At 46.1% G+C, this 71,023-nt stretch overlaps 1 protein-coding gene, 7 non-coding genes and 1 pseudogene across 9 annotated transcripts; 5 read left to right on the top strand and 4 right to left on the bottom strand.

Annotated features, from left to right (window-relative positions):
- Positions 1-17,744: 17,744 nt before the first annotated feature.
- On the bottom strand, positions 17,745-37,055 carry EAPP (E2F associated phosphoprotein). 2 transcript variants are annotated; one of them, XM_065872168.1, is made up of 6 exons: positions 36,881-37,055; positions 33,517-33,698; positions 32,345-32,440; positions 31,215-31,332; positions 24,007-24,120; positions 17,745-18,323 (listed from the first exon to the last, which is right to left on the bottom strand). In XM_065872168.1, exons 1-6 carry the CDS (start codon positions 36,952-36,954, stop codon positions 18,047-18,049), a joined length of 861 nt encoding a protein of 286 aa, XP_065728240.1. In that variant the 5' UTR covers positions 36,955-37,055; the 3' UTR covers positions 17,745-18,046. The 2 variants fall into 2 exon arrangements, with proteins under 2 accessions (XP_065728240.1, XP_065728241.1); XM_065872169.1 differs by lacking the exons at positions 17,745-18,323; positions 31,215-31,332 and having other exon boundaries at positions 24,050-24,120; positions 36,881-36,954.
- Positions 24,841-24,947, top strand: LOC136119478 (U6 spliceosomal RNA). Its single transcript, XR_010655480.1, has one exon. It is a non-coding gene; the product is annotated as a U6 spliceosomal RNA (small nuclear RNA).
- Positions 26,109-26,452, top strand: LOC136143251 (peptidyl-prolyl cis-trans isomerase FKBP1A pseudogene; annotated as a pseudogene).
- Positions 37,056-43,753: 6,698 nt separating the features above from the next.
- Positions 43,754-43,917, bottom strand: LOC136119481 (U1 spliceosomal RNA). The gene has a single exon (XR_010655483.1). It is a non-coding gene; the product is annotated as a U1 spliceosomal RNA (small nuclear RNA).
- Positions 43,918-50,134: 6,217 nt separating this feature from the next.
- On the top strand, positions 50,135-50,298 carry LOC136119470 (U1 spliceosomal RNA). Its single transcript, XR_010655472.1, has one exon. It is a non-coding gene; the product is annotated as a U1 spliceosomal RNA (small nuclear RNA).
- Positions 50,299-55,150: 4,852 nt separating this feature from the next.
- Positions 55,151-55,240, bottom strand: TRNAY-GUA (transfer RNA tyrosine (anticodon GUA)). The gene is given in 2 exon segments: positions 55,151-55,186; positions 55,204-55,240. It is a non-coding gene; the product is annotated as a tRNA-Tyr (tRNA).
- A 3,582-nt stretch (positions 55,241-58,822) lies between these two features.
- TRNAY-GUA (transfer RNA tyrosine (anticodon GUA)) lies at positions 58,823-58,912 on the top strand. The gene is given in 2 exon segments: positions 58,823-58,859; positions 58,877-58,912. It is a non-coding gene; the product is annotated as a tRNA-Tyr (tRNA).
- A 4,856-nt stretch (positions 58,913-63,768) lies between these two features.
- Positions 63,769-63,932, bottom strand: LOC136119765 (U1 spliceosomal RNA). The gene has a single exon (XR_010655723.1). It is a non-coding gene; the product is annotated as a U1 spliceosomal RNA (small nuclear RNA).
- A 6,215-nt stretch (positions 63,933-70,147) lies between these two features.
- On the top strand, positions 70,148-70,311 carry LOC136119753 (U1 spliceosomal RNA). Its single transcript, XR_010655712.1, has one exon. It is a non-coding gene; the product is annotated as a U1 spliceosomal RNA (small nuclear RNA).
- Positions 70,312-71,023: the final 712 nt, after the last annotated feature.

Below are 71,023 nucleotides of genomic sequence, written 5' to 3'. Positions count from 1 at the left end.
TCATCTGTGTAGAGTTCTCTTGAGATCTCCAGGTAAAAGCTACCGAAGGCACAAGCTATATTTTGATAATGATTCTCCCTATGAATTATTTATCATATTTTTATGTAGTGGAAAACTACCTGGCAACTGGTATATCATGGTTACATTGTGGATACAGACGGTTAATAAGCAGGGACTGCTATATTTGATTCAATAAAATAATTCTAAACCAGAAGCTGAAGTTACTTTAGAAAGCAGCTTACTACAGTAAAAGGAGAAAGGAAATCACTGTGGCCCTAGCACCTAGAGACCCTGTAAAAGCTGACATTTCTGCGCATGCATAGGAATCCCAGGTCAAACACCGGGCAACTGAAAACCCAAGAAAAAGTGATTTAACTTGAACGCCTTTAAAGAAATTCATGTGAGCTACTCCTATGACAACACAGACGGATTACACACCAATGAAGTTAGTTTGAGGCTAAGAGTTCATTTAACTATGAGACGGCTCCTTTTAAACTCTGTGAGTTGAAAAATCCATGACTGTTGCGTACCTGTTTGCATTTTTTTTTTTTTAAGGATCTTCCAGAAAAGGATCATCTCACTTTCCCATGACAGCCTATGCCTGGAGGGAGCTTCAGTACTACACCTGCACAGCTAAAGAAGAGGCCTTGTTCGTAAAGGCTGGGTCAGGGATTCTGCAAGAAGCTCAGAACATGACTTAAGTCTCTGTGTGAAGTCATCGGATTTTGACACATACGCAAATAACTTCCCCTGCCATCCTTCACTGATCAAGCAACACTGGGAGTCAAAAGCACTTTTACAGTCCTTGGGACTCTAGAGACACACCGCTTAGGTGACTGCTGGTGTTTACTACCTCCACCTTGGATGTGTTGAAAGAGTGGCAGATCAGTAAAAACTTAGGGGTGAGCAACCCTGATGACTCATCTGTGAGTCCATTCAACATTGTGTGCCAGAACTGGGAGGACAAAAGGAATCTTTGAAAGGCCCGGTACTCAAGAAGCTCACAGCCCAGATTCATAACAGATGATTACATACCAGTCTTTTACAGAGGTAAGAGCTGAGGCCGGGAGCATGGAGGCCTATTAATCACAGGCTTCACAGAGGAGCACCCGTCTTCATCAGACCCCTCTCTGCCTTTTGTCGACAGATCCTGCCTTACTGTGATGTGAGCACTGAAAAAGTCAAAATTTGGTAGGACTGAGAAAATTTAAAATCTGCCTTGGCATTACCCAGGCTAGGATAACAGACACAGTTAAAGGCAGCTGCAAAATAACACGAAAAGCCTCTCTCCCCGTGACACATTACAGCTGTAAAGTATCAAAATCACACCCTTCTTTGCATGACTCCTGCTTTCCTAACTCACTGAAAGCATTTGTTCTCTAAAATTATAGATTATCAGAAACTTTCCTATTTGAAATTATATCCATAAAAATGAAACATTCCATTCCTGATTGAGAATCCAAGCCACTTTGACATAGAGCAGCAGCCTTGATTTACAACCCAGGTGTAAAGCTTCAGAAAAGGAGTTGTGGACACAACATTCCACACCTAAACTTTTACTTTCCCAGGAAACATCACTCTGAGCTCAGTTCAACACTTTAAGCCTGACACTGACCACATGAGCCCTGCTTTACTTTCAGCCTGTCACTGCTTCTTTGAAATTTTATCTCCACCATTCCCTCAAATCTTGTATTTTAAATTTTTTTTAATTTATTTATCTGCTCCAGGTCTTAGTTGTGGCACGAGGGGTCTTGGTTGTGATATGCGGAATCTAGTTCCCTGACCAAGGATCGAACCCCGGCCCCCTGCATTTGGAGCGTGAAGTCTTAACCACTGGACCACCAGGGAGGTCCCTCAGGTCCTGTATTAACTCTATACTTTGGTCCTCTGGTGAGTAGCCTCCCTCATTGTAATGGGTTAATAAACCTGACTTTGTCACATTACCGGTCTGTGGATGGGCTAATACAGCATCATAATCTATGAGAGTCTTGTTGATTTCCAGAATCCTATAGTAACAATCTAGATAGTATTTGGGATATGACTATACAGCTGTGGCAGAGGGAAGGATTTGTACCTGAGGTTTAGTTTCTTAGTACATCTACCCATTTGTTAGCTTGAAATTTGATTCCACACTTGAATTACAATGATTGAAATGTGATAACTGCACTTAAAGAGTCTTAAAGTCTACTACAAATAAATAAATAAATAAGATATATGGAAAATTTGCATTCAGAGAAAAAACTTTCCCAAAGAAGAGTTTGATCTAACAAAGAGTTAAAACCTCAGAGGGCTGAATTCCTGGCCAATTCATACCAATCGTGTAAGACTCAGCTCAAAAATTTCCTCCTCTCCAGAGCTGTCCCAAGTCCTTCCTTTTCTATACTCTGGTGGCACCTGGTGTTACATTTGTGCCATGGCCGACACCACACAACATTGTGATTGTTTACCTGTTTTCGCCACTCATTTCAACTCGTTGAGAGCAGGCCCCTGTCTGTAAATTCCTAACACCTGACACAATCCCAGGCAGAGAGGAGCTCAGTTAATGTTGATGAACTAATGAATGAAGGGGAGACTGGCAGCAAGAAAACCAGTTGGCAGGTGGTTGTAATGGTCCAAAAGGGATGGAAATGACCTGGACTCAGTGTGACTAGAGGAAAATGATAGATAAGTAGGGGACATTTGAAAGGAAGATGGAAAAAAAACAAAGAAGACTCGATAACTAAGTAGAAGTGGGAAACAAAGAAGAATTTTCAATTTTAAGCCTACACAGCTAGGAAGTGGATACCACAACAGGCATAAAGGAATCCTAGAGTAGACAATTTTTTCAGTTTTGGGGTTTTCGGGTTTTTTTTTTTTCTTTGGCCATCCATGTCTTGTGTGGCATACAGGATCTTAGTACCCCGACTAGGGATCGAACCTGAGCCCCTTGCAGTGGAAGCTTGGAGTCTTAACCATTGGACCGCCAAGGAAGTCCCTGTTCAGTTTTAGATAAGCAGATTTTGCAAGGTCCTAGGAAAATCCAGTGTGCTTCTAGACATTCAGAATTAGAGTCAAGGCTCAAAATAGACTTGGGAGTCATTAACACTGAGACTGAAACTCTTGAAAAAGTGGATGAACATTCTAAGGAAGAGACTATGCACTGAATGGTTGAGGGACTGAAACTTGGGGAATGAGAAGGTCTAGAGGAAAAGAAGTAAAAAGGCAACAAAGAGAGAGCGTGTTCACAGAGGAACAGGGCAGCACAATATCCTGCACAGCAATGGAGAAGGACCACCTGCAGGTGAGAGGAGGAAAACCCAAGAAAGTCACCTGAAAAACTATCAAAACTCCAAGTTCAGCATGGTAGTGAGTTATAAAATACAGCAATTGCTTACAACAAACAATGGCTTTCCTCCAACTATTACCTGTTAGAAAATAGAATGGACAAAAGATACAATTTTCAATAGTAAAAACAAAAACAAAAATACCTAGGAGTAAACTTTGAAAATGTGTGGTAAATTTTACAAAGTTACAAAAACCGAAAGATTTTTTTTAATATTTATTTATTCATTTATCTGGCTGAGCCAAGTCTTAGTTGCAGCGTGTGGGAGCTTTAGTCACGGCATGTGATCTCTTAGTTGCAGCATGTGATCTCTTGGTTGTGGCATGTGGGATCTAGATGGAACCCGGTTCCCCTGCATTGGGAGCGTGGAGTCTTAGCCACTGGACCACCAGGGAAGTCCCCAAAACCGAAAGATTTTAACAATGAAGAGATGTAGTAGATGGGAAACATTGTATTATGAAATGTTAGTGTCCTCCAAATTTACACATTAAATACAATTTAAAGCCAAAATAAATTCCAAGTGGACCAATGAGATACTTGAAAAATAAAAAACAGATAAAAGATGTATAAATGGGGAGAAAAGGGAGAATGTGTCCTAGGCATAATCCCAAAAGCAGGACTAGTAAAAAAAAAAAAAAAAAAATTGATAGATATGATTGTGAATGAACCTGATCCTAGACCCCAAGCACCCCAGCTCAGGCCTTTAAAATGTCCTCCCCAGTCCTTGGATCTGTGATCCTTACAATCTGCCCCCCACCAGCCCCCAACACCAACCCTGGCCTTAGCTCAAGGTATTTCCATCCCCTGTACAGATGAATCATCTGTAAGTATTTGCCAATGACCTTCACAATCCCACTGTAGGTGAAGCAACACTACAGATTCTCAAATTCTGAAACCACTCCCACAGCCTTGTGATACAGCTAGCCCTCAGCCCTGGCTGAGAAATAGGATCAAGAGAAAAAAACAACCAGGCCATGGCTGGCACTGATAAGCCCAAAGCCAAAATTCCACACCATGAGTGTGTTTGGGCTGGGGTTGTTCCGGTCCTAGAAGTAACAGCAACACACCCCACCTGACCAAAAACAGGGACCAAAAGCAGGGGAAAGATAGTAGCAAGTACCTATTAGGATAAATGTTCAAATGTTCTCTGGCTTGTTTTTTCCTTGTCTTAAGAAAAAACAGGGACTTCCCTGGTAGCACAGTGGAGAGGAGTCCACTTTCCCAATGCAGGGGGCCCGGGTTCAATCCCTGGTCAGGGAACTAGATCCCACATGCAAGCCGCAACTAAGAGTTCGCATGCCACAGTAAGGAGCCCACATGCTGCAAGTAAGACCTGGTGCAACCAAATAAATAAATTTTTTTTTAAAAAGAGAAGTTATTACACAGCCTCACACCATACACAAAAATAAACTCAAAATGGCTTAAAGACTTAAATTTTAAAAAATAAATAAACAGGGCTTCCCTGGTGGTGCAGTGGTTGAGAGTCCGCTTGCCGATGCAGGGGACACGGGTTCGTGCCCCGGTCCGGGAAGATCCCACGTGCTGCAGAGCAGCTGGGCCTGTGAGCCATGGCCGCTGAGCCTGCGCGTCCGGAGCCTGTGCTCCGCAACGGGAGAGGCCACAGCAGTGAGAGGCCCGCGAACCGCAAATAAATAAATAAATAAATAAATAAATAAACAGTCCTTCATAGTGGTTCTCAAACTTCAGAGCACATCAGAATCACCTGGAAGGTTTGTTAAAAAGATGGCTGGGGGCTTCCCTGGTGGCACATTGGTTGGGAGTCCAGCTGCCAGTGCAGGGGACATGGGTTTGATCCCTGGTCAGGGAGGATCCCATGTGCTGTGGAGCAAGTATGCCCTCAAGCCACAACTACTGAGCCCGCATGCCACAACTACTGAAGTCTGCGTGCCTGGAGCCCATGCTCTGCAACAGGACAGGCCACTGCAATGAGAAGCTCGCACACCGCAACAAAGAGTAGCCCCTTCTCGCCACAACTAGAGAAAGACCACGCACAGCAACAAAGACCCAACGCAGCCAAAAATAAATTAATTAATTATTTAGAAAAAAAAAAAAAGATGGCTGGGTCCCACTTCCCATGGCCTGGAGTGGGACCTAAAGGTTTGCATGTCTACAGGTGAGTTAAACCAAATTTTGAAAGAAAAAATCATCACAATCTTATACAAAATCTTTCAGAGCACAGAAAAATAGAGTTCTCCCCACCTTGTTCTATGACAGGATATAACCTTGATCCTAGAAACAGATAAGAACAGCTAAGAAAGGACAAGTACTGAACAACATCACTTGAGAACATAGGTAGAAAAATTAAAATTGACAATCTGATTCTAAAATTTATATAGAAATACAAAGGGCCTAGGATAGCTGAAACAACTTCAAAAATAACAAAACTAGAGGGATTATACTACCTGATTTCAAAGCTTATTATAAAGCTATAGTAATTAAGACAATGTGGTATTAGCATAAATGTAGACCTATATTTCAATGAAACAGAATAGAGTCAAGAAACAGACCTACACATATATGATTATTTCATTTTCAACAAAGGTCCCAAGGCAATTCAATGGGAAGGATAATCTTTTCAACAAATGGTGCAGGAACACTATTGGGTAGCTATATACAAAAAAAAAAAAAAAACACTCAACCTTTATCCCACATCACATACAAAAACTGACTTAAGACGGATCACAGACCTGAATGTAGGAACTTAAAGTGTAAAACTTGTACTTTTATTATTTTTGGCCATGCCACACAGCACGTGGGATCTTAGTTTCCCAACCAGGTATCGAACCTGTGCCCCCTGCAGTAGAGGAGCGGAGTCTTAATCACTGGACCACCAGGGAAGTCCCTAAAGTATAAAACTTGCACATGAAGGGACTTCCCTGGTGGTCCAGTGGTTAAGAATCCGCCTTCCAATGCGAGGGACGCCGCTCGATCCCTGGTTGGGGAACTAAGATCCCACATGCCGTGGCGCAACTAAACCCACGCCTGGAGCCACAACTACTGAGTTCGTGCACTCTAGAGCCCGTGCACCACAACTAGAGAAGCCCACAACGAAGACCCAGCGCAGCAAAAAAAAAAAAAAAACTTGTAGAGGAAAATAGGAGAAAATCTTAGTGACCTTGGGTTTTGCAAAGATTTCTTAAATATGACACAAAAAGAAAACATTGATAAGTTGGACCTCATCAAAATGTAAAACTTTTGCTCTGTTAACTAAAATGAAAAGGCAAGCCACAGACTGAGACAAAATATTTGCAAAATACATATCCAACAAAGTAGACCCAATTTTAAAATAGACAGTTCACCAAAGATGGCAAATAAGCATAAGAAAAGGTGATCAACATCAATTAGTTAATAGGGAAATGCAAATTGAAACCATAATGAGAAATCTCTACACACCCAATTGAATGGCTACAATTAAAAAGACAGACTAGGGACTTCCCTGGTGACCCAGTGGTTAGGATACGGCACTTTCACTGCCTGCTATGGCCCCAGTTTCAATCCCTGGTCCTGGTGGGGGAACGAAGATCCCACAAGCCATGAGCTGCAGCCAAAAAAAAGACAGAGTTAAAAAATAAAAAGACAGACTATACCAAATGTTGCTGATGTGCACCAGTTGGAACTCTAATACACTGCTGGTAGGAATGCAAAGTGTTGCCATCACTTTTGAAAATAGTTTGGAAGTTTCTCAAAAAGTGATACATATACCAACCACACAGCCTAACCATCCTACTCCAAAATGTTTACCAAAGAGAAATGAAGGCATGTGCCCCTACAAAGACATGTATATGAACATTTATAGCGGTGTTATTTGTAATGGCCAATAATTGGAAACAACCCAAATGTCTATCAACAGGTGATAAATAAATTGTAGTATAATCCATATGAAGTTCGTACAATAGAATACTACTCAGCATTAAAAAGGAACAACTATCTATAATATGCAACAACATGGATGAATCTCCAAATAAGTAGTCTGAGTGACTGAGGTCATGCAAAGAGTATATACTGCATGATGCTATTTATATAAGAGTATGGAAAATGCAAATTATAGTGATAGATCAGTGGTTGTCTGGGGTGAGGGGGTGCAGAGGAAGAGATGGATTACCAAGGGGCATGAGATAACTATCAGGGTGATAGATATGCTCAATATCTTGACTGTGGTGATGGTTTCATGGGTATATACATAGGTCAAAACTAATAAAACTGTACATTTTAATATGCATTTTATTGTATATGTTTATACTTTAATAAAGCTATAAAAACATTAAAATATGCAAAACAACTCCAGCGACATATAAAAACTATAATTTGAACCAGAACTGCTCTTAAAAAATTCGGTCTATTAAAAAAAAAAAACTATAATTTGGTCAGGGGAGAGGTTCCCAAGACCACCCCCAGTTTCAATGATTCATTAGGAGGACTCACAGGACTCAGCGTGTAGTCACATTCATGGCTATGATTTATTACAGTGAAAGGGTACAAAGCAAAATCAGCAAAGGAAAAAGGCAAATGGGCAAAGTCCACAGAAAACCTGACACAAGCTGCCAAGAGTCCTCTCCCAGTGGAGTCACCAGGACACACTTAATTCCCCCAGTTGTGACAACACGTGTTCTCTACCAGAGAAGCTCATTAGAGACCCTGCTCCCAAGGTTTTTATTTGGGCCTGGTCACGTAGGCACCCTTGGTCTAGCAGTACCAAAATTCCAGACTCCAAGGAGGAAAGCCGGTGTTTAGCATAAACCACATTGTTTATACAAACAGTTTAGGCACAGTGAGCTATTTCTATCAGTTAGGGTGGTTGAAATCCTCCCCAGATTCTTAGTTTCCAGATGCCAGCCAGGGCCAACCTTGTAAGCAGGCTTTTCAAAGGATAGCAGTCAGGGGGACTTCCCTAGTGGTCCAGTGGGTAAGACTCCACACCCCCAATGCAGGAGACCCAGGTTCGATCCCTTGTCAGGGAACTAGATCCCACATGCACGCTGCAACTAAGAAGTCCGCAACTAAGAGTTCACATGCCACAACTAAGAGGCCCACATGCTGCAACTAAAGATCCTGCATACCACAACGAAGATCCGAGTGCCGCAACTAAGACAAGGCACAGCCAAATAAATAATAAAAATTAATTGGCTTTAAATGGGAAAATTGTATACTGTGTGAATTATATCTCAACACAGCTCTTGTATTTTTTTAAATCAGTTAGGGTTGGTGAGTTTTGGTGAGTGGGGACAGTGCAACTGAGCATCTGCAGTTCCCAGGCTTGTACTGACAGCAGGGATGGCTCCACTTCCCATCTAAAGGAAAATACCAGATTTTTTTAAATATAGCAGATATAAAGAGATATAATCTACATACCGTACAACTCACCCATTTAAAGACAACCTATTTGTTTATATATCAATCTTATATTCAGTCATCTTGCTAAATTCCCATATTCCTGAAAACCTGTCTGGGCTTTTTTAGGTAGAGAACGCCATCATCTATGAACAATGACATTTCTTTTTTCCTTTCTAATCCTATACTTCTTTTTTTTTTGGCCGAGCCTCGTGGCTTATGGGATCTTAGTTCCCCAACCAGGGATGGAACCCGGGCCCCAGCAGTGAAAGTGCCGAGTCCTAACCACTGGACCGCCAGGGAATTCCCTAATTTATTTTTCTTATCTTACTCCACTGGCAAGGAGCACCAGAAAAAGCAACCTAGGCCAGACACTTACTAAAGTTTGGGCACTCTAACAGAGACCATGATAATGATATTGTTTAATTGTACCTTAAAAAATCCAAACATAATCTGGAGTTAGAAACAAAAACTAAGTTCAAAATTTTAAATCTGAAGATGCTCCACTTCAAGTGAAAACTCCATCCTTAAACAACAAGCTCTACCAGAGAGATTTAGAAGTTACATCCGTACTACCAGTGAAGGAACCATCAACAGACTCCACTGGTGTGCAGGGGTTTCAGGGTAAAGGAATTGAAAAATGTGGCAGTACTAAAACAAAAACAATGAATAAGCTTTCCCATTTCTCTAATTGTAGCATAATTAGTGATTATTTGAATTTGGATGAAATTACGGAAGATGATTTGCATGATGGTTAATGCTTGAGTAAAACAGAGGAACATTCTTTTGAGAGGAAGCACTAGACCCAGTATTAGTGATCCGACTTCAGTGAGAGTGAGGAAAATGAAGAACTCACTATAAGTAAAAATGAAGGAAAGTTTGTTTTAAGTGAAGGAAAAGCCCCAGTAAAAAAGAATCCACCTAGGGCTTCCCTGGTGGCTCAGTGGTTGGGAGTCCGCCTGGCTATGCAGGGGACACGGGTTCGTGCCCCGGTCCTAAAAGATCCCACATGCCGCGGAGCGGCTGGGCCAGTGAGCCATGGCCGCCGAGCCTGCGCGTCCGGTGCCTGTGCTCCGCAACTGGAGAGGCCCGCGCGTACCGCAAAAAAAAAAAAAAAAAAAAAGAACCCACCTAAATTAAAATGTAATACTTTGAGGACACCAGTAGATGGGGCTGCTGTAGCAGCTAAAATAATCAACTCACACCAAAAAGTGTTTCTTTCACTTCAGAGCCTATAAGGAAACGATTACAAATATTCAGCCCCGCAGCTAAAAGCAAGAGGTCAAAAGATTCCACCAGCAGCATCAGGAAGTAGTGGCAAGAGCAGCAGACTACTTGTGAATGTATTAAGTCTTGATAACTGGTACAATGTTTTAAAATTCCAAGCATATTCCTATAGAACACAACATCTGCTGAAACAAATACAGTGAAATTGAGAGATCAGCACTTCTATTTAAGGCGTGGACGAAAGCTATGTGAATGCCTATGTGTGCATGTGTCTGTTTAAACACTCACTTTGTATTAAATCAATAATATAGCAGGGCTTCCCTGCTGGCGCAGTGGTTGAGAGTCCGCCTGCCAATGCAGGGAACACGGGTTCGTGCCCTACCGCAGAGCGGTTAGGCCCGTGAGCCATGGCCGCTAGACCTGCGCGTCCGGAGCCTGTGCTCCACAACGGGAGAACAACGGGAGAGGCCACATCAGTGAGAGGCCCGCGTACCGCAAAAAAACAAAAAATAATAATAATATAGCAAGTGCTTCTCAGGTACTTAGTTAGCCCTACTATAATGCCAGGTAATATCTTTTTTAGGTAGATCTAAATTTATCATGAATAGAGTTACAAGTATTTTATGTAAAGGTGTGAATTTTAATCATCTGCTAGTTATAACTATAATTTATATCATATATAGACATCATTTATATATGTCTCAAACCTTGTTATCCGTTAAAAATTAAAAATACCTAGCCTAGTTTATTGTGCTTTGTAAAAACATAGGTGTTAACACAAAAAAAGCAATCCAGAATTATGATTAAAGTGGGCATTTGCCTTTTTATTAAAAAGCAATTGCTCCTTCAATAGCTGAATGGCTAAACAAACTGTATCACACAGAGAAAATGTAATACTACTCAGCAATAAACAAGGAATGACCTATTAACACATGCAAAAATTTGGATGGATCTCAGGGCATTATACTGAGTGGAAAAAAAAAAAACTGTTCTCAAAAGACCACACACTGTGGTGGGAATGTAAATTGACACAGCCACTATGGAAAACAGAATGGAGGTTCCATAAAAAACTAAAAATAGAACTACCGTATGACCCAGCAATCCCACTACTGGGCATATACCCTGAGAAAACCATAATTCAAAAAGAGTCACAGGGCTTCCCTGGTGGCGCAGTGGTTGAGAGTTCGCCTGCCAGTGCAGGGGACATGGGTTCGTGCCCCGGTCCGGGAAGATCCCATATGCCGCGGAGCGGCTGGGCCCGTGAGCCATGGCCGCTGAGCCTGCGCGTCCGGAGCCTGTGCCCCGCAACGGGAGAGGCCACAACAGTGAGAGGCCTGCGTACCGAAAAAAAAAAAAAAAAAAAAAGAGGGGGATGGGTGAGGTGGATGAAGAAGAGTTCATTGAGAACTTATCTACGAGACAGACTCACAGACATAGAGAACAGCCTTGTGTTTGCCGGGGGCGGGGAGCGAGGGGAGGGATGGATTGGGAGGTTGGGGTGAGCAGATGCAACTATTATATAGAGAATGGATAAACAACAAGGTCCTACTGCATAGCTCAGGGAACTATATTCGATATCCTGTAATAAACTATAATGGAAAAGAATGTGAAAAAGAATGTATATCTATATATGCATAACTGAATCACTTTGCTATAGAGCAGAAATTAATACATTGTAAAACAACTATACTTCAATAAAATTAATTTTTTTTTAAAGTTCATTGAGGGGGTTTCCCTGGTGGCACAGTGGTTAAGAATCTGCCTGCCAATGCAGGGGATATTGGTTCGAGCTCTGGTCCGGGAAGATCCCACATGCCACAGAGCAACTAAGCCCGTGCACCACAACTACTGAGCCTGCGCTCTAGAGCCCGTGAGCCACAACTACTGAGCCCACGAGCCGCAACTACTGAAGCCCGCGTGCCTAGAGCCTGTGCTCTGCAACAAGAGAAGCCACCGCAATGAGAAGCCCATGCACCGCAACAGACACAACGCAGCCAAAAATAAATAAATAAATAAAATTATTTTTTAAAAAAGTTCATTGAGATCTCAGACAACGGGGGAAAAGGGAGCCAAGGTATAGAATCTACCACATGGAATGGAGCAACTCTGTATCTGGAAGGTATGCTCATCACCTGAGGAAGGACTAAAGAAAGACAACATAAAGAAAAGACTTGGTAAAACTGGAAGAAGAAAAGAAAAAGATTTGGGGAGAGGATCTGGAGGGTACTGAGGAATTCAAAATTGTTTCCACTTTCTAGCTTAAGGTCTTACTCTCCTATTGATATGTTTCTTTGAGGGGTGGGAGGGCAGTATATTCCCATTGGAAGATGGTAGGAAATAAGATTCACCTTAATTGCAATGTGCTTTATCATCAACTTTGCTATTGCATAAAATAAAGGATGACAATTGTTATGGGCTTAATTGTATCCTCTCATAATTCCATATGTTGAAATCCTAACCCCCAGTGCATCATAATGTGACTGCGCTTGGAGACAGGATCTGTAATGAGGTAATTAAGGTCAAATGAGGTCATATAGGTAGGCCCTAATCCACTATGACTGCTATCCTTATTAAGAGGAGATGAGGACAGACATGCATACACACAGAGAAAGATCATGTGAAGACACAGCAAGAAGGCAGCCTTCTGCTAGCCAAGGAAAGAAGACTCAAAAGAAACCAAACCTGCTGACCTTGATCTTGGGCTCTCAGCCTCCAGAACTGGCAGAAAATAAATTTCTGTTGTTTAAGCCACCGAGTCTTTGGTATTTTGTTATGGCAGTCCTAGCAACACATCAATCTAAATAAAAAGTACTCTGCCTAGAGTTGCTTTCATGCCAAAGAAACTTTCCTGTGCTTCCCTAGGTCTCATAAGCCAACATCTATTAAGAGATAGTAAAATCTGTCATGCTATTAAGAATTATTGAAATTGCTTAATTATCTGAATATGGGATGTTGATAAACTACTGCCAACTTTTTGTCCCCTTACTGATCCATAGGAAGACTCAAACAAATCCAATTTATCCATTTGGCACTGCAGGCAGAGTGCCCAGGGCCCACAAGCTTTTCCAGAAAAGAAAATGTACAAGAAAATGTCTGAGATCTGGGCATGAAAAGGGCAGGTACCAGTTCTAAATAAGAAAACAAAACTACAAAATTAAGAGATGCTTCATTAAATTTATATATAAACTTCATTAATTTTTCATTTTAAAACACATACAAATTTCCCTACATTTGAAAATAATGAGGACTTTAGCTTTTTGCATTTCTCAGGAATTCTCACATATGCACAACGATTGCCTAAAACTCACATCAAATCATGAGTCAACACACTCAAATAATTTCAAAAACAAGAATAATCCATTCAAAAAATTTTTGAGAAAAATTTTCAGCATTGGATATGGGTGCATCTTAATATTTGATGACACAGGGTAGGGTCTCCCTTTTCTCCCTCCATTCCCTAACTGCCTGTCTCCTTCAGCTCCAAATCACTAATCATAGTTCAGAGAGGCGGGGGCAGTGATTCCTGCAAGGGCGGGCTGGGGGGTTGTGAGGGCAAAACTTCCAGGGGCTAGGAGGATGAGGAGCTCAGAAAAGAAGCAAACACAGGGACTTCCCTGGCAGTCCAGTGGTTAAGAAACTGTGCTTCCGCTGCAGGGGGCACACGTTCCATCCCTGGCTGGGGAACTAAGATCCTGCATGCTGTGAGGTGCAGTCAAAAAAAAAAAAAAGAAGCAAGCACAAACAGGTCGTGTATGATATACATGGAAATGCAAAACATATAAGCCTAAATACATCCTGGACCCTTTAAAACATAAGTGACAGATTTAACAAGTAGTGTATCTAATGCTGTATTTCCACATCTAGAGGCAGGAGGCCACCTCTAGAGAGCAGCCCCTGGCTTACATCCAGCAAGAAAACAGCAACTTCAGTCCTACAACATTGCAACAACTTGCAGTAGCTTGGAAGTGGAGTAGCTAGTGGAATCTTCCCCAGTCAAGTCTCCAGATAAGACTCCAACCTGGCCAATAACTTGATTACAACCTTCTCGGACCCTCAGTAGAGGACACTGCTAAACCATGCCCAGACTCCTGACTCACAAAAACTATGGGATGACAAATATATGTCACTTTATGCCACTAGGTTTGTGGTCATCTGTTCCACAGCAATAAAAACTAATACAGTGAGCCAAGCTAGGCCCACATGTTTTATTTAAGCCTCATTTAAATATTAAATAATTTATGCTTCACTTAAAAAAGGAATTGGGGCAGATTAAGGCTACAAGTGATCCTTTAAGGTTCATGTGTAGCTGTTTAACACACAGATTAGAGGAAAACAATTAAAATTACAAAATATGAGGTTATGGTGAAAAGCACTATGATTGTTGAATAATCTGAATGTAATCAAATTGTAAATCAACATTGTAAATAACAGCATCCTAAGAAAACAAAAGAAAAAATACTCAAAGGTATGCATTAAAACTGAGGTAGGGACTTCCCTGGCAGTCCAGTGGTTAAGACTGTGCTTCTGGGACTTCCCTGGTGGCGCAGTGGTTAAGAATCCACCTGCCAGGGCTTCCCTGGTGGCGCAGTGGTTGAGAGTCCACCTGCCGATGCAGGGGACGCGGGTTCGTGCCCCAGTCCGGGAAGATCCCACATGCCGCGGAGCGGCTGGGTCCATGAGCCATGGCCGCTGGGCCTGCGCGTCCAGAGCCTGTGCTCCAAAACGGGAGAGACCACAGCAGTGAGAGGCCCGCGTACCGAAAAAAAAAAAAAAAAAAAAAAAAAGAATCCACCTGCCAATGCAGGGGACACGGGTTCGATCCCTGGTCTGGGAAGATCCCAGATGCTGCGGAGCAACTAAGCCTGTGTGCCGCAACTACTGAGCCTGCGCTCTAGAGCCCGCGAGCCACAACTACTAAGCCCATGAGCTACAACTACTGAACCCTCATGCCTACTGAAGCCCGCGTGCCTAGAGCCCATGCTCCGCAACGAGAAGCCACCGCAATGAGAAGCCCGTACACTGCAATGAAGAGTAACCCCCGCTCACTGCAACTAGAGAAAGCCTGCATGCAGCAACAAGGACCCAACACAGCCAAAAATAATTAATTTAAAAAAAAAAAAAGAGACTCCATGCTTCCACTGCAGGGGGCACGCGTTTGATCCCTAGTCGAAGAACTGAGATTCTGCATGCCAAGGGGCACAGACAAAAAAAAAAAAAAAAAAGAGGCAGAAAAATTGTTGCAGCCCTCTCTGCTTGAAGTCAAAACAGTGTTGACCACCAATCTCCTTTAAGTAATATTTCAAGGATTTTTTTTTAAGTTAAAGGGACATAAAGAATAATTGTACATAGTTTTATATTTTGTAATACTTAAATGTATTATAGTCTATTCATGGATCACTTTATATTTTCTTGTTGCAACATCTTCATGGTTACCCTTTGGATTACAACTGTCATCTTACATTTCTAAGAAACTAGCTTGAATTCAGCTTTAGTAGTATACAAAACTGATTCTATACAGTTCTGTCCTTCCCCTTTATGTTGTTACTGTTACAAACTATATCTTTGGACATTGTGATTTCCTGCCTCATGTTTATTATTTAGTCACATTCTGAGTAGGGCCTCCAACAATGTGTCTTTTTAATATCTGCTCCAGGTGATCTTTACGTGTAACACCACTGAGATACTACTACTCAAGTGGAAATAAGGGTACAATGAGGGTGGTGGAGCAATCTAGGAAGAAAGTAGGGTTTGCAATGATAGTAAGACAGAAAGACATCTTGCAAAGTTACAATAAGGCAAACACAAGGTTAAAATAAACAGACTAGGGCTTCCCTGGTGGCGCAGTAGTTGAAAGTCCGCCTACCGATGCAGGGGACACGGGTTCGTGCCCCGGTCCGGGAAGATCCCACATGCCGTGGAGCGGCTGGGCCCATGAGCCATGGCCACTGAGCCTGCACGTCTAGAGCCTGTGCTCCGCAACGGGAGAGGCCACAACAGTAAGAGGCCCGCATACCGCAAAAAAATAAAATAAAAAATAAAATAAATAAACAGACTAATAGTGTTATTCTGTAACGTTATCATCTGGCAACATGTTGAAATGTTTAAAAGTACATATATTGCTTCCAACTGGACAGGTATCAGCATATCATAAAAATTATCAAGTATGCTATTAAGACATTGGAAATTTCCTAAAAGCAAATTCTTTATCATTTTTTTACCTCCATCTAATTCTTACCAACACCACACCATTACTGGTTCCAGTTCACCTTATGTGTAGCTTTTAGAAAGTGCAAAATACAAGGAGGTGGAAAGGATATGTTTTCCCTTCTGGAGGTGTATCATTCTCTGAGGGAGTATGCAGAGGTCCCCATCAAGCTCTCTTGAGCCCTGACCTCTGTGGGGAATCACTGCTCTCCTCCAACCTTTTCATTTTATAAGTGGAAAACTGGGACTCAAAGGAACAGACCTGCCAAAGATTAGCGTTGCTGAGCCTGAATTAAAACCTATTTCCTTGGAATTTAAGAAAAAAAAAATGTCATGAAGAACCTAGGGGTAAAACAGGAATAAAGACACAGAGCTACTAGAGAATGGACTTGAGGATATGGGGAGGGGGAAGGGCAAGCTGTGACAAAGCGAGAGAGAGGCATGGACATATATACACTACCAAATGTAAGGTAGATAGCTAGTGGGAAGCAGCCACATAGCACAGGGAGATCGGCTCGGTGCTTTGTAACCACCTAGAGGGGTAGGATAGGGAGGGTGGGAGGGAGGGAGACGCAAGCGGGAAGAGATATGGGAACATATGTATATATATAACTGATTCATTTTGTTGTCAAGCACAAACTAACACACCATTGTAAAGCAATTATACTCCAATAAAGATGTTAAAAAAAAAAACCTATTTCCTGATTTCTTTCCACTGTATCACATCTCTATTAAAATAAGAGGACTGTGAGTTTCCTAATGTTGTTTTTAGAAACAGTCCAATCATATTCTTTTTTTTTTTTTTTTTTTTTTTGCGGTAAGCGGGCCTCTCACTGCTGTGGCCTCTCCCGTTGCGGAGCACAGGCTCCGGACGCACAGGCTCAGCAGCCGTGGCTCACGGGCCCAGCCGCTCCGCGGCATGTGGGATCTTCCCGGACCGGGGCACAAAGCCACGTCCCCTGCATCGGCAGGTGGACTCTCAACCACTGCACCACCAGGGAAGCCCCAATCATACTCTTTTAAAAAGCTAAAATGTACAGATGCCTACAATGCAATTTCCTCCAAGCTGCCACTAATAATTTTTCTATTATTAAGAGCAAAAACAAACACACCTTCATTGCTGGCAAGAGAAATTCTGGAATAAATGGTAGTACAAGCGACAGCAACAAAATTTTTAAGTCTAAGGCTGGAGGGTGAGTTTGCTCTTCCTTACCACAAATTTCTATTTTACTGTGTTAATTCATTAAGTTTAGAATACTGATTAAGTACCACCCTTTTAAGGAAAGACCTATGTTAATTACTCAAGGCACCCCAATACTAACTTCATGTAATTGTAACAGTTATTAATACTATTCACTCCATCCTATGGGTTAGAAGGGAAATAAAGATACTTCTCAGCAAAAACAATATAGACAGAAAGGGTGGGAGGGAGGTCCAAGAGGGAGGGGATATATGTATACATACAGCTGGTTCACTTTGTTCTACAACAGAAACTAACACAACGTTGTAAAGCATCTATACCACAATTTAAAATAAGAAAAAAATATATATATATAGACAGAAGTGAGGAAACAGTTTCTAGATTAAGCACACCAAGGGTATATCCAAAATAAAAAATAAAAATAACACTCTGAAACAAAAGTTACCTGTAACTCCAGAACATTTTAATTCTAAAGAGCTTTAATATATAAAAAGCCCATTTCCAAATATCTATCAAAAAGAGAATGAATAACAAGTCCCATCAGAGCTGGGGAAACATTTTTTTTTAAAAGGAAGGGGAGGGATGAAGGTAGATAACCATTTTTTTTCAAAAAGATAAAGACAAAACACTGCTTCCTCAAATAACCACTCAGAATGTCACTTGAGATGAGTAGGCAGGAGGAATATAACTGTCCATATTTGCCTTGTATACAGTACTGGGCAACTAAATGCCAACTTAGCTATTTAGGAATGGCTTGCTAAAACGTTGAAAAAATGAAAGACTTCATCCTTGTCATAGACTGCCACTTCGGTGGAACATTCAGTGCACATGACTGGGTGATAGATTTCTTCCACATCTGTCTGTGCCTGCTCCGCAGCATCTTCTTGGTTAGACCTCATCTTCTTATGGCCTCGCCTTTTCTTCCTGTTCTCTGGGGTTTTGTATCTTAGAATCTCTTCTTTGTTGATAGAACAATTCATTACAAACATTGCTCTATACTGAGTTTTGTATGATTCATGCCTAAGAGGAAAATGAAATGGAGAATTGGGATTTACATTCTATTTTAATAGTTACACATTTAGATAAAATGTGAGAATACCAAAAACTTACTGAAATACCAACCAAAGTAAAAACATGAGAACAAAACGGGAAATTAAAGAGTTTTTAAGAGTTATTTTAAGAACAGGAAGAGAATTGTTAACAGATACTGATGAATATATCCTCTTTTCTACTGCTCTATAAGTAATTTTTATCTCAGAAAAATATGTTTTGATTTGCTCTTCCACCTTAGACAAGGAAAAGCTATTGGAAACCTGAGAGGTAATGTTTAAAAAATCTTTGACTGTGTCTTTTTCCTGTTGTGACCTGAGACTCTGCCCTCCTCTCATTACTAGGTAGTGCCATTCTGGTCACTATTTTAGTAAAAGCTACAGTTTTAGAAGCTTAAAGAGCATCTGATTTATAACGTCCACTCTTAGCTTTACTCCAACAGTCTAAAGAATAATGTTTTCTTTGTTCTCCTCATACACTTAATATTTTCCTACTTCTTTCTTGACTTAGTAAGTTATTCTCCTTTTTTTCCCCCTTAAACATCATGCAACAGAAATATCTATCTGGTTAGAAACAGTGAAGTCAAGTTATGCCTTCTCATCTCCTCTTCCACCACCACCACTACCAGGCTGGTGTTTCTCAAAACGAAACCATAAAAATTTCATTTATACTCCACCGTACTGTAATCCTATCTTAATATGGAACACAATTTTTACCAAGCCCAATTTCTACTGTTAGATCATGAAGCAACTTTGTTTGGGTATAGGAACCCTGTAACATGGTAACATGGTTTAATTTAAAAGAGAAGCAACTTAAGTACAAAGATATTTTACTTTTTCTTTATTTCATATTCTAGGTGTCAATTTATATACAAAAAGCTTAACAGGGCTTCCCTGGTGGCGCAGTGGTTGAGAGTCCGCCTGCCGATGCAGGGGACACAGGTTTGTGCCCCGGTCCGGGAAGATCCCACATGCCGCAGAGCAGCTGGGCCCGTGAGCCATGGCCGCTGAGCCTGCGCGTCCAGAGCCTGTGCTCCGCAACAGGAGAGGCCACAGCAGTGAGAGGCCCGCTTACCACCAAAAAAAAAAAAAAAAAGCTTAACAGCTCATATGGAGAGTACAAAAATTAATTGTTGCAGATGATCAGAAACCTCAAGCTAGCTAATAAGAGTAAATTACATCTGGCTTCCCATTAGTAACTAGAACAAATCCACCACCTAACATCATCATTTAATTTCAGTTAACCTGATTCAGAACATGGACTAAGCCAGACATTTATAAGGCTACCAGAAAAAGAGAAAAGAAAATAAAGAAAAGGAGAGGAAAAGGGCAAAAGTATATTTGGATTAATAGAATATAAGGGAAAAAAACACATGATCATCTCAATTGATGCATAAAGAAAATCTGAAAAATTCAACACTCTTTCGTGATAAAAACACCCAATAAACTAAGAATAGAAGGAAACCTCCTCCATATAATAAAGACCACATATGAAAACTTCATAGCTAACATCATACTTAATGATGAAAGACTGAAAACTTTTCCTATAAGACAAGGAACAAGACAAAAACGCCTGCTTTCACCACTTCTATTCAACAAAGTACTGGAAGTTCTAATCAGAGCAATTACGTAAGAAAAAGAAATAAGGGCTTCCCTGGTGGCACAGTGGTTGAGAATCTGCCTGCCAATGCAGGAGACACGGGTTCGAGCCCTGGTCTGGGAAAATCCCACATGCTACGGAGCAACTAAGCCCGCGCACCACAGCTACTGAGCCTGCGCATCTGGAGCCTATGCTCCACAACAAGAGAAGGCTGAGACGGTGAGAGGCCCATGCACCATGATGAAGAGTGGCCCCCGCTCACCACAACTAGAGAAAGCCCTCACACAGAAACAAAGACCCAACACAGCCAAAAATAAATAAATAAATTCATTAAAAAAAAAAAGAAAAAGGAAAAGAAATAAAAGCCATCCAAATTGGAAAGGAAGAAATAAAATTTACTTTGTTCACAGATGATATGATATTATATGTAGAAAACTCTGAAGATTACACAAATAAACTATTAGAGCTAATAAACTAATGCAGCAAAGTTGCAGAGTACAAAATGAACACATGGAAATCTGTTGTGTTTCTATACACTAGCAATGAACAATCCAAACAGGAAAGTAGAATAGAGATTACCAGAGGCTGGGGTGAGTAGGGGTGGAGAATAGGGAATTATTGTCTAATGGGTACAGAGTTTCTGTCTGGCGTGACGAAAAAGTTCTGGAAATGGATAGTCATGATGGCTGTACAATTGTGACTGTAGTTCATGTCACTGAATTGTACACTTAAAATGGTTAAAATAGGGAACAAGATAAGAGTGCCCATTCTCAGCACTCCCAGTCAATGTATTTCTGGAAATCTTAGCCAAAGCAATCAGGTAAAAAAAAAAAAAAAAAAAAGGAAGGAAGGAAGGAAGGGGGGTGGAGGGAGGGAGGGAGGGAGAAAGGAAGAAAGAAAGAAAGAAAGAAAAGGTGTCCAAATAGAAAAGGAAGAAGTAAAATTGTCTGTTTGCAGATGACATAATCTTATATATATAAAACTCTAAAGACTCCACAAAAAAAATGTTAAATAAACAAATTCAGTAAAGATTCAGGATACAAAAGCAATAAACAAAAATCTATTGCATTTTCACTAAGAAACTGAGAAATTAAGAAAACAATCTCATTCAATCTCATCAAAAATAATAAAATACTTAGGAATAAATTTAACCAAGGAGGTGAAAGATCTATACACTGAAAACTATGAAACACTGATGAAAGAAATTGAAGAAAACACAAATAAGTGTAAAGATATCCTGTTTTCATAGATTGGAATAATTAATACTGCTACAATGTCCATGGTACCCAAAGCCATTTATAGATTCAATGTCATCCCTATCAAAATTCCAATGGCATTTTTCATAGAAATAGAAAAAAAATCCTAAAATTTGTTATGGAACCACAAAAGACTCCAAATAGCCAAAGCAATCTTGAGAAAGAAGAAGAAAGCTGGAGGCATCACACGTCCTGATTTCTAACTATACTACAAAGCTATAGTAATCAAAACAGTATGGGATTGGCATAAAAACAAAGTCATTGATCAGCAGAACAGAATCAAGAGCCCAGAAATAAACCCATGCATACACCATAAACTAATATTTGACAAGGGAGTCAAGAATATTCAATGGGAAAAAGACAGTCTCTTCAATAAATGGTATTGGGAAAACTGGATATTCATATGCAAAAAACTGAAACTGGACCCTTAACTTACACCACTGACAAAAATTAACTTGGAACAGATTAAAGACTAAAATGTAAGATCTGAAATTATAAAACTCATAGAAGAAAACATAGGGGAAAAGCTCCTTGACATTGGTCTTGGCAATGATGTTTTGGAGCTGACACCTAAACCACAAGAAACAAAAGCAAAAATAAACACGTGGGACTACAGCAAACTAAAAAGCTTCTCATAGCAAAGAAACAATCAACAAAATAAAAAGGCAACCTATGGAATGGTAAAAAAATATTTGCAAATCATATATCTGATAAGGGGTTAATATCCAAAATATATAAGGAACTCATACAACTCAGTAGGAAAAAACAAACAAAATCCGATTTAAAAATGGGCAAAGGACTTGAATGGACATTCCTCCAAAAAAGATATACAAATGGCCAACAGGCACACGAAAAGGTACTCAATATCACAAATCATCAGGGAACCACATATCCGAACTACAATAAGGTATCACCTCATACCTGTTAGAAAAGGTATTATCAAAGAGACAAGAAATAACAAAAGTGAACCCTTGTGCCCTACTGGAGAGAATGTAAATTGGTACAGCCACTATGGAAAACAGTATGGAGGAGCCTCAAAAAGTTAAAAATAGAACAATCATATGATCCAGCAATCCCACTTCTGGGTATGTATACAAAGGAAATGAAATCACTATCTCAAAAGAGATATCTGGGCCCCCACCTCAGCCAGGTGATCAAGGTCAACATTAATAGTCATAAATCAGGCTTCCCTGGTGGCGCAGTGGTTGAGAGTCCGCCTGCCGATGCAGGGGACACGGGTTCGTGCCCCGGTCTGGGAGGATCCCACATGCCGTAGAGCGGCTGGGCCCGTGAGCCATGGCCGCTGAGCCTGTGCATCCGGAGCCTGTGCTCCGCAACGGGAGAGGCCACAGCAGTGAGAGGCCCGCATACCACAAAATAAAAAGTCATAAATCATGTTGATGGTTTGTGCCCATGACATAATGTGATGAAAATAGCACTTTATTTCTGTGGTCTTCCTCCCAGAAACCTACTGCAGCCTTACTTACAATAGCCAAGACATGGAAACAACCTACATGTCCATCAACAGATGAATGAATAAAGAAAATATGGTATGTATATACAATGGAATATTATACAGCCATAAAAAAGAAAAATCCTGCCACTTGTAAGAACATGGATGAACCTTGAAGGCATTATGCTAAGTAAAAAAAGCCAGAGAAAGACAAATAGTGTATGATCTCACTTATATGTGGAATCTAAAAAAAAAACTGAACTCATAGAAACAAAGTAACTGGTGGTTGGTGGGGAAGGGCAGATGGATGAAGGCGGTCAAAAGGTACTTATAATGAATAAGTTCAGCAGATGAAAGGTACAGCATGATGACTACAGTTAACAATACTGTACTCAATATTGCATACTCAATGTACTGCATACTTGAAAACTGCTGAGAGTAAATCTTAAAAGTTTTCACCACACACACACAAAAAAAGGTAACTATGTGAGGTGACAGCTGTGTTAACTAACCTTATTTTGGTAAACATTCTGCAATATATTTGAATATCTAATCATTACACTGTATACCTAAAGCTTATACTATGTTGTATGTCAATTACATCTCAATAAAGCTGGGAAAACAGCTTTATTTAAAATTAAAAATAGGAACTTCCCTGGTGGCGACATGGCTAAGACTCCATGCTCCCAATTCAGGGGGCCCAAGTTCGATCCCTGCTCAGGGAACTAGGTCCCACATGCGTGCCGCAACTAAGAGTTCACATGCCGCAACTAAGGAGCCTGAGAGTCGCAACTAAGGAGCCTGCCGCAACTAAGACCTCACACAATCAAATAAATAAATAAATAAAGTAAAAATTAATTTTAATTTTTTTTAAAAATTAAAAACTAAATTTTTTAAATTAAATTTTAAAAAAATTTTAAATGGTCTAGTTGACAATAAATTGAATATTCAAATGAAGTACTCTTTTACAGCAAAATTTTTAAGACAGTTAAAATAGTAAATTTTATGTTACATGTATTTTATCACAACAGAAAAAAGAAATAAGAGTGTATCTGAGAGATTTTGTCATTCCACAACAAATATGCAGTTTTACTGAACCCTTGTCAGCACTGGCAAGTACTTTATTAGAAAACCTATTTATAACAGACTACGTGTAACAAAAATTATTTGTATAAAGATTAGTCATGCAGCACCAGGGATATATGAGGAAAGAACTTTATCAGAATTCCTAAGTACCTCAAAAGTCTATTTCTGATTTAAACAAGGACTACCAAGTGTTTTTTTTTCGTGTGTGTGTGTGTGTGTGTGTGTATGTGTGTGTGTGTTGTTATCCTTTATCCATTACCTTTGGCAATCAAGACACAGTGTGGTCATGCAGGCAGGGCAATTCAAGACAGCATCACTATTTGGAAAAGGCTGTTGTTGTTGACGTGGCCGCTGTATTCCAAAACCATGGTAGCTAGAACAGAAAAAGAAGGTGAAGAGGGGAAACACATTAAAGCCAGATCTTGCTTTCAAATGCCACTCTCCCAATAAAAGAAACCAGTACCCCTTAGAGAAATGGTTGATTCCAGGAATGGGGCATACAAGATGGACCTGGAACATCCTGTAGGGCCAGAAAGTAAGAAAGTGCTCAGAAAGAAAAAACAAAAAACCCACAATGAGACAGGAATGTTAAAGGGGCACAGGAGCCAACTGAAAGAGTTCCCAATGACTGAAGCCAAAACAATTAGGGCATCAAAATAAAGTAGTATTGAATTATAACCAAAATATAAATAAATACCCATGAGTCCATGCTGACATAAATGACTTAATAAATAAATAAATGGGGGAGAATAGACACATCTCCCATACATAACAATTACAAATAATTTATGAAGATACTCTCCCCTCAAGGAGGAGGAGCATAACTCCAGACTCCTTAAGTCTAGGCTAAACATGTGACATTCTTCCAAAGAGTATGGTACAGAAAGGGGTGGAAAGAGTAACTTTACAGTAGAGAAACCTGACGAATACTACTTCACTATCGTGAACAAGATCGACATTAACAGTCATAAATCACACTGATAGTATGTGCCCTTGATACAAAGTGATGAAAACGGCACTTTACCTCTGTGGTCTTCCTCCCCAAAACCTCTAATTCCAGTCTAAGCATGAGAAAAACATTAGATAAATTCCAGTGCTCGCTTCAGCAGCACATATACTAAAATTAGAACGATACAGAGGAGGTTAGCATGGCCCCCGTGCAAGGATGACACGCAAATTCACGAAGCATTCCATATTTTTTTATCTATGATTGTTGAATCATTCCATGAAAAGGCACTCTACCACAAGATCAGCTGCATTGTGCGTTTAACGGATGTGGGAGTGGGGGAGTTGCTTGTTCATCCCTTCAGTTTGCACTTGGAACTCCTTTGATACCTCAGAGTTGGGATGGAGCTGGCCAGCCTGTGAAGACCTCCTTTGGGGGGCGCGGGGAGAATTTTTTTCCCCACTTTTATGAAGTGTTTTTGTTTTTCTTTTTTTGATGAAGATATGTTGTTTTGTATACTATGCTTTCAAAGTGCTAACTGTCATTATCTAGCGTTATCTTGTTGTTTGTACAGAGCTACACTGGCCTAGCACAGGCAGATGTAGATTTTGTTATACTTGTCATAGCTGTTTTAATAAACTTGAGTTCTGCTGCTGAAAAAGAAAAATTCCAATAGGGGAGCCTCCCACGATATACCTGACCAGTGCTCCTCAAAACCGTTAAGGTCATCAAAACCAAGGAAAGTCTGAGAAACTGTCACAGCCAAGCAAAGCCTAAGGAGACATAACAACTAAATGTAACATGGTATCCCGGATGGGCTCTTGAAACAGAAATGGGTATTAGGTAAAAACTAAGGAAATATGGGGGAATTCCCTGGAGGTCCAGTGGTTAGGACTCCACACTTGCATTGCTGAGGGTGTGGGTTCAATCCCTGGTCAGGGAACTAAGATCCCGCAAGCCACGTGGTGGAGAAATAAATAAATAAATAAAGGGTGTCATTTGAAGCCCACTGGGCTTCACTGGGACGGTGCAGGATCAATAATGTGACAGAGATGACTGAGCTTTAAATACAACTGCTACCCAAAGGTAAAACAGGATATTTTTAAAAAAGAGAAAAAAAACCTAAGGAAATCTGAATCAAGTATGAACTTTAGTTAACAATAATGCATCGATTATTAACTGTGACGAATATACCATATTAGCGCATGGCGTTAACAACAGGGGAGACTCATGCGTTGCTGTTGTTGCGGGGGGTGTGGGCAGTACCATGGCAATTCTCTGCATCATCGGCTCAATTTTTCTGCACACCTAAAACTATTCTGGCACAGCAGCGGAACTGCCGCAAGATCCACTGCCAGTCCACGCCGCCTGTCGCGCTGCCTGCCCGCCCGGCGTCCACTGCCACTGCCACCGCCATGGGAGTGCAGGCGGAGACCATCTCCCCCGGAGAGGGGCGCACCTTCCCAAAGCACGGCCAGACCTGCGTGGTGCGCTACACGGGGATGCCTGAAGATGGAAAGAAGCTGGACTCCTCCTGGGACAGAAACAAGCCCTTTAAGTTTGTGCTGGGCAAGCAGGAAGTGATCCGAGGCTGGGAAGAAGGGGCTACCCAGATGAGCTTGGGTCAGAGAGCCAAGCTATCTCCCCAGACGATGCCTACGGTGCCACTGGGCACCTAGGCATCATCCCACCTAATGCCACTCTCATCTTTGACGTGGAGCTTCTAAAACTGGAATGTCAGGAATGGCCTCCTCCCTGAGCTCCCCATTCTTGGATGTGCCATGGAAGGATCTGGTGCCTCCAGATGAGCACAGCGAGTCCATACGGAGCTTTCCCTGATGTTCCACTACACTCTGTATAAATATCTTCCCAGACTGAATGTGTTGTCACCGGCTTTGCTCTTCCCCTTTCTCCTTGTATGTGTGTTGACCTGAACTATATGCCATAAACCTCAAGTTACCCATTTTAGTTTGTTTTCATTTGGGGGTGAACGCTGGGTTTCAGTCCTTTGGATCTAGGTTTCCAGTTACGTATTATTCAAGTATTAACAGCACAAGTAATGGGTTAACTTTAGAATAGGAATTGTTGTGTGGGGGGGTAATAATCTATATATATATTTTTTTTGGATGAAAGTTTTATCTATTATATATTAAACATTCTTGCTGTTGCAACTGCAAAGCCATAGCAGATTTGAGATGCTTTTGAGGGCCAAATTATTCTCCAAGTTAAGTGACGTCCTCGGGCTGAATTAAAAGCCCTACCCAAAACTAAAGTGGGAAGGGGAGAGCCTTTGCCTCCACTGTCCCACCTCCACCCTCCCCTTAACCCTCTGCCTTTTGAAAGCAGATCGTTTTCACTGAGATGTTGGACACTACAGGTGTCTATCCCTGGGCCAGCCAGGGACCTCTGAAGCCTAATTCATGGCCTGGATTTTTTTTTTCTTTTTCCATCCTCTGGTTTTTCTAATGGATATTTAGGACTTTTGTAATCTCATAGCTATCCAAGCTCCACTTCCTAAATTTTAAGAATTTCAATCGAAAGTTAAATTGAAGGTGCCGTTTGTAGACACAACACCCATGAAAGCCCAGCCATCATAACAAATCCGAGTGCTGTCTTAAGAAAATGAAGCTGGTCATCACAGCTTCAGCATCTCCTGTTTTTTGATGCTCAGCTCCCCGTGCTGATCTCAGTTTGCTGGCTTCTCCTTCACCCTCTCTCACCCCTTTGCTGTCCTGTGTAGTGATCTGGTGAGAGAAATTGCTGCCTACTCCCGCAGCCCTACAGCTACCCCCAGCACTACATATGAGTTTCATTATTGCAATGAAAGTGCCTTATGCTGGCTTTTCTCAAAAAAAAAAAAAAAAAACACTATTCTAAAAAATAGTCTACTAATTAAAAACCAAAAAAACCCAATAAAGCTACGTTTAAAAAGCAAGGGTTGGGGCTTCCCTGGTGGCACAGCGGTTGGGAATCCACCTGCCAATGCAGGGGACGTGGGTTCGAGCCCTGGTGAGGGAGGATCCCACATGCCGTGGAGCAACTAAGCCCGTGAGCCACAACTACTGAGCCCGTGTGCCACAACTACTGAAGCCCGCGCGCCTAGAGCCCGTGCTCCACAACAAGAGAAGCCACTGCAATGAGAAGCCCGCAGACTGCAACGAAGACCCAATGCAGCCAATAAATAAATAAATAAGTATATTTAAAAAAAAAAAAAAAAAGCAAGGGTTGGGCTTCCCTGGTGGCTCAGTGGTTGAGAATCCACCTGCCAATGCAGGGGACAAAGGTTCGAGCCCTGGTCCAGGAGGATCCCACATGCCACAGAACAACTAAGCCCGTGTGCCACAACTACTCAGCCTGCACTCTACAGCCCGTGAGCCATAACTACTGAGCCCACATGCCACAAATACTGAAGGCTGCCTGCCTGGAGCCCGTGCTCTGCAACAAGAGAAGCCACCGCAGTAAGAAGCCCGCGCACCGCAATGAAGAGTAACACCCACTCGTCGCAACTAGAGAAAGCCCGTGAGCAGCAACGAAGACCCAACACAGCCAAAATAAATAAATAAATAAAAATTTTTAAAAATTTAAAAAAATAAAAAGCAAGGGTTGTGGACTCCCCTGGTGGTGCAGTGGTTAAGAATCCGCCTGCCAAAGCTGGGGACACGTGTTCGAGCACTGGCTGGGCAAGATCCCACATGCCGCGGAGCAACTAAGCCCGTGAGCCACTACTGAGCATGTGCTCTACAGCCCGCGAGCCAGAATTACTGAGCCCGCGTGCCACAACTACTGAAGCCGGTCCTAGAGCCCGTGCTCCGCAACAAGAGAAGCCACCACAATGAGAAGGCCCTGCGCACCAGAAAGACCCAATGCAGCCAAAAAAACAAGAAAAACCCACAACATTGTAAATCAACTATATTTCAATAAAAGTTATTAAAAAAAAAAAAAAAAGCAAGGGTTGTAAGCTCTAAGTGCCTAAGGATTTTGGTCTGTTTTGTTCCCCGTTGTATTTCAAGAATCTAGAACAGTGTCTGGCATATAGTAAATGCTCAACAGATATTTGCTGATTTAAAGAATAAAGCATGAATCTGCTTATGAAGACACTAAAGTATAAAAATATATATTCTTAAAAGGGGCTTATGGAAAACACCTAAAAATTGAACAGCAAAATGTAAATCATTTGGCATTACTTCCTAAACTCTTTAAATATTTGTGAGGAAAAATACTGAGACCATGTGGTATATATTTCATAATTGTTGTTAAATACCTCCAATGCTTAGCAAATTTCAAAACCCAAACCCCAAGAAAATAACTTAATCATTCATTCAATAGGTGCTAAGTGCCCATACAGCAGTGTGCAAGATGCTTGGCATACAGCATTGAACAAGACAGGTATAATCACTGTCCTTGTGGTGCTTAAAATGTAGTGAATTCATTATTTGAAGCTGGTTTCTGTGGTCTTAAAAGGCAACTACTGCTTGACACAGGAATGTGAATAAGTCAATAAGATGTTATTTTTTCTCAAGATTATGTAAGAATGAAAATACATTCCATCTTACTTCCATGACAAATTCTGTTACCAGAATAAGGAGCTAGACCGTAAGCTCCTTAATTATTTCAATAGCACTCATAGCACTTAAAACGTTCATTTCACACTGTGAGTGTGAAAAATATTCATCACATAAATGCAAGGGGCAGTTGGAGGAAGTGGTGCACTGGTGAAACTAGGAGAGGAAAAAGGGACAAAGTGGGAGGGTGGAAGCTAAAGGGTGGTGCACAAAGACCCACATAACATCACAAGCCCTCTGGGCTTGACATGTACAGATTCCTGGGCCCCACCCTAGCGGAATCAAAACCTCCTAGAGTAGGACTCAAGGGTTTGCATTTCATTCTAACCAGGTGATCCTGAAGCACAGCTAGGTTAGGGGAAAATAGTTGTAAGTTGCCCAGCTTTCACTTTTATGATAAATCAGCCTTTATCAAATCAAATTTGAAAATGAGTATGGAGTTTCCTCTTAGGATGATGAAAACGGTTTGAAATAAATATAGGTAGTGGTTGCACAACATTGTGAATATACTAAATACCACTAAATTGTTTTCTTTAAAATGGTTAACATTATGTCATGTGAATTTTACCTCAACTTTAAAAAATCAAATTTGTATACCGTATACTAACGCATATATATGGAATCTAAAAAAAAAATAAAATGGGGACTTCCCTGATGGCACAGTGGTTAAGAATCCACCTGCCAATGCACGGGACATGGGTTCGAGCCCTGGTCCGGGAAGATCCCACATGCCACAGAGCAGCTGCGCGCATGCGCCACAACTACTGAGCCTGCGCTCTAGAGCCCGCAAGTCACAACTACTGAGCCCACGTGCCACAACTACTGAAGCCCATGCACCTAGAGCCCGTGCTCTGCAACAAGAGAAGCCACTGCAATGAGAAGCCTGCGCACCACACGAAGAGTAGCCCCTGCTCGCCGCAACTAGAGGAAGCCTGCGTGCAGCAACGAAGAACCAACACAGCCATTAATTAATTATTTTTTTAAAAGGTACTGATGAACCTAGTGGCAGGGCAGGAATAAAGACGTAGACATAGAGAATGAACTTGAGGACATGGCGAGAGGAAGCTGGGGCAAAGTGAGAGTATCATTGACATGTATACACTACCAAATGTAAAATAGCTAGTGGGAAGCTGCTGCATAGCACAGGGAGATCAGCTCCGTGCTTTGTGTCCACCTAGAGGGGTGGGATAGGGAGGGTGGGAGGGAGACGCAAGAGGATATGGGGATATGGGGATATGTGTATACATATAGCTGATTCACTTTGTTATACAGCAGAACCTAACACACCATTGTAAAGCAATTATACTCTAATAAAGATCTATAAAAAAATTTTTTTAAAAATCAAATTTGTAAATAATTAAAAACAACAATTCAAGCATTCAAGTAGAAAACATAACATCCACTGTTTATCCACATAAACTCTTTTTTGGCAGTACCACGGCATGCAAGATCTTAGTTCCCCAACCAGGAATTGAACCCGTGCCCCCTGCAATGGAAGCACGGAGTCCTAACCACTGGACCGCCAGGGAATTCCCCACATAAACTCTTAATCTCCAAGTAATTTTAAATTGTTGATTTGAAAAAAGTCAGTTTTGTTTCTTAAAGGGAGAGACTGACTAGCTATAACAGTCTGAATGTGACAACAATTTTTAAAAAACCAATGGCCTAAATATGTGTGTGTGTAACTGAGTCACTATGCTGTACAGCAGAAATTAGCACAACACTGTAAATCACCTATACTTCAATTATAAATAATAAATATTTTTTTAAATAAATAAAAAACCAATGGTCTGACTGAAATTTGCTTTTCATTTTTAAAATAAACTATTCAGCAGTTTTTTCACAAACTTAACGCATGTCTGTATAAACATATACACATACACTCAAAATGTGAATATAGCGAAAATCATCTTTTAATCATTTTTCCTAAAGATTCTAATTTTAAATTTAAGTTCTTACCCTCTTCTCTGTGCATCAACCCAGGCCTGATCTCTGTCATCTTTTTCAGGATCATATAGTAATTCATCATTTGTTGGAATTCTGTGTTGTTTCTTCTTCTTTTTCTTGGTCACCTGTGCTAGTTTTGAAAATGTTAACGATATGGCTAAGTATCATGTCTAAAATCCACACCTCTTTTATACAAAATGAAGAAACCTGTTTCCTAAGGTACATATTTTTTCTAGTTATATTTTTCTAAAAAAATATTTTAAACTATTCCTCCAAATAAAGTTCAGAAATGAGTTCAAATAATGAGACGTCAGAGTCCCAAAAAGGCCACTCAAAGTAAGTTAAGAATAGAAAGTTTTTTTTTTTCGGCCATGCTGCACGGCTTGTGGGATCTTAGTTCCGTGACCAGGGATCAAACCTGGGCCCTGGCAGTGGAAGTGCAGAGTCCCAACCACTGGACCACCAGGGGAGTCCCTAGAAACTATTTTCTTAAATTCTCCATAAGTTCTCATACATAAAATGCTACTGAAATCAGAACAAAAATGAATGGAAAAAAAAAACTATGGTCATCCACATACACTAGACCTACTTGGGCAGGTCAATGTTAATGTAACAACATATAAAAATATAAAATTGCTTACCATATAAATTTGTTATTTGTGTATTCCATCATAATTACTGATATAATTTAGTTTTAGCTCTTGTTATTGTGTTCAACTTTGCTCAAATTTATACAAAATCAATTCCAAAGAACAGAGAGATTGATTGATTTAAAAAAAGCAACAAGTTAGGGAAAATTCTGCAAGAGAGTAAAATCTAGAAACTATCTGCAGTTGTGAAAGCAAATGTTGCTGTGCTAAAGAACCTGAAGGAAGAGGGGGCCAAGAGCCCTGAGGAAAGAGATACTGAGTCAGGACACACTCTTCCTCTCCCCAGACATGCCGCTGCAGCACCACCCTCAGTCCCTGTCCTCAGGTGTGTTCCCATCTGTTCTTATGCGCAATCCTGCTTTTGTTTTCACATCAACTGCCTGCAATTTCTTAAAAGATGAAACTCAAAGGGAAAACCTAATATCAAATAATTGCTAGGTAAACCTTCCTTCATAAAATATAACTGCTAAACCTGGTAAACATGTTACTTACCTGATTTGTCTTCATCCTCAGAATCAGAATCAAAATATATATCATCATAGTACTTTGTCGGAGCTGTTCCAACTTTCCCATTTCCTGAGGAAGACCCTAGTCAAACCATAAGGGAAGTTTAAAAACTGAATCATACTGGATTGGCAAGGAAAAAAACTCCATATATTCTTCCATCACTTCAAAGTGATATCAACTCATTCCCAATTTCATTTGGGTGGAAGAATACTTTCACATCAATGACTTACTGGATTTCTATGCCCTATGCAATTACAGAGAACTTCCCCTCCCTGAATAACTGTTCCAAATCATGAGAAAGTTATTCTCTCCCCCTTCCCACAAAGAGACTGAAAGCATATATAAATAATGATAAAAGCACATCTAATTAAATAAAATAGCCATATTTTCACATTGCCGGCATATATCTCTCTACCTTTCAGCCGTGCAGTATACTGTGGAGAACAGAATAAACATCTTGTTTTAAGGAACTTTAGAAGAAAGAGGATAAGAGCTCTACAAAGAGTCAGGCAGAATGAGTCAAGGACACATTCTTCCTCTCCTCAGCTGTGCCTAGTGCCATGACATCACCTATACTTATGCCATCATATGCCTGCATCCCTAATTCTTCCTCTTAATTAACATCTGCTTTTGCCTTTATCATTATTACATATGCTTTCAATTCTAAACAGTTATATATAGCATAACAACATGGAAACCAATTCTGAGGAGTCCTACCTTCACAAACAAGTTTTCGAGTCAGATATATTTTACATAGAAACCAAGTATCAAAATGAAGTATGTTTCATTACTTACTAAAATGAGACAGGAATTTGTGGTGACACATCATTCAACCTGCTATATCAGTGCTATATAACCTTAAATATACTTCTATAAGCTAGTATGTCTTTTTTTCTTTTATCCTGAGGTAAAAATTACAAAAGGAAATCATACAAGTAAACAATGCTAAACAGTCTCTTTCCAGCAACACAGGAAACTTCTCACTAGCAATGAAAGAAAACTACGCTCAGGTTGCCAAGCACATTTATTCATTCATTCAATGAGTATTTACTGAGCACCTAGTGAAAGTGCTGGGGCCATAACAGAGCACAAATAAGGGTCCCTGCCATTATGGAACTTAGAAAAATATCTATATGAAAATCTAACTAAAAATGTACCTGTTTCTAGAGAGGATAACTTGTCCTCCATTGTTTTTATGGTGGAATTTAATTCAGCTTCCATTTCTTTTTCAAATTCATCTTCACTAGAGGATTCACTTTCTCCAGTAAGACATTCTCTGATAAGTTTTCGTTTTTGCTCGGGAGTTCCATGTAAAAGCACATCCACCTCATCTTCAGAACTAGAACACATTTAAATCATAAAGAATATAAATATTAAAGAATTAAAATAACTTCAAATGCCTATCATCTCACTGCCCAACAAATTTAAATTTTATAAGGTTACATTTGATTCAGCTATCATTACATACAGCTCTTCTCACTTGATAGTTCAACCATTTCTGCATATTTCCAAATATACTTTTTAACGTCTGCATAACATTTCCCCTTGCAGATGCTGTACAGTTATTTCTCTTCGCTATTAAACACTACAATGAATATCTCCGTATATATAATTTTGTTTCTGTTGATTTCCTTAGGTTAAATGTCTAAAATTAGATGCAACCGTCTTCCTGACTTCTAGAATTATCACACTACTTTCCAAGAGTACTGCACCAATTCATAATTCCATCAGCAATGAAAAATTTACCTCACAGAACTGGGAGTTTGTTTTAAACTCTGGATACGTAAATAAAACTTAATATATGTAACAAATAGATAGCTAATACATCCACACAAAATGTAACAGACAGTAAGTAAATATTACAGTTTAAAAGGCATAGTGCTACGGAGAACTAAAAAGAGAGAGAGGGCTAAATTATATTCCAAATTCTCCTGAGCAATTTCTGCCAATTTCCTTGGCCTTTTGTGCCTGGGTTTCCCCATCAATAGCAGTATGACAGAATTAAACGAGATATCAGAAGGAATGAAATGTTATCAAGATGAAATGCCTAAGACTTTTCTACTATAATCAATAGTACACACATAATGTTCAATTATTCATGATCTGATGAGCGGTTACAGACTATTCCTGGGTTTTGCTTCTCTATTTTTCTCTTCTACAACAATGCTTGTGAGCCTCAAGCAGAAGGTAAATAAGAAAAATACAATTCACACCAATCAATTTTGCTAATGATAGAGGACTTATCCAGATTCTACTTCCAAGAAAATTCCCCATCTGACATTCCTCATCCTGAACAGCATGCTCCCTTTCTCCATTACCACTATATTCACTCAGGTCCTCTTTTTTTTTTTTTTACATCTTTATTAGAGTATAATTGCTTTACAATGGTGTGTTAGTTTCTGCTTTATAACAAAGTGAATCAGTTATACATAAACATATGTTCCCATATCTCTTCCCTCTTGCGTCTCCCTCCCTCACTCAGGTCCTCTTAACTCTGCCTGTACCACCATGGCCTAAGGATCTCCAGGTCTCTTTCCACCCTTAACCCTGCTGCCAGAATGTTATTCCTAAAGAACTCTCATCACATCACTACCCAAATCCAAAAGAAAATCATCCGTGACCAAAACTCTAAGTACAGCATTCAAAAGAACCTTTCACAATCTGGTTTCAACCTATCTTTCCAGCCTTAGCTCTCACTACTACCCTTGAACTACCCCAGTACTCTTCAACTGGGGGGCAATTTTGCCCCCCAGGGAACATTTGGCATAGCTAGACATATTTTTGATTATCACAACTGGGAGGTGGGAGGAGGGGTACTGGCATCTAGTGGCATATTTACTCCCTGCTGTAAAAGAGGTGGATTCTCCAAGCTCAAGTGGTCCTCAGCCATGGTACCAACCCAATGAATGTGTAGCACCCACCTGGGCCTCTCCATGTAACCCCTACAGGAGTTGGGAAGTAAGAGCAACCAACACAAACATGATGCCCATGCTGTATGCTCTGCTGTCAGGGGTCTCCAACTCAGAAGACTCATGTGTTCTGCCAGCTTCCATGAAACAGTACTACGCTATAAAAGATTCACTTCTAGGTATGGTAAAATCAAATCCTGAGAGACACCTCTTAAACACCTCTCTAACACAATCTCCCTTTTTAAAATGAGCATTCGATTCAGAGCCTTGAGCGGGCAGTACTGCCTAATAACACTGTTTTGTTTTCAAAGTATTTATTTTTACCGTTACCTTACCAGTAGCAACTGTCACAGGAATATAAAGCCTCTTTAAAGACATTTAACTACATGGGAATTCCCTAGTGGTCCAGTAGTTAGGACTCCGTGCTTCCACTGCTGGGGGCCCAGGTTCAATCCCTGGACGGGGAACTAAAATCCTGCAAACCGTGAGGCCAAAAAAAAGACATTTAACTACAAAAATGTAAATTAACTTAAAGAAAAAGATTAACTAAATAATAAGAGGGGTGAATACGGGGATGGTAATGGCAGAATAGCTCAAGTTCAGGAAACACTGAACCCAATCAAACTGAATTACTAATTGAGGCCTAGGTCCAGTTTCACAAACTGGACCCATTAATTGAAATTCTTCATAAGGGAATCTTGGAATCCATCCTCATTCCCCACAACAGAAATCTTCAGAGCAGTGTGATCTCCCATGCCTATAATCCCTCCTCAGGATAATATAAGGAAACATTGTGGCTGAAAGAAGGACAGTTCCACTGAAAGCTTAGTTGTACAGAATGTTTTAAAGTTTATGAACAGGATCTGCTGACAGCTTAAAAAATGGCTAAATTTTCCTGGAAATCTCTTGTCAACATAACTGCAATTTTCCTCCAGATAGGATTAATCCCTCCCTTCTGGAAATTCCCATAGAACTTCGTCTGTGACTATCCCAGGTCATCTTCTTCTACAGTGGTCTTCTGAGATACACGTTTACTTCCGAGACATATATCTTCCGAGATATATTTATCTTATGTCCCCTACTTTACCGTTAAACCTGTCAAAGACAAAAATCTTATGACTGACCTTTGTAGCCCACAGCAAGCATACAATAGGTGCTCAAAAAAAAAGTTAAATACCCCCTTATTTCTGTTTATTGCAGTTTAGTCTCATGATGGTCACTTCACAGTAACTCCCATGTGCCTCACAACATACTCTACTCGTGATATACTTATTACACCTCCATTTTATAGATGAGAAACCGACAATAAAGGACTTGCCTTCGGTCACAGTGCTAGTAGCTGCAGAAGCAGGATTCGATTTCACGGCTTTTGAATCTTACGCTTAATTCCAGAATGTGCCCCTTACCCGCGCCAGTGTCGGTCCCGCCTCCCCCGTGGCTACGCGACCTCACCAGACCCCCCTCGGCCTCCCACAGGCGACAGCGAGGCGCGACAGGGGCCCGAACCGTTGGACAGAGGATCCGCACGGGTCCGGCAAGCGCAGCGAGAGGGGGAGGCCTCGGCCTGGCCTCGGCCCGAAGCCTCGGGGACCGGGGCGGGGTAGGGGCCTACCTGCTCAAAGCCGGCTCCTCGTCACTAGGCTCTTCAACTGCGTAGGGGTCATAGTCATCTTGGAGGCGGTTCATGGCGGCCTGCCCCCTCCGATACCGTCCACAGGCGTCAGCAGAGTACCTGCTTTCTCCGCAAGTCCCTTTCCTAAAGCGCTCCAGCACCACTTCCGCCCGCACGTCCTCGCCCTCACTGCGCGCCTGCGCAGATCTTCCAAGCGAGGGGCTGGAGGAGGAAGCGGGGGAGGGGCCGCGAGAAGGGGCGGGGAGGGGAGGGGGAGGGGCGGAGGGGGGCGGAGGAGGGGGAGGTGGCGGGGAGATCAGTAAGTTTTATATATATATGTATGCGTATATATATATATGTATGGGTGTATATATATGTATGCATATATATATATATATATATATATATATATATATATATATATATATATATATATATAGTTTTGGCCATGCCCTTTGGCTAGTGGAATCTTAGTTCCCTGACCAGGGATTGAACCCAGGCCCATAGCAGTGAAAGCGTGGAGTCCTAACCACTGGACCGCCAGGGAACTCCCTTCCCTGGTTTTCAACTATTGTTCCACCCAACTGTTTTCGAGGTATAATACTCTCCCATGAGTCACAGTGATGTGAAGGAGACACTTGTTGGGGAACCCATTTTTCCTTTTCTGAGAATGGTGGCCCTCCTCAAGGATGTGTCCTTATATCCATATTCATTCTGATCCACAAAAATTGAGTCATTACTTATTTACTCCCATAAACTTAAAATTAAGAATTAGAGATTCTGGGACTTCCCTCCCTAGTGGTGCAGAGGTTAAGAATCCGCCTGCCAATGCAGGGGACACGGGTTCGAGCCCTGGTCCGAGAGGATCCCACATGCCGCGGAGAACTAAGCCTGTGGCCCACAACTACTGACTGAGCCTACATGTCACAACTACTGAAGCCCGCGCGCCTAGAGCCCGTGCTCAGCAAAAAGATAAGCCACCGCAATGAGAAGCCCGCGCCCTGCAGTGAAGAGTAGCCCCCGCTTGCCGCAATTAGAGAAAACCCGCGCAGCAACAAAGACCCAATGCAGCCAAAAATATAAACAAATAAATAAATGAATTTATTTAAAAAAAAAAAGAATTAGAGATTCTAAGGAGTTGGCTGTAATCCTACAACTGGTAACAGAACAAGTAAACTCAGGGGCTGAGCCTGCCATTTTTGGTGGCTGCTTGGGGGTTACATATGCTAATGATGAGCAAGCAAAGAAAAGCACGAGTATGTAGCAAACTGAAACAGAGGCTTTCCCTGAGCCCCTTGTCAAAAACTGTAAGCCCTCAACCCCACCCTCTTCTCTCCATCCCATCTTCTCTAACCCTAAATCCACTTTTCCCCCTTCAACTTCATGTTACTTATTTGTTTGCTTACTTCTGTCTCCCTCTTCCATTTCTCTATCGCTGCACAAAAACATCACCCCAAAACTTAAGAGCTTTAAAACAAAAACACTCATCTATTTTTATCCAAATCTGCAGTTTTGAAAGGCATTACCCTGATCCCCAATGTCTAGGGTCTCGGTTTGGGACTAAAACCCGAGCATGTCTCTTTTCCATGCATCGTTCTCCACAAAGCCTTGGGCTTCTGTTGAAGGAGATGATTGGTGGGCTGTGACCACTGGTTGATCTTTGAGCTGGACTCAGGCAATCAATTTTCCTCACCTGCTCCCCTATCCTTGCAATGTACACTTTGCCTCCTGTTCCCCTCCTGTTCCTCCGCTGTTCAGACAGTGGGAGCTGTCCGAATGATGAAGCCTTGAGGGAGTAGGGTGTTGTTGAGACCATCTGGACAGTATACCTGACAACCCAGTTAAGGCTTCTGTATAAACTTTTAAGAATTGGCTGGGGGACTTCCCTGGTGGCACAGTGCATAAGACTCTGTGCTCCCAATGCAGGGGGCCCAGGTTCGATCTGTGGTCAGGGAACTAGATCCCACATGCATGCCGCAACTAAGGAGCCAGCGAGCCGCAACTAAGGAGCCCACCTACTGCAACTAAGACCCAGTGCAACCAAAATAAATTTTTTTAAAAAAAGAGATCTTGGGCTTCCCTGGTGGCGCAGTGGTTGGGAGTCCGCCTGCCGATGCAGGGGACACGGGTTCATACCCCGGTCCGGGAAGATCCCACATGCCGCGGAGTGGCTGGGCCCATGAGACGTGGCCGCTGAGCCTGCACGTCCGCAGCCTGTGCTCTGCAACGGGAGAGGCCACAGCAGTGAGAGGCCTGCGTACCACAAAAAAAAAAAAAAAAAAAAAAGAATTGGCTGGCAGGGATAGAGATCTTCTACTCTTTCAGCACCCAAAACAATCCTAGTAAGTTCCCTTGCCTCTTAAACCTGCCTGCCTCTTTCTTTACTCTCTCCTTAGTGAGGGAGGGGAGACAGTTTGTAAACCAGCAGCTTCCTCACAACATGGCAGCCCCAGAGTTGTCAGCTTTCTCACTCACAGCTCAAGTCTCCCACACAGGGTTCTCAGAGGCCCAGAAGGAAGCTGCAAGCCTTCTGCTGACCTAACCTCGGAATCCCCCGAACATTACTTTGGCCTCATGCTGTTGGTCAGCCTAGTCACTAAGTCCAGATTCCAGGAGAGGGGTAGATATACCTCTCAATGGGCAGAATAGCTGGGATATAAAAGGTCTCAGTTTACAGTCTTAAAAATTGTGTTTGGAATTCCCTGGTTGTCTGGTTGTCAGGACTCCGCGCTTCCACTGCAGGGGGCCCAGGTTCAATATCTGGTCGGGGAGCTAAGATCCTGCAAGATGCCTGGCACGGCACAAAAAAATAAACAAAAGTGTGTTTGTCTCACCGTCTAAAAACAAAATGAGAGTTCAATGAATTAAATGGACTATTTCAGAACTCGTGAATTGACTATTAAACATAATCGACTGTTTTTAACAAATTTTAAGTGTTTTAAATGTTTCAAGTGTTTTAAAATACTTTGTGGAGGAGTTCCCTGGTGGCCTAGTGGAGTCAGGCTTTCACTGCCTGACCCAGGGTTCAGTCCCTGGTCGGGGAACTGAGATACCATAAGCCACGCGGCACGGCCAAAATAAAACAAAAAACTTTTGTGTTTGCCGGTATTATATACTTAACTCCAGCACTGCACAATTTACAAAGTGGAAGAAGTTTGTAGCAATACTTTGCCCTGTTTAATTCAGTGTTAAAATCTTGACTTTTTTTCCTTTAGTTTTCACCAGGTTTAGTTGTTGTGTGTTTTGAAGCAGTTCATGTGTTGAAGCAGTTGATGAGACGCTACCTCAAGAGGACGCCACGAACAAAACGATCGCTTTTAAGTTGATTGGGGAAATCTTACTACGTAAATGCTTAATGGGGGTGGGGAGGAGGGAAAGGTCCTCATAATAACCATGCCTAGTGGGGATGAGTTCGGTCGGCTGCGAAACCAAAACCAGAAGGTGACACCAGACCCGAGCCCCGACTCACACCCTCAAATGCCTGGCACCAGGCGCCCCGAACTCCAGCCATCCCCATCGCCCCTCCGGGTCCCGATTCTTCGCCGCGCACCCACGCCACCTGGACCACCAACGGCAACGTGTCTCCGCTGGGAATTAGAAGGTCCCACATCCACCACAGAGGACGTGGTGTACATCTAGAGAAACCTGGAGGTCAAGGAAACCTGTCCTAGGCTCTTTGAGGCCACACAAGCCAAAGAGAAAGTAACAAACTAGAAACCCGCCTGAGGGCTAACTACCCCCAAACATAGTGATTTCTCAATGGATATGACAAGGGTCACTCGACCTGTCTGCCTGTTTCTCTACCATAAAAGACAATTATTGACCTACCTCACAGGGGTGTTGTGAGGATTAATAAATGTTGGTACAGTGCTTTGGAAATGTGAAGATGCTGCGTAAATGCTAAAAAAATAGCAAGTTCAGAGCAAAAAGCTACACAAGTTTTCACACATGTCCGTCAGCTAACGTGTTTCTACCGAGGTGGCCTTTTTCTGGGAAAGAAGTACAGTGGAAAGTACATCCCTTGGCCCTTTGGTTTACTGACGGGGTGGGCGTAGACAGGAAGCACTTGTGGGCTGCACATGAGTGTGGGGAGGTGAGGGTGCTTACTAAACACATGTATTAATGAGTTGATGACTGTCCGAGGGTCTTCTCACTAACAAAACGTACAGAGAAGGGAAAGAATGTATGTTACTCCGTCGAGGTCATACGGGAGAGGTTTACTTTGTAGGTCCAGAACAATTGAAAGGTTTATTCCATAGCTCACTGCTAGTCCCTGATAAAAGCAGCCGGCGCTGGTGGGTTGTGGCATTCATAAAACGTCTTAACCATCTCCTGCCTGAGGGCCGCAAAAGGTGCGACGGGAAGACGCCTAGTGGCAGAGACAAGGCAGCAAGGGGCAGTCTGGGGTTTCCCTCGGATGATGCTTTATGCTCTGCAACCCCGGCTGTGGGAATAGCCTGGGGAGTCAACGTTGGTTGCAACGTTGGTTGGCGGTGGGAAGCAAGGGACTGAGGGATTCGGAGTTTATGCGGTGAGAGTGGAGGATGGCAGGGGAGGAAATTTGTGAGAAAAAAGAAAGTGTGTCAAGCCTAGCTGTATGTCAGTGAGGCACCAACCGGGTGAAAAAAGTGTATACAATATTATTAATGTTCCGTAGTAAAACGATGTTGAGGTCAAAATGATGTTTCTCTTCCGCTGGGGAGGCGGGGGTGGGGTTCAAAAGGAAAACTGCTGAGAAGCGCATAGCTATTCAATACTGTCAAAATGAGAAGTGAGGGGGCTTCCCCGGTGGCGCGGTGGTTGAGAGTCCGCCTGCCGATGCAGGGGACGCGGGTTCGTGCCCCGGTCCGGGAAGATCCCACATGCCGCGGAGCGGCTGGGCCCGTGAGCCATGGCTGCTGAGCCTGCGCGTCCGGAGCCTGTTGCTCCGCAACGGGAGAGGCCACAGCAGTGAGAGGCCCGCGTACCGCAAAAAAAAAAAAAAGAGAAGTGAGGGTCTTCCCTGCTGGCGCAGTGGTTAGGAATCCGCCAACCAATGCGGGGGACACGGGTTCGAGGCCTGGACCGGGAAGCTCGCACCTGCTGCGGAGCAACTAAGCCCGAGCACCACAACTACGGAGCCCGCGCGCCTAGAGCCGGTGCTGCCCAACAAGAGAAGCCACCGCAGAGCGAAGCCCCCCCTCGCCGCAACTAGAGAAAGCCCGGGTGCAGCAACGAAGACCCGACGCAGCCAAAAATAAATGAATTTATGAAATATAAAATAGTAAGTGAAATTCTGTGTTTCGCTGCTGCTGGATAGCAGAGTATCAGTTTCAGTTTCAGCTCACCAACCCTCGGCTAGCACATATCCGGTGACATTATAGAACGAGCGGAGCCTGGGTTCGAGCCCTGGTCGGGGAAGATCCCACGTGCCACGGAGCAACTAAGCCCGTGCGCCGTAACGACTGAGCCTGCGCTCTGGAGCCCATGGGCCTAGAGCCCATGCTCCGCACCACGAGACACCACTGCAATGAGGAGCCCCCGCTCCTCACAACTAGAGAAGGCTTGCGCGCAACAACGAAGACCCAACGCAGCGAAAAAAGAATAACAAATATCTATAAACTAAGTTTTATAGATTAGATACGTACAGGAAGCTGGTGGTTGCCAAGGGTGGAGACGGTGGGAGGTTGCTAAAATTTGGGGTAGGGCATGTGAAAAGGTACAAATCTCACTCATAAGTCACGAGGACATACTACACAGCATGAGAACTAAGATTAAAAAATAAATTAAAAAAATAAACCTACAGAACACAGAGGGGAGCACAAACGCAATCCCCCCCCTGCCATAAATCATGCAGTTCCGTTTCTCACACTTGGGGAAATCACAACGGTCAACATCCGCAGAACGATGAATAAGCTTCGCTCTGGGTGTCACCACTGTGTACCTCGAGTCAAAGCGAAAACTTGCTGGGAAAGTCTGGGTTCTGTTTTTAAGCCTGAGATCAGTAACCTTTACACGTACGTGTGTATGCGTATATATATTTGTATGTGTGGGTCTTATGACCATGCCCGTGGGCTAGCGCAACCCTAGTTTCCCGACCGGAAGCTGACAACAGGCCTACGGCAGCGATAACCCGTGCGTCGTCTGCGAACACCGTGTTTCTTTCCTTTTATCCCTTAACACTAGGCGATCCTCAATATTGTCTCCGTTTCCGATGTACAGCTCCAGATGGTTCTCCATTGGACATTACTCCAAGATACCTAATTCAATGTTCTACACAGTAAATCCTTCTCTGACTCAGCTACCTTACCATATGTAGTGTTTTGTACCTGGGAGTAGCGCCGTACTCCCCGCAAACTTTTCCAATCTCTGTTCCCGACGACGGCGACTGTTCCTATCTTAGAGAAAGGAGAATTATTACTGTGCTTTCCCGATTTCAGAAGGGGGGAAGAACGACGTTCCTTCTTACGGGACTTCCTTAGTGTAGGAACCTGTTTTCGCTCGCATTACCGCAAACAGTAGTAGGTACTGCCCTACCCTTTTGCGTTCCTTCGCGGCTCACTTCCTTACTAACCTACACGCAGGCTCCGACTGCTTCCGAGAAACCGCGATAAACATGAAGAGCATGAACGACAGAAACAAGCGTGAGGTGGCCCAAACCAGGAAACAGACTGTCTCGCTCTACTTGACCATGCGGCTCTGCACACCGCAGCTTCCTTGCAACCTTACGGCGAACAACTGCTGCATAATAAGACAAACAACTCACAGAGCTCACAGCCCCGCGCAAGCACTACACTGAACCCCCACACGGAACAGTACGCGAGCACGTGAAAAAAGGACGTTCTCGTCCCTAGCAATCAGGCAGACTTCTACTGTTACAACCACCACAAACACCAGGGGAAAGCGCGAACGCAGTCCCCCACTACCACAAATTATGCAGTCGAGTTTCCCACATTTGGGGAAATCGCAGGGGTCAGCACATCCGGAGTGCAATGGATAAGCCTCGCCCTGGGAAAACCACCTTCGTGATCATGGTATCTCCCCTGCCAGGTAAGTATGAGTTGCGGCTCGCGCCTCGTCCCACACCCTCGCGATCGCCCACCTCTTCACGCACGCTCACTTCCCTCACGCCCTCTCCGCGCCCTCCGCCCCTGCATGCCCCTCGCTCCGGGCTCGCCCACCCCGGGAACAACCTCGCGAGTCCTCGGCTGTCCACACGCAGGACGCGGAAGCCCAGCCGGAGTGGGACCAGCAGCCTCTGCGCGCCCCCTATCTGCATACGCCACGCCCCTCTCCGGAAGTCCCGCGCCTCTCAGCTTTCCCCAAGCCGGCTGAGGACAGCGGGGAGAACGCCGGAGGGATCTGCTCAGAGCCTTCGACTTAAAATGAACGTTAGGTTCTTGTTTAAAGTTACATTGAGGGGTTTCACTTTTCGCACCGTCTATGTCTAACCTTTTCCCCATTGGGAAATCGCTATGTTTGGGGGCACTTAGCCCTCAGGCGGCTTTCTAGTCTGTTACTTTCTCTTTGGCTTGTGTGGCCTCGAGGAGCTTAGGGCAGGTTTCCTTGACCTCCAGGTTTCTCTAGATAGGACCCAGGCGGAGTGGGACCAGCAGCCTCTGTGCGCCTCCTCTTCTACACCCGCCACGCCCCTGCCGGGACCTTTTCGGCGTCCCGTTCTTTCCCGCGGGAGATACGGACCTACTAATTCCCGACCGAGATGCGCCGGTGTCTCCGGAGGGAGGGCGTGGGCGAGCGGCGACGAGTCGGGACCTGGAGGGGGGACCCGGGAAGACAGGAGCTCGCGGCGCCCGGCGCCCTGCAGTTCAGGAGCAGGTCGGAGCTCGGGTGTGGTCTCACCTTCCTTTCAGTGAAAATGACACGGAACACAATGTCAATCAAATGTTAAATGGTAAGATCAGAGTTTCGTCATCAGTTTAACATGAAATTGTTTGAGTCCTCATCCATGATCTTTCGTTCAGATTATGCAGTAATCGAATCCTGCAACAGCAAAGAAAAACGAACAGAGACTATCAGGGCAAAGCGTTCCTGCAAGGGGTAGATGTGTGGGCCGGGAACGGGTGTTGAATGGTTTCCGAAAATCGAATGCACGGAATTGTCACGTTTTCGTCCTGAGGGACTAGGCTGCCTCTTTCAGCCGCCCGGATTTGTCTTTTCCTCTTCCATACGTGAAGATTCTTTCTCGAGATCAAGTGGATCCTCCCCAGACGTGAACAAAACGATTCAAGTATTGTGTGTCGACTTCCAGTGGACCTTGTGCTGCATTATACTACTGTGGTCGGTGCTACGGAGCAAAGCGAGGCTAGACACAGGACTGGAGACTATAGGGTCAGGGAAGGCTTCCTGAGGTCCTAACTGCGAAAAGATCAGAGCAAACGTACTGTAGCACCCTTTTTTCTTTTTCTTTTTTTCTTTTTTGGCTGCGCCGTGGGGCATGAGGGATCTTAAGTTCCCCAACCAGGGATGGAACCCACGCCCAGCTGCAGTGGAAGTGGGGAGGCTTAACCACACCACTGGACCGCCAGGGAAGTCCCAAGCACCCATTTTTGATTACTGGCTGTCTCAGGAAGTTTCCTTTCTTAGTGTGTGTTTCCTAAAAATAGAGCATTTTCTTATCTAAACCCAGGATAATTATAAAAATCAAGAAATTAGCATGGATGCAATATTATTATTTACTCTATAAACATTATTCCATTTCTATCAATTGTCTCAGGAATGTCCTTTATAGCAAAGGAAAATTCAACATCACACGTTGCATTCTGTATCCTGTCTCTTTAACCAATTTTAATCTGAAATAATCCCCAGGCCCATCGTTTTATTTCATTATGCAGGCATTTTTGAAAATTACAGGCCAGTTATTTTGTAGAATAGCCTTGGTTTTTAGGTTGTCCTGTATTTCCTCATAATTACATTCAAGTGTGCTTTTTTTTTTTTTTTTCTTTTTTGCGGTACGCGGGCCTCTCACTGTTGTGGCCTCTCCCGCTGCGGAGCACAGGCTCCGGACGCGCAAGCCCAGCAGCCATGGCTCACGGACCCAGCCGCTCCGGGGCATGTGGGATCCTCCCGGACCGGGGCACGAACCCGTGTCCCCTGCATCGGCAGGCGGACTCTCAACCACTGCGCCACCAGGGAAGCCCCTCGAGTGTGCATTTTTGACACGTAGACGACATAAATGGTACTGTATCTGTTTACATGTTGACTTATGTCCCTCCCCCTCCCCCCAAAAAATGCTGAAATCCTAACCCCTGGTACCCATGAATGCGACCTTATTTGGAAATAGAATCTTTGCACATACAATCAAGTTAAGGTGAGGTCAGTAGAGTGGGCCCTAATCCAATATGAATATTGTCCTTGTAAGAGGAAAATGCCATGTAAGGACAGAGACACGTAGGGATAACGCCATGTGATGACAAAGCACAGATTGGACTGATGTAGCTGCAAGTTAAGGATCGACTGTCACCACTAGAAGCGAGGAAGAAGCAAGGAAAGATTCTACCCAGACTCTCAGCGGGAGCATGGCCCTGCTGACTCCTTGAGTTTGGACTTGTAGCTTCCAGAACTGTGAGAGAATAAATTTCTGTTGTTTGAAACCACCCAGATTGTGGTACGTTATTATGACAGCCCTATCAAATTAATCCAGTGTCCTCCTCTGGGCATCACACTGCAGGCACGTGAAGTCAGTTTGTTCAGTTATTGGTGGTGTTAACATTGACTACTTGGTTAAGGTGGTGTATCAGTTATCCAGTGCCGTGTAACAAGCTACCCTAAAACTTAGTGATTTAAAATAGTGACCATGATATTTGCTCACCATTCTTTGCGTCAGCAACCGCAGCTGGGCTGAGCCGGGCAGTTCTGCGGCTCTGATGTAGGACCACTCGTGCAGCTGCAGTCAGCTTGTGGGACACTGGGGCGGCTCAGTCTGAGGGCCCTCAGTTGACATGATTCATCTTCACTCCCGTAATTTCATCGTCCAATAGGCTAAGTCAGGCTTCTTCTCATGGGGGTCTCAGGACAGCAAGTGAGAGCGACTCCCAACGAGCAACTGTTTTTCAGTCTTCTGCTCCCATCGCATTTACTAATGTTCCATTAGCCAAAGCAAGTCACGTAGCCAAGCCCAGAGTCAACATGGGAGGGTGCTGCAGAAGAACATGGTACCGGGGTCAGTATTGTAACCCTCTGCCACTGGGGGTGCTCACCAGGTCTGCCCCTTGTAATTATTAAGTAATTTGTGTGGAGATAATTGAGGATATGTAAATATCCGTTACAAAACCTTAACCCAATAGTTTTTAGTACCCACTGTTGACTTGCATTATGGTTGCCAAATGTTGATTTTCTAATTCTGTCACTCATTCTACATTTCTTAGTTGGCATTCCGTTGTAAGGAAGAATTTTCCTTCCTTCCCTATGTAATCAACATGAACTCATGGTTGTGTTTAGTTGTTTATAATCCATGACTGTTTTCGTTTATTTTGATGTTTGGTTGTTCTCATGCTGGGCCTATGAAAGACCCTTCAGGTTGGCTACTGTGTCCTTCTGACGCGTCCATATAATTTTTGGAGCATTTTCTGGCACAAGATAGTCCAGGCTCATCTTGTACCTTCCCTGACTCCTGAAAATCATCTGTTTCTCCAAAGAGCCCTGGTTCTTTTTAGTGGAGAATGACATTTAGAAAGCAAGATCAGGACAGTGGGTTTCCCTACACATGTCTATATCTATTAAAAATAATGGGCCCAGCAATAAAGACGCATACATAGACACTGGACTTGAGGACACGGGGAGGGGGAGGGTAAGCTGGGACGAAGTGAGAGAGTGGCATGGACATATATACACAACCAAATGTAAAATAAATAGCTAGTGGGAAGCAGCCGCAGAGCACAGGGAGATCAGCTCGGTGCTTTGTGTCCACCTAGAGGGGTGGGATAGGGAGGGTGGGAGGGAGACGCAAGAGGGAGGAGATATGGGGATATATGTATATGTGTAGCTGATTCACTTCGTTATACAGCAGAAACTAACACACCACTGTAAAGCAACTATACTCCAATAAAGATGTTTAAAAAAGGGGGGGGGGGGCCCAGGTACTTCCCTCGTGGCACAGTGGTCAAGAATCCGGCTGCCAATGCAGGGGACACGGCCTCGAGCCCTGGTCCGGGAAGATCCCACATGCCTCGCAGCGACTAAGCTCTTGCGCCACACCTACTGAGCCTGCGCTCTAGAGCCCGCGAGCCACAACTAACTGAGCCCGCGAGCCACAACTACTGGGCCCGTGTGCCACAACTACTAAAGCCTGCGTGCCACAACTACTGAAGCCCGCGCGCTTAGAGCCAGTGCTCCACAACAAGAGAAGCCACCGCGATGAGAAGCCCGCTCACCTCAATGAAGAGTAGTCCTAGCCCCCGCTCTCGCCGCAGCTAGAGAAAGCCGGCGCGCAGCAACGAAGACCCAATGCAGCCAAAACTAAATTAATTCATTAAAAAAAAAAAATAATGGGCCTATACTGATATCTTCAATTCCAATTTTCAACTTAACACCACATGGTTCCTCCTCGCCCTCCGCCATTCTGTATTTGTATCTCCTTTCTTCAACAGTGAGAACCTTGACTCCCAGCCTCCATTTACTCATTAGCTCAATCCTACAATACAACAGCATTGGTACAAAACTGTTACAACCACATAGCTATAAAATACCAACCTACTAGTATTTGCAGTTCTTGTCTTTAGAGTTGAAAACGGTTATGGTCAATGTACTGTGTTCAAAAGTCATTTCGGTTGGTTATTTCTACTCCAGTGTGGTTACACAAGTCATCTGAGATACAGTTAGGTTCATTTGTACTTATATCCAATTTTAGGGTCTTTTCCCCCTGTATTTTTTAAAAAATGTCATTTATCTTTGGCTGCGCTGGGTCTTTGTCGCTGCGCGTGGGCTTTCTCCCGTTGCGGCAAGCGGGGGCTACTGTTCGTTGTGGTGCGCGGGCTTCTCATTGCGGTGGCTTCTCTCGTTGCGGAGCCCTGGCTCTGAGCGGGCGGGCTTCAGTAGTTGTGGCTCGCGGCCTCTAGAGCGCAGGCTCAGAAGTTGCGGCGCACGGGCGTAGTTGCTCCGCGCGGCCTGTGGGATCTTCCCGGACCTAGGGCTCGAACCCGTGTCCCCTGCATTGGCAGGAGGATTCTTAACCATCGCGCCACCAGGGAAGTCCTCCCCCCCCCCCCCCCCGTATTTTTTTTTTTTTTTAAGCAGCAGTTTTTCTTTCTTTCCTTCTTCCTTCCTTCCTTGATTTTGGCTGTGCCGGATCTTAGTTGCGGCACGTGGGATCTTTAGTTGTGGCCTGTGGGATCTTTAGTTGCGGCATGTGAACCCTTAGTTGCGGCACGCATGCAGGGTCTAGTTCCGTGACCAGGAACCGAACCCCGGCCCCCTGCATTGGAAGTGCGGAGTCTTTCCCATTGGACCACGAGGGAAGTCCCTCCCCCTGTGTTTTAAAAACATATCCAAAATGTTAACAGAGATCCCCAAATAATTACATAGAAAGGTACGCTCAGAAAACCGTCACTCTCTCCTTGCACTCACCCATATAGGCAATTTCATCAGTTCCGGTTTAACACTCCTGGGTTTCTTTTTGACAGACGGTGTATAATTTTCTTTTTTTCACATTTTTCATAGACAAAGGGTAGCATACTACATATATGCGTGCACTTTATTTTTTTCACTTAACATCGTCAATGCGTCCTATCTAGAGAAACCTGGAGGTCAAGGAAACCTGCCCTAAAGCTCCTCGAGGCCACACAAGCCAAAGAGAAAGTAACAGACTAGAAAGCCGCCTGAGGGCTAAGTGCCCCCAAACATAGCGATTTCCCAATGGGGAAAAGGTTAGACATAGACGGTGCGAAAAGTGAAACCCCTCAATGTAACTTTAAACAAGAACCTAACGTTCATTTTAAGTCGAAGGCTCTGAGCAGATCCCTCCGGCGTTCTCCCCGCTGTCCTCAGCCGGCTTGGGGAAAGCTGAGAGGCGCGGGACTTCCGGAGAGGGGCGTGGCGTATGCAGATAGGGGGCGCGCAGAGGCTGCTGGTCCCACTCCGGCTGGGCTACCGCGTCCTGCGTGTGGACAGCCGAGGACTCGCGAGGTTGTTCCCGAGGTGGGCGAGCCCGGAGCGAGGGGCATGCAGGGGCGGAGGGCGCGGAGAGGGCGTGAGGGAAGTGAGCGTGCGTGAAGAGGTGGGCGATCGCGAGGGTGTGGGACGAGGCGCGAGCCGCAACTCATACTTACCTGGCAGGGGAGATACCATGATCACGAAGGTGGTTTTCCCAGGGCGAGGCTTATCCATTGCACTCCGGATGTGCTGACCCCTGCGATTTCCCCAAATGTGGGAAACTCGACTGCATAATTTGTGGTAGTGGGGGACTGCGTTCGCGCTTTCCCCTGGTGTTTGACTTGGTGGAAGAACAGACAAGAATTGCAGCGGTGAACGTCTCAAAGCCGTGCTTGGTTGTGCAGTGTCTCTACGTGCTACGTGTGCTGTGGTGTTTTCTTTTTTGTGTGGTTGCTGCGTATAGTCCGGCGCTCGTTCAGTTGCCGGGTGCTGTGCTGCGGAGTTTCCCGCAGATCGTTTTGTGCGATGAACACACAACGTGTCTTGCTTCGGTAGTCTGATAGCGGTTTTTTTCCGTTGGTTTAAGCCGTCTATCGCTTTCTTTTTCCGCGTGGCGTTTAGCCAGGCACGTCCGCGCTGCCACGTAGCGAAATACAGAAATCAACGTCTGTGAAGAAGGCAGTGCCTGCACAAACAATCCTTTGCCGCAGCTTGAGTGAAACCGGAGGCTCTCATACTAGCAGAAATCAGCTGACAGCACGCACTATGTAGGCCGGTATCGCCCGGAGTCCCGAAAGTAATGTAACTTGACTTATGAAATAGCTGGTAGAACCACCGACACGGGAAACAGAGCGCTGGAGAAAAGTAGCGTCAGGAGTACGGGGTTGATTGAATATAGAATGCCATATGTAAAATAACGGAAGTTACCTCTGAAGAACATTCAACTTCCATACGGCGTTCTGAAACAACGTAAAACGAAGAACAACCCGGAGTTCTACTCCACCTCGCACTGGCGCACTATTGTGAACGCCTGAGTTTATAAAACAAGCAAATTTAAACAGAAGTATGGAGGCAATTCCCTGACCGGTTGACCCCTTGTTTGTTTCCACTACCACTGTTCTCGGTTCAAGCCCTGGTCAGGAAACTGAGATTCCCGAAGCTTACGGGTTTAGCGAAAAGAACCTTAGGCAGGTATATATACAACACCTGCACCAACACACGCGCGTCCGCATACATGTAACTTATTGACCTCAGGCTTCAGAACAAACAGCAGAGTGGAAACTGTTCTCCAGCAGGTTCTGAGTGCAGGTAAGATGAGAAATACGGTACCCTTCGTCCAGAAAAATCACGGAACTCCCTGTTCAGCTTCATCAGCAACGTCTCTGAACCCCATTTGCGTGAGTCCTAGGGTGAGGGCTACCTACTAAGGACAGAATCAAAAACCCAAACGGAGCCCCTGAGCCCTGGGAGAGGGCGCCCCAGGCCACGCCCTCAGCCTCCAACCTAGCTAACTCTTTCAGTTCCTTACCACTTTAGGAGAATGGGATCATTTTTACAGATAGCAGGAAAAATGCAAGTCCAGTGTGTAAGCACCTTATTTTTCTCACATACCTGCCCCTTCAAGTCTTCGTGTACGGCTTCTGCTGATTGAAGCTGTAGGGGAGGCAAAACTGTACTTTTTACCCTTTGAGGGTCTCTGGCAGGGCCTGAGTATTAATGGATGTAAAACAGGAGGGGGGCACTTCCCTGAGGGTGCAGGGATTAAGAATCCGCCTGCCAAGGCAGGGGACACGGATTCGAGCCCTGGCCGGGACAGATCCCCACATGCCGCGGAGCAACTACGCCCGTGCGTCGCAACTACTGAGCCTGCGCTCTAGAGCCCACGAGCCACAACAACTGAGCCCGCGCGCCTAGAGCCCGTGCTCTGCAACAAGAGAAGCCACCGCAATGAGAAGCCCGCACACCGCAACGAAGACTAGCCCCGGGTCGCCGCAACTCGAGAAAGCTCGTGCACAGCGATTAATTTAAAAAAAACAAAAAAAAATTTTTTTAAACAGGAGGAAAACATGCAGATTTTTACATGTATGTAGATGAAAACCCAAATTAAGTGGGTCTCCGAGGAACCCTGGTTCCCTTTTTTTTTTAAATAAATTTTATTTTTGTCTGCGTTGGGCTTTCGGTGCGGCGCGCGGGCTTCGCATTGCAGTGGCTTCTCTTATTGCGGAGCACGGCGCGCAGGCTTCAGTAGTTGTGGCGCACGGGCTTAGTTGCTCCGCGGCATGTGGGATCTGCCCGGGCCAGGGCTCGACCCCGTGTCCCCTGCGTTGGCAGGCGGATTCTTAACCACTGCGCCACCAGGGAAGCCCCCCCTGGTTCCTTTCATTGGCCCTGGTTCCTTTTGTTGGAGAATGATACCGAGAGACCAAAATCTGGTGTGTCATTGCTGTTAGGCCCTGCACCTATTTTACTCAGTGGATTATATTCCGTTATTATCATTACCTTGATCTGGCAGTGGGAACCCTTTCCAATTGGCTCTTGTGTGCTTGACATGCCACCGAATCAGTCACTGTACGTTCCTTTACTTTTGGGCACAGTTGCATGCTCCAGGCTTGTATTTTCCCCACCTAAGAGCCTCGCCTCCCCTGGGGGCTGATAGGCCCCCTCCGTCCTCCTGCCCACAATGACTTTCTGTCGCAGTGAGGCTTACTGCGGAGCGATGGAGAAGGACCATCAGGTTTCTCAGGAGAGAGCACATCCAGGGCTCCACAAGGCCCATGGATATCCAGCCTCGGCTCCCCTCCTTCGCCCACGTACCCCGATTCCTTTGGCAGAGGCGGCTGCTTCCTGAAAGAGGTCAAGGTTCTGTGGACTTCCTGGAGAGGCACTCGAATCCAGAGGGAGGGGCAGAGGGCACAGGTGTCCAGGTTGGACTCCTTACAAACGTTTCTGATCCCACCTGGTGTGTGCCCACCGCCCAAGACCGCTAACCCACCCAGCAAAAGTCCCACAGAGGCACGGCAAGCCACACCAAAGTGGCCTTCCCTCAGCTGGGTGTGTCGCCGCTCCCTGACCGGGCAGCAGGCACCTCTGCCCCTCGGAGGGTGAGGGGCAGTGCCTCAGAGGTCCCCTGCTACTATTCTCTGTGACACCCAGACAAGAAGAGTTGGCCGTGCTGAGACTCACACTCCCCTGTGCCGGTCACCCAAACCCACGCACCCCGCCCACTCCCCCAAAGCCAGGTTCCCAAGGGTTCCACACCTCCACATCCCGTCGGGGGTATATCCAACGAAGGCCTGAGGTTCTCTCTTTGGTCCTCATCCGCTGGTCTCTGCAGATGGTGACATTTGAGGCTGAGGTCTTTCTGTAGCTCCAGAGCAATAGACTCTTCCCGAAGGTCACCTGTCAGACTGCAGTGGCACGGCCTCCCAGGCCCACGGAGACTCCACAGACTCCAGGTCAGCCCCTCTTAGTTAGCAGTGGGACCGTGAGGAGGGCTGAGGCCGCAGCGGGGGGGCAACCGTAGGAGCTTGCCAGGAGAGGAAGACGGGTGGGGAAATGCAGTCTCCGGTTTGAGAGACAGAACCAGAACCGAAAAAGGGCTTGTGGGCTCAGGGGTGGGCAGCGCTGGGCCCCTGAGGTTTCAGAGAGCCTCGCTCCCATCGGGGTTCTGCTGTGACTCCTCTCGGTGAGTCTCCGGCGTTTCCTTTCCACAGGAAGGGAGGGGCAAGGACCACCCGCGGCGTTCTTCTCGGCACCCACACATCCCACCCCAACCAGGCTCTGTCCGCAAGGTGAAGCTGCTCCTTCTTGCTGAAAGCCCGGCCCATTTCCTCTTGGGTGCTCTCTGCTTGGGCCTCAGCAGCTTCCTCTTGGCCCCGCCAATTCAGCCTTAAGGACCCAATAAAGGTAGCCAGCTGGTCAGAAGCCACAGGCCAGTGGTTTGTGCAAGGAGGTGAGGTTGAGAGCCCCTCCATGATGGCAGCTCCCCACCTGCCCACCACCCCACCCTCCACCCTTCTGCTCCCTGCCATCAGCCCCCATTGCCCCTGGCTCTCGGGGCTCTCTGAGCTCTGCCTGTGCTTTTGCTGTCAATCTTCCTTTCTCTCTCTTTCTCCCGCCCCACCCCCTTTCTATCTATCTATATATCTATCTATCTATCTATCTATCTATCTATCTATCTATATATCATCTAATCTATCTATCTATCCATCTATCTATCTACCTATCATCTATCTATATCCATCAGATGTAGCAGAAGAATGGGTGCGGGCGTTTTCCCACCCTTGTACAGAGTGTGAGCGATCTTTGCTCTTTCGGCGGGAACTCAACCCCTCCAGCGGCTACCAGGAATAGGTGCGAAGGCATATGAAAGCTGTTTCCAGGGGGCCACACCACCCTCCTCCCCCTCAGACTGACAGGACACCTGAAAGGTTCTCATAGGCACTGTCAAGGCCCACTGAGAGCCCTGCTGCGTTTTGCTCCTGCCGGTGTCGGCTTCCGCGCAGGTACACAACTGTCAGTGTCTTGGAGGGTGGCAGAATGTGGCTTGGAAGATCTCGGGGTGGCACTTCTGCCCCACAAATAGATTAAGACGGTTGGGAAGGTTCTCTGTCTCCCTGGGTCTGTACCTGTAGAGACCATGGGAAAGACAGGGAAGGGGAGAGAGAGGTTGGGAGATTGAAAGACTGTGACTGGGAGAGACAGAGACAGTGACCTTCCTTTGGGGGGCAGAGCTGGGGACTGAGCCCGGGAGTGAGAGGGGGTTTCCAGGAAGGGTGCCGTAGTTGTCCCTGACCGTGTGATGGCCTGTGTGCTTGTCGGCCTCCAGGGCTTTGGATGGGCAGCTCCTGCGTGCCCACCTGTTTGGCAGGGATGTGCGCGTGTCGAGCAGAGCGGGGGCGGTGGGTGAATAAAAGTGGAGAGGGCGCGGGCCGCGGTGGGGCCGGCGGGGCTGCGCGCTAAGGCGGGAGCGACCGGGCTGCGGGCGGGCGTGTGGCCTGCGGGCGGGAGGAAGGCGCAGGCGTGTTCCCCGGCCACGGCCCCCACGTGGCTGTGCGGGCGGCCCCCAAAGGCTTTCCCGCCTGTGGCCGGGGAGAGAGGATGCTGCGCTGCCTCAGGGCCTTGGGCGGGGCTTGGCCCCGGGGGGGTGGGGCCCTTCACGAGGGCGCAAAAGCGACGGGCACCTCCTTCGAGCCGGAATCGAACCAGCGACCTAAGGATGTCCACACGTGTCGGCTCTACAGTCCTCCGCTCTACCAGCTGAGCTATCGAAGGGTGCGCGCCGCCAGGCCCGGGCCCTTAACTCTTTCTGGAAATCCCGGAGCACGGCACTGGGACGCCCGAGGTGAGACAGGCCCAGGGCTGTTTGGAGATGAGCTCGAACAGGCGAGGGCAAAAATGGGCTGAAACTTTCTTTTGCTGAAAGCAAGGCGAGACCGGACCCGAGCCCCGACCCACCCCTTCAACTGCGGGGCGCCGCGCGCCGCGAGCTCCCGTCTTCCCGGGTTCCCCCTCCAGGTCTCGATTCGTCGCCGCGCGCCCACGCTCCCCCGCCACGAGACACTCGTTCCGGTGTCCCCCACGGGGAAGAACAGGGCGCTGGGAAGGTCGCGCTGGGGGCGTGGCGTATGTAGATGAGGGGGGCCGCAGAGGCTGCTGGTCCCACTCCGCCTGGGCCTCCGCGTCCTGCGTGTGGACACGCAGAGGCTGCCGGTTGTTCCCCGGGTGGGCTATTTATGACTCCCTTCCAGAAATGGGGACTTATGCATTTTTTTTTTTTGATACGTTTGGGAAACTAGGCAACACTCTGGCTGTTTGGTAAGACCGTTCTTGAATGCTGTATGGAGAAAGTCCCCAGATTGCTTAAGATGTGCCCAGGAAGAAACAGGAGACTGCGGTTGTATTTTATGAGGTGGACCTTTCCTCGAGTGATAATGTTGCCGTTTCACCATCCGAAGTCCCTTATGTTCAGACCTTCCCTGACCTCACCGGCACTGGAACAAGTGTGATGTGAGAGTGAATACGAAATGGGAAGGAAAAAAAGAATTTCCCCTTGGTGCCAAAAGGGAAAGATATTTCTCCCTCATTCTTAGAAAATTTGCTAATACTGATTCTCTCCGTTTGAGATATATATGTAAATGTTATTAACAGTTAAATGTATCCTTTGCCAGTTTTACAACCTGAGAATGTTTGTCTGGAGGGCCTTGAAACCATCTTTTTGAAATGTGAACATTAAGGAAGGTAGTGCTCCATCTCCCTCTACCTCTGGGAGTTTAGCTTAGGTGGCTGGCTCCAGGTCATAACCACTTGCTTGTCATGGAGATACGAGTTTTATTTCTCTTTGGATAAAGGCACACAGATGGCCACTCCAATTACCAGTTGAATTTAGGATGAACTATGTGTAGCAAATGGTGTTGTCAAGTCCTCCTATTGAGGACAAGTTCTTGAGAACATCTATGTAATAAGTTGTATCTACCTGCTTATATAACAGGGAACATACTTATTGTTATGGGATGAATTGTGTCCCCCCACCCCAAATTCATATGTTGAGGCCCTAGCCCCCATCTGAGTGTATTTGGAGACAGGGCCTTTAAGGGAGTAATTAAGTTTAAATGAGGTCATAAAGGTGGGGCTGTAATTCAGTATGACTGGTGTCCTTCATTAGAGACGTCAGGGATGGCTGCAAGACAAGGGGAAGCCTCCGGAGAAAGCAAAGCTGACAATATCTTGGTCTTGGATTTACAGCTTCTGGAACTGAGAAACATATCCATTATTTAAGCCTCACCCCAGTCAGTGGTATTTTGTTATGGCAGCCCAAGCTGAATTGTATACTGTCTTTGCAGTCTCTTTGGTGGGTTTCTTGTGATGCACATTACAGTCTGGTTTAGTGGCTTTTCAATAAAAATGTTGACTTCTTTTCTTTCTACCTTTGTGGAGAGGATTCGCTGGGTTGGCAGGAGATGTTATTCTCCTCAAGAGTCTGGCAATAAGGACAGGATTGGTCTGGCAGTTGCTGATTGGACTGAATCAGCTAAAAGTCTTGTGGCCACACAACAGTCACTTAAGAGACCCTGGGTTATTTTTAAAAGTCTCCCTTATAGCTGTCTGCTCTTTTCCAATACTAGCTGGAGGAACCACCCTCTTCAATATCAACGTATTGAGTAAGCATGGGTAATATAGGTTCTAAAGTCCTGTCAGGATCACTATTAGCATTGAGGGTAAAAAAATATAGGAAACCAGATCTGTTGCAGACATGTCTTGCTCTTAAATGGTTAATTTCTCCACCCCTCTGTCTCTCTCTCCCCGCCTCCCCCCGGCCCCTCACCAATGGGTATGCATATGAGAATCTAGTCTTGGGCTTCCCTGGTGGCGCAGTGGTTGAGAGTCCGCCTGCTGATGCAGGGGACGCGGACTCGTGCCCTGGTCCGGGAAGATCCCACATGCTGCGGATGCGGCTGGGCCCGTGAGCCATGGCCGCTGAGCCTGCGCGTCTGGAGCCTGTTGCTCCGCAACGGGAGAGGCCACAACAGTGAGAGGCCCGCGTACCGCAAAAAAAAAAAAAAAAAAAAAAGGCCTCCCAGAACACGTCAGTGAAGAAAAAATCAGGAGGAGGGCCCCAGACTGTAATTTATACAAGAACTTGACACTTAAGTTTTCTAGAATAACTGACATTGGAAATGAGCTAAACTGAAAAGAGTGATTCTTAAGGTTACATTATTCCAGTCAATTCCACTATGCACTCAAAGTATACAGACATGGTTTGTAAGTCGAACAATATTGGTGATTATTAGCAGACCTCCATTACTTTAATACCAAAGTAAAGATGTTATGGAACAACCTGAATGAACTTCTTGGCAGCCCAAGAACATAGTTCACCAAATTCTCCCGCAGTGTAGGTCCGGCCCAGGGCTCGGAAGAGCAGATCCAGCTTTAGGCTGACAGTCGGCATGGCAAGTCCGGCCTACAATTTTAAACTGTAAAAACGATAAACAAATTAGTATAGTTAAAAAGCTTCTCCCCCTCCAGCCACGAATGACTCAGCATTGATAAAACGCAGTACTTCAAGGCCCCAATACATAAAAACATGTACTTGTTTTAAAGACAGAGAATAAACCAGAGAAAAGCTTTAACGTTTGTCCTAACAGGAACGACGCATTCAATCTTCTCACATTTGGAAAAACTGCACCTGTCGAAACAGCCCAAGAACAACGTAAGAATTTTCATCCCGGAAAATTACATACTGCTAACTAAAGAACTCCGGACCCTGTGTAAACACTGCCGCTACCAGGATTCACCCCCTCCTTGGCCTATACCTAAGAGGCTGCCCCACTCTGCACGCACGGTCACTTCGCTCACGCCGCCTCCGCGCCCTCCGCCGCTGCACGCCCCTCGCCCGACTTCGCCCACCCGGGGAACAACCGGCAGCCTCTGCGTGTCCACACGCAGGACGCGGAGGCCCAGGCGGAGTGGGACCAGCAGCCTCTGCGGCCCCCCTCATCTACATACGCCACGCCCCCAGCGCGACCTTCCCAGCGCCCTGTTCTTCCCCGTGGGGGACACCGGAACGAGTGTCTCGTGGCGGGGGAGCGTGGGCGCGCGGCGACGAATCGAGACCTGGAGGGGGAACCCGGGAAGACGGGAGCTCGCGGCGCGCGGCGCCCCGCAGTTGAAGGGGTGGGTCGGGGCTCGGGTCCGGTCTCGCCTTGCTTTCAGCAAAAGAAAGTTTCAGCCCATTTTTGCCCTCGCCTGTTCGAGCTCATCTCCAAACAGCCCTGGGCCTGTCTCACCTCGGGCGTCCCAGTGCCGTGCTCCGGGATTTCCAGAAAGAGTTAAGGGCCCGGGCCTGGCGGCGCGCACCCTTCGATAGCTCAGCTGGTAGAGCGGAGGACTGTAGAGCCGACACGTGTGGACATCCTTAGGTCGCTGGTTCGATTCCGGCTCGAAGGAGGTGCCCGTCGCTTTTGCGCCCTCGTGAAGGGCCCCACCCCCCCGGGGCCAAGCCCCGCCCAAGGCCCTGAGGCAGCGCAGCATCCTCTCTCCCCGGCCACAGGCGGGAAAGCCTTTGGGGGCCGCCCGCACAGCCACGTGGGGGCCGTGGCCGGGGAACACGCCTGCGCCTTCCTCCCGCCCGCAGGCCACACGCCCGCCCGCAGCCCGGTCGCTCCCGCCTTAGCGCGCAGCCCCGCCGGCCCCACCGCGGCCCGCGCCCTCTCCACTTTTATTCACCCACCGCCCCCGCTCTGCTCGACACGCGCACATCCCTGCCAAACAGGTGGGCACGCAGGAGCTGCCCATCCAAAGCCCTGGAGGCCGACAAGCACACAGGCCATCACACGGTCAGGGACAACTACGGCACCCTTCCTGGAAACCCCCTCTCACTCCCGGGCTCAGTCCCCAGCTCTGCCCCCCAAAGGAAGGTCACTGTCTCTGTCTCTCCCAGTCACAGTCTTTCAATCTCCCAACCTCTCTCTCCCCTTCCCTGTCTTTCCCATGGTCTCTACAGGTACAGACCCAGGGAGACAGAGAACCTTCCCAACCGTCTTAATCTATTTGTGGGGCAGAAGTGCCACCCCGAGATCTTCCAAGCCACATTCTGCCACCCTCCAAGACACTGACAGTTGTGTACCTGCGCGGAAGCCGACACCGGCAGGAGCAAAACGCAGCAGGGCTCTCAGTGGGCCTTGACAGTGCCTATGAGAACCTTTCAGGTGTCCTGTCAGTCTGAGGGGGAGGAGGGTGGTGTGGCCCCCTGGAAACAGCTTTCATATGCCTTCGCACCTATTCCTGGTAGCCGCTGGAGGGGTTGAGTTCCCGCCGAAAGAGCAAAGATCGCTCACACTCTGTACAAGGGTGGGAAAACGCCCGCACCCATTCTTCTGCTACATCTGATGGATATAGATAGATGATAGGTAGATAGATAGATGGATAGATAGATAGATTAGATGATATATAGATAGATAGATAGATAGATAGATAGATAGATAGATAGATATATAGATAGATAGAAAGGGGGTGGGGCGGGAGAAAGAGAGAGAAAGGAAGATTGACAGCAAAAGCACAGGCAGAGCTCAGAGAGCCCCGAGAGCCAGGGGCAATGGGGGCTGATGGCAGGGAGCAGAAGGGTGGAGGGTGGGGTGGTGGGCAGGTGGGGAGCTGCCATCATGGAGGGGCTCTCAACCTCACCTCCTTGCACAAACCACTGGCCTGTGGCTTCTGACCAGCTGGCTACCTTTATTGGGTCCTTAAGGCTGAATTGGCGGGGCCAAGAGGAAGCTGCTGAGGCCCAAGCAGAGAGCACCCAAGAGGAAATGGGCCGGGCTTTCAGCAAGAAGGAGCAGCTTCACCTTGCGGACAGAGCCTGGTTGGGGTGGGATGTGTGGGTGCCGAGAAGAACGCCGCGGGTGGTCCTTGCCCCTCCCTTCCTGTGGAAAGGAAACGCCGGAGACTCACCGAGAGGAGTCACAGCAGAACCCCGATGGGAGCGAGGCTCTCTGAAACCTCAGGGGCCCAGCGCTGCCCACCCCTGAGCCCACAAGCCCTTTTTCGGTTCTGGTTCTGTCTCTCAAACCGGAGACTGCATTTCCCCACCCGTCTTCCTCTCCTGGCAAGCTCCTACGGTTGCCCCCCCGCTGCGGCCTCAGCCCTCCTCACGGTCCCACTGCTAACTAAGAGGGGCTGACCTGGAGTCTGTGGAGTCTCCGTGGGCCTGGGAGGCCGTGCCACTGCAGTCTGACAGGTGACCTTCGGGAAGAGTCTATTGCTCTGGAGCTACAGAAAGACCTCAGCCTCAAATGTCACCATCTGCAGAGACCAGCGGATGAGGACCAAAGAGAGAACCTCAGGCCTTCGTTGGATATACCCCCGACGGGATGTGGAGGTGTGGAACCCTTGGGAACCTGGCTTTGGGGGAGTGGGCGGGGTGCGTGGGTTTGGGTGACCGGCACAGGGGAGTGTGAGTCTCAGCACGGCCAACTCTTCTTGTCTGGGTGTCACAGAGAATAGTAGCAGGGGACCTCTGAGGCACTGCCCCTCACCCTCCGAGGGGCAGAGGTGCCTGCTGCCCGGTCAGGGAGCGGCGACACACCCAGCTGAGGGAAGGCCACTTTGGTGTGGCTTGCCGTGCCTCTGTGGGACTTTTGCTGGGTGGGTTAGCGGTCTTGGGCGGTGGGCACACACCAGGTGGGATCAGAAACGTTTGTAAGGAGTCCAACCTGGACACCTGTGCCCTCTGCCCCTCCCTCTGGATTCGAGTGCCTCTCCAGGAAGTCCACAGAACCTTGACCTCTTTCAGGAAGCAGCCGCCTCTGCCAAAGGAATCGGGGTACGTGGGCGAAGGAGGGGAGCCGAGGCTGGATATCCATGGGCCTTGTGGAGCCCTGGATGTGCTCTCTCCTGAGAAACCTGATGGTCCTTCTCCATCGCTCCGCAGTAAGCCTCACTGCGACAGAAAGTCATTGTGGGCAGGAGGACGGAGGGGGCCTATCAGCCCCCAGGGGAGGCGAGGCTCTTAGGTGGGGAAAATACAAGCCTGGAGCATGCAACTGTGCCCAAAAGTAAAGGAACGTACAGTGACTGATTCGGTGGCATGTCAAGCACACAAGAGCCAATTGGAAAGGGTTCCCACTGCCAGATCAAGGTAATGATAATAACGGAATATAATCCACTGAGTAAAATAGGTGCAGGGCCTAACAGCAATGACACACCAGATTTTGGTCTCTCGGTATCATTCTCCAACAAAAGGAACCAGGGCCAATGAAAGGAACCAGGGGGGGCTTCCCTGGTGGCGCAGTGGTTAAGAATCCGCCTGCCAACGCAGGGGACACGGGGTCGAGCCCTGGCCCGGGCAGATCCCACATGCCGCGGAGCAACTAAGCCCGTGCGCCACAACTACTGAAGCCTGCGCGCCGTGCTCCGCAATAAGAGAAGCCACTGCAATGCGAAGCCCGCGCGCCGCACCGAAAGCCCAACGCAGACAAAAATAAAATTTATTTAAAAAAAAAAGGGAACCAGGGTTCCTCGGAGACCCACTTAATTTGGGTTTTCATCTACATACATGTAAAAATCTGCATGTTTTCCTCCTGTTTAAAAAAATTTTTTTTTGTTTTTTTTAAATTAATCGCTGTGCACGAGCTTTCTCGAGTTGCGGCGACCCGGGGCTAGTCTTCGTTGCGGTGTGCGGGCTTCTCATTGCGGTGGCTTCTCTTGTTGCAGAGCACGGGCTCTAGGCGCGCGGGCTCAGTTGTTGTGGCTCGTGGGCTCTAGAGCGCAGGCTCAGTAGTTGCGACGCACGGGCGTAGTTGCTCCGCGGCATGTGGGGATCTGTCCCGGCCAGGGCTCGAATCCGTGTCCCCTGCCTTGGCAGGCGGATTCTTAATCCCTGCACCCTCAGGGAAGTGCCCCCCTCCTGTTTTACATCCATTAATACTCAGGCCCTGCCAGAGACCCTCAAAGGGTAAAAAGTACAGTTTTGCCTCCCCTACAGCTTCAATCAGCAGAAGCCGTACACGAAGACTTGAAGGGGCAGGTATGTGAGAAAAATAAGGTGCTTACACACTGGACTTGCATTTTTCCTGCTATCTGTAAAAATGATCCCATTCTCCTAAAGTGGTAAGGAACTGAAAGAGTTAGCTAGGTTGGAGGCTGAGGGCGTGGCCTGGGGCGCCCTCTCCCAGGGCTCAGGGGCTCCGTTTGGGTTTTTGATTCTGTCCTTAGTAGGTAGCCCTCACCCTAGGACTCACGCAAATGGGGTTCAGAGACGTTGCTGATGAAGCTGAACAGGGAGTTCCGTGATTTTTCTGGACGAAGGGTACCGTATTTCTCATCTTACCTGCACTCAGAACCTGCTGGAGAACAGTTTCCACTCTGCTGTTTGTTCTGAAGCCTGAGGTCAATAAGTTACATGTATGCGGACGCGCGTGTGTTGGTGCAGGTGTTGTATATATACCTGCCTAAGGTTCTTTTCGCTAAACCCGTAAGCTTCGGGAATCTCAGTTTCCTGACCAGGGCTTGAACCGAGAACAGTGGTAGTGGAAACAAACAAGGGGTCAACCGGTCAGGGAATTGCCTCCATACTTCTGTTTAAATTTGCTTGTTTTATAAACTCAGGCGTTCACAATAGTGCGCCAGTGCGAGGTGGAGTAGAACTCCGGGTTGTTCTTCGTTTTACGTTGTTTCAGAACGCCGTATGGAAGTTGAATGTTCTTCAGAGGTAACTTCCGTTATTTTACATATGGCATTCTATATTCAATCAACCCCGTACTCCTGACGCTACTTTTCTCCAGCGCTCTGTTTCCCGTGTCGGTGGTTCTACCAGCTATTTCATAAGTCAAGTTACATTACTTTCGGGACTCCGGGCGATACCGGCCTACATAGTGCGTGCTGTCAGCTGATTTCTGCTAGTATGAGAGCCTCCGGTTTCACTCAAGCTGCGGCAAAGGATTGTTTGTGCAGGCACTGCCTTCTTCACAGACGTTGATTTCTGTATTTCGCTACGTGGCAGCGCGGACGTGCCTGGCTAAACGCCACGCGGAAAAAGAAAGCGATAGACGGCTTAAACCAACGGAAAAAAACCGCTATCAGACTACCGAAGCAAGACACGTTGTGTGTTCATCGCACAAAACGATCTGCGGGAAACTCCGCAGCACAGCACCCGGCAACTGAACGAGCGCCGGACTATACGCAGCAACCACACAAAAAAGAAAACACCACAGCACACGTAGCACGTAGAGACACTGCACAACCAAGCACGGCTTTGAGACGTTCACCGCTGCAATTCTTGTCTGTTCTTCCACCAAGTCAAACACCAGGGGAAAGCGCGAACGCAGTCCCCCACTACCACAAATTATGCAGTCGAGTTTCCCACATTTGGGGAAATCGCAGGGGTCAGCACATCCGGAGTGCAATGGATAAGCCTCGCCCTGGGAAAACCACCTTCGTGATCATGGTATCTCCCCTGCCAGGTAAGTATGAGTTGCGGCTCGCGCCTCGTCCCACACCCTCGCGATCGCCCACCTCTTCACGCACGCTCACTTCCCTCACGCCCTCTCCGCGCCCTCCGCCCCTGCATGCCCCTCGCTCCGGGCTCGCCCACCTCGGGAACAACCTCGCGAGTCCTCGGCTGTCCACACGCAGGACGCGGTAGCCCAGCCGGAGTGGGACCAGCAGCCTCTGCGCGCCCCCTATCTGCATACGCCACGCCCCTCTCCGGAAGTCCCGCGCCTCTCAGCTTTCCCCAAGCCGGCTGAGGACAGCGGGGAGAACGCCGGAGGGATCTGCTCAGAGCCTTCGACTTAAAATGAACGTTAGGTTCTTGTTTAAAGTTACATTGAGGGGTTTCACTTTTCGCACCGTCTATGTCTAACCTTTTCCCCATTGGGAAATCGCTATGTTTGGGGGCACTTAGCCCTCAGGCGGCTTTCTAGTCTGTTACTTTCTCTTTGGCTTGTGTGGCCTCGAGGAGCTTTAGGGCAGGTTTCCTTGACCTCCAGGTTTCTCTAGATAGGACGCATTGACGATGTTAAGTGAAAAAAATAAAGTGCACGCATATATGTAGTATGCTACCCTTTGTCTATGAAAAATGTGAAAAAAAGAAAATTATACACCGTCTGTCAAAAAGAAACCCAGGAGTGTTAAACCGGAACTGATGAAATTGCCTATATGGGTGAGTGCAAGGAGAGAGTGACGGTTTTCTGAGCGTACCTTTCTATGTAATTATTTGGGGATCTCTGTTAACATTTTGGATATGTTTTTAAAACACAGGGGGAGGGACTTCCCTCGTGGTCCAATGGGAAAGACTCCGCACTTCCAATGCAGGGGGCCGGGGTTCGGTTCCTGGTCACGGAACTAGACCCTGCATGCGTGCCGCAACTAAGGGTTCACATGCCGCAACTAAAGATCCCACAGGCCACAACTAAAGATCCCACGTGCCGCAACTAAGATCCGGCACAGCCAAAATCAAGGAAGGAAGGAAGAAGGAAAGAAAGAAAAACTGCTGCTTAAAAAAAAAAAAAAATACGGGGGGGGGGGGGGAGGACTTCCCTGGTGGCGCGATGGTTAAGAATCCTCCTGCCAATGCAGGGGACACGGGTTCGAGCCCTAGGTCCGGGAAGATCCCACAGGCCGCGCGGAGCAACTACGCCCGTGCGCCGCAACTTCTGAGCCTGCGCTCTAGAGGCCGCGAGCCACAACTACTGAAGCCCGCCCGCTCAGAGCCAGGGCTCCGCAACGAGAGAAGCCACCGCAATGAGAAGCCCGCGCACCACAACGAACAGTAGCCCCCGCTTGCCGCAACGGGAGAAAGCCCACGCGCAGCGACAAAGACCCAGCGCAGCCAAAGATAAATGACATTTTTTAAAAAATACAGGGGGAAAAGACCCTAAAATTGGATATAAGTACAAATGAACCTAACTGTATCTCAGATGACTTGTGTAACCACACTGGAGTAGAAATAACCAACCGAAATGACTTTTGAACACAGTACATTGACCATAACCGTTTTCAACTCTAAAGACAAGAACTGCAAATACTAGTAGGTTGGTATTTTATAGCTATGTGGTTGTAACAGTTTTGTACCAATGCTGTTGTATTGTAGGATTGAGCTAATGAGTAAATGGAGGCTGGGAGTCAAGGTTCTCACTGTTGAAGAAAGGAGATACAAATACAGAATGGCGGAGGGCGAGGAGGAACCATGTGGTGTTAAGTTGAAAATTGGAATTGAAGATATCAGTATAGGCCCATTATTTTTTTTTTTTAATGAATTAATTTAGTTTTGGCTGCATTGGGTCTTCGTTGCTGCGCGCCGGCTTTCTCTAGCTGCGGCGAGAGCGGGGGCTAGGACTACTCTTCATTGAGGTGAGCGGGCTTCTCATCGCGGTGGCTTCTCTTGTTGTGGAGCACTGGCTCTAAGCGCGCGGGCTTCAGTAGTTGTGGCACGCAGGCTTTAGTAGTTGTGGCACACGGGCCCAGTAGTTGTGGCTCGCGGGCTCAGTTAGTTGTGGCTCGCGGGCTCTAGAGCGCAGGCTCAGTAGGTGTGGCGCAAGAGCTTAGTCGCTGCGAGGCATGTGGGATCTTCCCGGACCAGGGCTCGAGGCCGTGTCCCCTGCATTGGCAGCCGGATTCTTGACCACTGTGCCACGAGGGAAGTACCTGGGCCCCCCCCCCCCTTTTTTAAACATCTTTATTGGAGTATAGTTGCTTTACAGTGGTGTGTTAGTTTCTGCTGTATAACGAAGTGAATCAGCTACACATATACATATATCCCCATATCTCCTCCCTCTTGCGTCTCCCTCCCACCCTCCCTATCCCACCCCTCTAGGTGGACACAAAGCACCGAGCTGATCTCCCTGTGCTCTGCGGCTGCTTCCCACTAGCTATTTATTTTACATTTGGTTGTGTATATATGTCCATGCCACTCTCTCACTTCGTCCCAGCTTACCCTCCCCCTCCCCGTGTCCTCAAGTCCAGTGTCTATGTATGCGTCTTTATTGCTGGGCCCATTATTTTTAATAGATATAGACATGTGTAGGGAAACCCACTGTCCTGATCTTGCTTTCTAAATGTCATTCTCCACTAAAAAGAACCAGGGCTCTTTGGAGAAACAGATGATTTTCAGGAGTCAGGGAAGGTACAAGATGAGCCTGGACTATCTTGTGCCAGAAAATGCTCCAAAAATTATATGGACGCGTCAGAAGGACACAGTAGCCAACCTGAAGGGTCTTTCATAGGCCCAGCATGAGAACAACCAAACATCAAAATAAACGAAAACAGTCATGGATTATAAACAACTAAACACAACCATGAGTTCATGTTGATTACATAGGGAAGGAAGGAAAATTCTTCCTTACAACGGAATGCCAACTAAGAAATGTAGAATGAGTGACAGAATTAGAAAATCAACATTTGGCAACCATAATGCAAGTCAACAGTGGGTACTAAAAACTATTGGGTTAAGGTTTTGTAACGGATATTTACATATCCTCAATTATCTCCACACAAATTACTTAATAATTACAAGGGGCAGACCTGGTGAGCACCCCCAGTGGCAGAGGGTTACAATACTGGCCCCGGTACCATGTTCTTCTGCAGCACCCTCCCATGTTGACTCTGGGCTTGGCTACGTGACTTGCTTTGGCTAATGGAACATTAGTAAATGCGATGGGAGCAGAAGACTGAAAAACAGTTGCTCGTTGGGAGTCGCTCTCACTTGCTGTCCTGAGACCCCCATGAGAAGAAGCCTGACTTAGCCTATTGGACGATGAAATTACGGGAGTGAAGATGAATCATGTCAACTGAGGGCCCTCAGACTGAGCCGCCCCAGTGTCCCACAAGCTGACTGCAGCTGCACGAGTGGTCCTACATCAGAGCCGCAGAACTGCCCGGCTCAGCCCAGCTGCGGTTGCTGACGCAAAGAATGGTGAGCAAATATCATGGTCACTATTTTAAATCACTAAGTTTTAGGGTAGCTTGTTACACGGCACTGGATAACTGATACACCACCTTAACCAAGTAGTCAATGTTAACACCACCAATAACTGAACAAACTGACTTCACGTGCCTGCAGTGTGATGCCCAGAGGAGGACACTGGATTAATTTGATAGGGCTGTCATAATAACGTACCACAATCTGGGTGGTTTCAAACAACAGAAATTTATTCTCTCACAGTTCTGGAAGCTACAAGTCCAAACTCAAGGAGTCAGCAGGGCCATGCTCCCGCTGAGAGTCTGGGTAGAATCTTTCCTTGCTTCTTCCTCGCTTCTAGTGGTGACAGTCGATCCTTAACTTGCAGCTACATCAGTCCAATCTGTGCTTTGTCATCACATGGCGTTATCCCTACGTGTCTCTGTCCTTACATGGCATTTTCCTCTTACAAGGACAATATTCATATTGGATTAGGGCCCACTCTACTGACCTCACCTTAACTTGATTGTATGTGCAAAGATTCTATTTCCAAATAAGGTCGCATTCATGGGTACCAGGGGTTAGGATTTCAGCATTTTTTGGGGGGAGGGGGAGGGACATAAGTCAACATGTAAACAGATACAGTACCATTTATGTCGTCTACGTGTCAAAAATGCACACTCGAGGGGCTTCCCTGGTGGCGCAGTGGTTGAGAGTCCGCCTGCCGATGCAGGGGACACGGGTTCGTGCCCCGGTCCGGGAGGATCCCACATGCCCCGGAGCGGCTGGGTCCGTGAGCCATGGCTGCTGGGCTTGCGCGTCCGGAGCCTGTGCTCCGCAGCGGGAGAGGCCACAACAGTGAGAGGCCCGCGTACCGCAAAAAAGAAAAAAAAAAAAAAAAGCACACTTGAATGTAATTATGAGGAAATACAGGACAACCTAAAAACCAAGGCTATTCTACAAAATAACTGGCCTGTAATTTTCAAAAATGCCTGCATAATGAAATAAAACGATGGGCCTGGGGATTATTTCAGATTAAAATTGGTTAAAGAGACAGGATACAGAATGCAACGTGTGATGTTGAATTTTCCTTTGCTATAAAGGACATTCCTGAGACAATTGATAGAAATGGAATAATGTTTATAGAGTAAATAATAATATTGCATCCATGCTAATTTCTTGATTTTTATAATTATCCTGGGTTTAGATAAGAAAATGCTCTATTTTTAGGAAACACACACTAAGAAAGGAAACTTCCTGAGACAGCCAGTAATCAAAAATGGGTGCTTGGGACTTCCCTGGCGGTCCAGTGGTGTGGTTAAGCCTCCCCACTTCCACTGCAGCTGGGCGTGGGTTCCATCCCTGGTTGGGGAACTTAAGATCCCTCATGCCCCACGGCGCAGCCAAAAAAGAAAAAAAGAAAAAGAAAAAAGGGTGCTACAGTACGTTTGCTCTGATCTTTTCGCAGTTAGGACCTCAGGAAGCCTTCCCTGACCCTATAGTCTCCAGTCCTGTGTCTAGCCTCGCTTTGCTCCGTAGCACCGACCACAGTAGTATAATGCAGCACAAGGTCCACTGGAAGTCGACACACAATACTTGAATCGTTTTGTTCACGTCTGGGGAGGATCCACTTGATCTCGAGAAAGAATCTTCACGTATGGAAGAGGAAAAGACAAATCCGGGCGGCTGAAAGAGGCAGCCTAGTCCCTCAGGACGAAAACGTGACAATTCCGTGCATTCGATTTTCGGAAACCATTCAACACCCGTTCCCGGCCCACACATCTACCCCTTGCAGGAACGCTTTGCCCTGATAGTCTCTGTTCGTTTTTCTTTGCTGTTGCAGGATTCGATTACTGCATAATCTGAACGAAAGATCATGGATGAGGACTCAAACAATTTCATGTTAAACTGATGACGAAACTCTGATCTTACCATTTAACATTTGATTGACATTGTGTTCCGTGTCATTTTCACTGAAAGGAAGGTGAGACCACACCCGAGCTCCGACCTGCTCCTGAACTGCAGGGCGCCGGGCGCCGCGAGCTCCTGTCTTCCCGGGTCCCCCCTCCAGGTCCCGACTCGTCGCCGCTCGCCCACGCCCTCCCTCCGGAGACACCGGCGCATCTCGGTCGGGAATTAGTAGGTCCGTATCTCCCGCGGGAAAGAACGGGACGCCGAAAAGGTCCCGGCAGGGGCGTGGCGGGTGTAGAAGAGGAGGCGCACAGAGGCTGCTGGTCCCACTCCGCCTGGGTCCTATCTAGAGAAACCTGGAGGTCAAGGAAACCTGCCCTAAGCTCCTCGAGGCCACACAAGCCAAAGAGAAAGTAACAGACTAGAAAGCCGCCTGAGGGCTAAGTGCCCCCAAACATAGCGATTTCCCAATGGGGAAAAGGTTAGACATAGACGGTGCGAAAAGTGAAACCCCTCAATGTAACTTTAAACAAGAACCTAACGTTCATTTTAAGTCGAAGGCTCTGAGCAGATCCCTCCGGCGTTCTCCCCGCTGTCCTCAGCCGGCTTGGGGAAAGCTGAGAGGCGCGGGACTTCCGGAGAGGGGCGTGGCGTATGCAGATAGGGGGCGCGCAGAGGCTGCTGGTCCCACTCCGGCTGGGCTTCCGCGTCCTGCGTGTGGACAGCCGAGGACTCGCGAGGTTGTTCCCGGGGTGGGCGAGCCCGGAGCGAGGGGCATGCAGGGGCGGAGGGCGCGGAGAGGGCGTGAGGGAAGTGAGCGTGCGTGAAGAGGTGGGCGATCGCGAGGGTGTGGGACGAGGCGCGAGCCGCAACTCATACTTACCTGGCAGGGGAGATACCATGATCACGAAGGTGGTTTTCCCAGGGCGAGGCTTATCCATTGCACTCCGGATGTGCTGACCCCTGCGATTTCCCCAAATGTGGGAAACTCGACTGCATAATTTGTGGTAGTGGGGGACTGCGTTCGCGCTTTCCCCTGGTGTTTGTGGTGGTTGTAACAGTAGAAGTCTGCCTGATTGCTAGGGACGAGAACGTCCTTTTTTCACGTGCTCGCGTACTGTTCCGTGTGGGGGTTCAGTGTAGTGCTTGCGCGGGGCTGTGAGCTCTGTGAGTTGTTTGTCTTATTATGCAGCAGTTGTTCGCCGTAAGGTTGCAAGGAAGCTGCGGTGTGCAGAGCCGCATGGTCAAGTAGAGCGAGACAGTCTGTTTCCTGGTTTGGGCCACCTCACGCTTGTTTCTGTCGTTCATGCTCTTCATGTTTATCGCGGTTTCTCGGAAGCAGTCGGAGCCTGCGTGTAGGTTAGTAAGGAAGTGAGCCGCGAAGGAACGCAAAAGGGTAGGGCAGTACCTACTACTGTTTGCGGTAATGCGAGCGAAAACAGGTTCCTACACTAAGGAAGTCCCGTAAGAAGGAACGTCGTTCTTCCCCCCTTCTGAAATCGGGAAAGCACAGTAATAATTCTCCTTTCTCTAAGATAGGAACAGTCGCCGTCGTCGGGAACAGAGATTGGAAAAGTTTGCGGGGAGTACGGCGCTACTCCCAGGTACAAAACACTACATATGGTAAGGTAGCTGAGTCAGAGAAGGATTTACTGTGTAGAACATTGAATTAGGTATCTTGGAGTAATGTCCAATGGAGAACCATCTGGAGCTGTACATCGGAAACGGAGACAATATTGAGGATCGCCTAG

The sequence above is a fragment of the Phocoena phocoena genome, chromosome 2, assembly GCF_963924675.1.
Source record: "Phocoena phocoena chromosome 2, mPhoPho1.1, whole genome shotgun sequence".
Classification (NCBI taxonomy): Eukaryota; Metazoa; Chordata; class Mammalia; order Artiodactyla; family Phocoenidae; genus Phocoena; species Phocoena phocoena.
Note: the sequence above shows the minus strand (reverse complement) of the source record. Positions and strands in the feature narration are given on the sequence as shown.

Excerpts from the sequence above, each read along its gene's own strand:
- EAPP (XM_065872168.1), bottom strand. The coding sequence starts at position 36,954 with ATGAACCGCCTCCAAGATGACTATGACCCCTACGCAGTTGAAGAGCCT. Across the intron at positions 32,441-33,516 it reads GTTATCCTCTCTAGAAACAG|GGTCTTCCTCAGGAAATGGG; the intron begins GTACATTTTTAG and ends TGGTTTGACTAG. Across the intron at positions 24,121-31,214 it reads GTTGATGCACAGAGAAGAGG|CTACCATGGTTTTGGAATAC; the intron begins GTAAGAACTTAA and ends TTTCTGTTCTAG.